The 72,089-nt window shown below is 40.2% G+C and overlaps 1 protein-coding gene across 1 annotated transcript; it reads right to left on the bottom strand.

Annotated features, from left to right (window-relative positions):
* Nucleotides 1-53,117: 53,117 nt before the first annotated feature.
* On the bottom strand, nt 53,118-66,574 carry DLK1 (delta like non-canonical Notch ligand 1). The gene is made up of 5 exons (XM_064460779.1): nt 66,185-66,574; nt 65,209-65,272; nt 64,634-64,764; nt 58,632-58,773; nt 53,118-54,239 (listed from the first exon to the last, which is right to left on the bottom strand). The coding sequence occupies exons 1-5, from the start codon at nt 66,252-66,254 to the stop codon at nt 53,498-53,500; spliced, it is 1,149 nt and encodes a 382-aa protein (XP_064316849.1). The 5' UTR covers nt 66,255-66,574; the 3' UTR covers nt 53,118-53,497.
* Nucleotides 66,575-72,089: the final 5,515 nt, after the last annotated feature.

Raw genomic sequence — 72,089 nt, 5'->3', positions numbered from 1 at the left:
GTGATTTTAGAGATCCACAAATTTGGAAAATCAGATATAAAGAAGCTATGAAAATGTAGTCAAGCATTTTTTCATCCAAGGTGGATGTACAGCTGGTTAACAGAATCTTCCCAGTTTATCAGTGATCCATATCACAGCATGTAATAAAATACAGGAGCAGACTAGGGATAGCATGGAACATCCTTCCTTGCAAAATTGTAAGAACAGATTAGACAAATATCTCTGAGAAATCAACGAGGTATAACTCATCCTGCTCCAGTACTGGGGAAATTATCTCAGTGGTCTTGGGACAGAGTGTCCACCTCTGCATGTTAGTTTGAATTCTAACATCTAAGAGTACAAGATTCAGAACGTTTGGAATAGTCACCTAAATTTGAAATTCTAAACTTTTTATATTTTCCATTACTAATTCTTGGCTTTCTTCAGTTCTAGAGCCTCCCAGTTTCTTACCATGAATCAAAGGATCTCCTCTAAGGCAAAATTGCTCAGCTGTGACTCATTCTAATGAGATTGCACACTACAAAAACTGCCACACATTTTTGGTCTTTTCTCTTTAACTAATATTCCCTCTTTTATGCTCTCATCTCATCTAAAAATTTGAAACAGTTACTCTTCTCTTTTTTACCATTCTCCACTTTCTCTAACTTTCCTTATAAAGAAGTCTTTCTCTGTAAAGATCTATGCAATTTTTTAGGGCTATTGCCTGTTTCAGTTATGCTTACCCAGCATAAAAGAAAATCTAAAGGATTTAACATTTCAGTTTACTCCTTTCATTAAAAAATGCTTGTATGTTTGAAAACAATGTCAAAGATGGGAAGCTGAATAACCATTTCAAACAATGTAGTATGGACAAGGGCTGTTTGCCAACCTCGCTTCTTTTAAATCTCTCCATGGACCTTAACAGGAGGTGGACTATACACTGTCTTATTTGTATCAAATAAAGTAAAGCTGCACATGTCTGAAAAAAACCAGAAAATGCTTCAGGAAGAACATTCAGATGTCTTAAAGTGACATGATATTATGGTATTTTCCCTAGCAGGTCTACTTCAGTAAAGCAAGACAAGGCTTTTCAACAGCTCATTGTCTTCCCAGCTGAAGTTGGGACTTCAAAACCAGGTCTACTTGTGATCTATAAAATGCATTTTTCCTTACCTCTCTGAATTCCCAGTGTCCACATTACTGTCAGGCAGTAAGGAAACATAATTTCAATAGCCAGGTTTCCCCTTTCTCCCAGCAGTGGTGAGCAAAGAGCTCCATCCTTTTTTTGGCCACAATCTTTTGCAGAAAAGCATCAGCTTACTCTGTGGTTCAAATCACTACCAGCATTGATCCATGTGCCAGAGCTCTGATCCAAAAGCTGTAAAATCAGAGTGGCATCGTACTGAGACCAATTTGTGCTTCTGGGATGCTGTTGCTCTGTGAAAAGTTGTGTAATTATTACCTTCCAAAGTTGTGCCTAGAAATAAAACCAGTATTTATTGAGAATCCTTCACAGACTCCATAGTGTGTTTGAAGAATCCTAGCATAATACAAAATTATTACCTATTCAGTATTTTCAGTGTGATATAGTGGGTCAAGATGGAAGTTCATGACAATGTTTAATCGCTATCCCTGGTAGCTATTAGCAAATAAGTCTCTGAGTTCATCAAACCTAAATTTAGCTTCAGAGTAAGGACAAAATGAAAAAAATGGAAATGTCTTTACAATGCTTTTAAAATTTACATTCAGGGCCAATTTAGTTTTGCAACAGAAGCATGGGTTAGAAAATTACAAAAGGTTAAAAAGGGGTCAAGTTGCCCTTCAGTCTGGTTTTTGGGTTTTTCATAGTGTGAAACCTAAGCATATTGTCTACAAGCATTAATGGAATTTCTCAGAATTTTCAGTGTGCAGTAAGGCTATTTCTTTCATGACAGTGGGTTATTTAACTTCCAGGTCACTCTTAGTTTACTGAAATTTTGGCCTTTAGCAGGGCACAACTTCTTAACAGACTGGAGAAGAATCAGTGTCAGGTTAAAGCTTCAGACTGAAAGGGGTGGGGGTCCTAATTTAGTTCTGAATTGCCCCCTTACTCATTATTAACATTATTGGTTCTTTAGTGCATTATCTATTTAGCATGTGTCAGTGATGACTGTCTGGTCTGATAGTTGCTCTTTCTTACTAATGTCTTCCAAATAACAAAGACAAAAAGTAACTATCAGTGGAGGTCAAGTTTCCTGTATATGGCCAGGTGATCTGCTATATGGAGATGTATAGATGAAACTGCTCTCAGTTCGTGCCTCTCCTACCACGTACATCACTAGGTGTGGGAACAGCAAGATAAACGCTATGAAAAGCAAACCCAAAATATATGCAAGGTGTAAGCCTTGAGCCTTCATAGTATTGAAGCTTTGGCAAACTGAGAGCAGAAGCCATGTAAAATGGTGCCATTTGACATGCTTTTCCCTGTGTTTTGGTCATTACACAGCTTGCAGGAGTCAGCTCTTGACTGTCAGTATTGTCTATATACCAAAGTGAGAATGGAAGGGGTGTTCAGTGAGATAACGCTTATTTACACTGAGCCTTATAGAAAAAACGTAATTCAGCAAGCGGCAGGAATGAAGAAGTTTGGTTTCCTATACATTTGTCTGTCCTGGATGGAGGGGAGAGGGAAGAGAAACCCTGCAAATTTCTGATATATAGTATTCAGTGTGCTGCTATTACTATGGTTAGTGCTTTCCTTTTAACGGCACCTTTTTCTCAGAGAACATACCAGACATTTGACATTTCAGAGCTCTTCAACCTTCTGGCATATTTGGTTGATACTCATAAATAGGGTAAAAAAATACTGGGAAGGGAGAGGGGCTATTGGGTACATATACAATGGCCCTCCTTTCCACAAACACTTATGGTCACGTGGAGGATATGATCTCACAATTCTCATATTATTAGGAAATCAGGCTAAAAATACCATACTTTTCCACATAAATTGCAAGCTTTGCTCAGGACACAGCTGTCACTGAGATGAGAAGGGAGCAGAACAAAGAGGGCATGGTGGGAACACAGCATGAAACTTCCTCTGGGCTTGTTTACACCAGCACAATGTGCCCTCCAGTTGCACCAGCATAACAGATGTTTCCTAAAATAAATGGGTTTCAAGAAATGATTGAAGCTTTTTAATGGGAGCAAAGCATTCAGGGACTAACCATGAGCGTGGCACTGTGTCAGGCTCTGTGTTTGGCTTCACGCCTGAGGTAGAGCCAGGTACTTCTCACTGAACTTGCAGCTGCCACTATCTGCTGTGCCACCCATCCAGCTAGTGCAAGAGACACTTCTGTGCACAACAGAGCTAAACGGCTGATGTGGTCATGTGCTGAACAGATGTTTTGTGGCTTGCTCACTGGAATGGGGACATCTCACTTGTGCTGTACACCTCTAGAGGGTGAACTGGTGCTATACTTCTGTGAGCCAGGGAAAACAAGCCACCTTCACTACTTTGCTCAGCCTACCAATAACCTTGGGTGGTAGCAAGGGAAGAAGGGAGAAACTACAACCAACAGAAGATTGCTTTGCCTTTCTGTGAAAGTGAGAAGAAACTGAGCAGGTAGAGATTGCACATCTTTCCCAGGCAGAGATGAGCTTCCTAGAAGGTGCCTATGTTTGGTACAGCTAAGGTTACAAAAGAAACCTCAAGGGCATCCTCTCTGAGTCCCAGCAGTTTTCACAGTTGTCATGGTTTAGGCGCAGTTGGCAATGAAGCACCACGCAGCCGCTCGCTCACCCTCCTGCCCCAATGGGATGGGGGAGAGAATCTGAAGAGCATAAGTAAGAAAACTTGTGGGTTGAAATAGAATAATAGTAGCAGTAGGAGTAGTAGTAATAGTAGTTGTAGTAGTAGTAGTACTGCTGTTGCTGCTACTACTACTACTAGTCATAGTAATGAAAAGGAGAGAGAGAGAAGCAAAACACAGGAAAAACAAGTGACGTAACTGCTCACCACCCACCAACTGATGCCCAGCCCATCCCTGAGCAGTGATCCCTGCCCCCTGGCCAACTCCCCCCAGTTTATATGTTGAGCATGACATCATATGGTATGGAATATCGCTTTGGTCAGTTTGGGCCAGCTGTCCTGGCTCTGTCCCCTCCCATCTTCTTGTGCACCTGGCAGAGCACGGGGAGCTGAAAAAGTCCTTGACTAGTGTAGGCACTACTTAGCAACAACTAAAACATCAGTGTGTTATGAACATTTTTCTTATACTAAACCCAAAATACAGCACTATACCAGCTACTAGGAAGAAAAATTAACTCTATCCCAGCTGAAACCAGGACAACAGTGACTTCACAAAGCTAAATAATACCTCAGAGAAGAAAAATTTGTTCACAGAGAGAAAATACCTTCTTTTGCAAGGAAGTGACAGACAACTAAACTCAATGCAAGAGACAGGATTAATCTGCTTCAAATTAAACTAAAGCACAGAGCCATCTGAAATATGATAGGTTGATTTCCTTATTAGGGTCTTACCGAGGAACAAATAGCACTGCGTAAAAATGAAGGCAAGAAAAAAAATGCACCAGAAGAAAAAGTTACCCAGGAAATTCCTCTAGAAAGGTGTCAGCTCTGTGTGCGTGTCCCCCTCCATCACAGATAAAAAATACCTTATTTGTAGATACTTGTGTAAAAAGTGGCACCCAATTCATCTGATGAAACCCATCCTTAAAGTGCATCTGAATGTAAACTCAGCCAAAATGACAATTGCAGCTCTTGTAAAAGCTGAAGAATCTGTTGCGAAGGACAGCCCTTGCAATTTGGTGACTCATTTAAAATATTGAGGTAGTTAAGTATCTGATACTGAAACCAGCATTCAGTGTTGAAAAAATCCTGGTCATAACTTCATTCAGAAATTAAGGATGAAACAGACTGTAAACTAAATCAAGGTTCAGATGGGCTGTCATTTTATCTGGGTCCCAAACCCTAGTGGTTTTTGACAATGAAGAGATCATTTGACCTCAGTATTTTTAACCATACACACTTACGCATCTTAGGTGTATAAGGGAAGGACCAACAGGATTATCATGGAGTTGTTGCTCATTTTCCTCCACAAAGGCACCAGCTCACTGGCAGGACCTGCCACACCCTCTGTGTGCTCCAGCAATTCAGATATCATGACTGTCCTTCCAGCCACAAAGGTACCACTCGTCTGCTTGGGGGAAACGACGAGCAATGAATGACTTTTTTGCTCAGAGTACAAAGCTTTACATTACCAAAAGATAGCCTGTGGTGATGATGAGTTAATAACACTTGATGAAGACAGAAGTAATGCAACCAACATGTAATAGTGGCACAAAGCTGTGCAGCAAGCCCCACTGTGCCTGGCTTTTGCCTGTTGGAGGAGGGTACATCCTTGGGCTCCTGATATTTTTTACATAGTCAAATTCTTGGCTTCAACTTCTAAGATACTACACTAGCCATCATATTCCCACGTCTCTGTTTTCCTTCCCCTTTCCACTGTATTGTATCAGCACTCATAGCCTCAAGTCTCTTTAATTATGTTCCCTCACAATTACCTTACTGCTGTAATACCTTTTCAAAAATATTTTGTTCTTTCCTTCCTACAAACATATCAACACCAAACCACATTTAAACCATCATGGTAGACACACACACACACACTCTCTAACATTGCAACTTGCCTCTCCATACTTCTTTTTTTTTTCTTTTTTTCCTTTCTTTTTTTTTTTTTTCCCTGTACTCCCCTGGTGTCTGAACCCTTTGCTGCTCTGCAGATAGCTGTCTGGGTCTTGGGAAATGTGAAGGGTGCAGAGAGGCCACAGGTCTTTCTATAAAGATTGTGGAATTGCATGGAAAAAGTGGGCTGAGCCCTCAAAGGAGCAATGAAGCTACGCTGTCCCTGTACCACTGCAGTATTCACATTGCCTAATATCTTACCACTAAGTGCCCAAGTTAGGAGGTTTCTTTGACTCCTAAAATCACCAGACAGACAAAAACGCCTTTGCAAACAGTGGTTCAGAACACACCCTGCTTTGAATTCCTCTTAAGGAATCTATTCCTTTCAGTTTACTGTATGTGTGGAGGGTTGGCTAGGGAGATCAGCCTCCTAATGCAGGCCTGTACACTATAAGCTTCAGGTCAGCTAATGCAAATACCTTCTTGGCAGCCAAATAATTCTGAGAGTTTATGGGGACAGTTGTTTGCTTTGAGGACAGCAGAGCTGGCTAGTCACACAGAGGAAGGCATATTCATCCCATCCACAACATGTCTGAGCTAAGGCCACTTTTCTGTTCTTCTGTATTGCAGTTCCCCCAGGTGCAACTGGTGCAACTTGTCCCTCTAAATTAGAAATAGTCTGGGCACAGGAACCTGATTTTTTGGAATGTTGTGTGAGGTACGCAGTACATAAGACGTAACAAAACTATATCACTATAATAGCAACAGCAGTACACAGTTCATATTATATACTAGAATACTAGATACTGTGGTTACAAAAGAAAGGCAGACGATCTCTGCCTTTTGATAAGAACATTTAATTGAAAATGAAGAAAAATTGACAGGGTATGAAAAATATAAGTGCAATATCAATTCTTTGTGATGTGTTGGATGCCTTTGGAGATGTAAAAAGTGGTATGTAAACTCAGAATTTGCTGTATTATAAGGCAATGGGTCAGAAGAAAAATGGAACAGTATCTCTGAAATTCAGCGAAAGTGGTAAAAATTTGAATTCCATGACTTTGATCTAAGGTAAACCTGCTTCAATAATTGTGCATCCATATCACCTGAGCCTTATGGCAGGACCCAAGAAAGTGGGAGGAAATAAAATAATAATAATGCTTTCATCATGCTCAACTGAAAAGTGGAAGCAGACTGAAACAGTTTCATTTTTAATTGCCTTTTGATATTTAATTTGGTTATTTGATCAAAAGATTCTGGGCTGACTCTAATAGAGTCACAACTTGGCTTTAAAAGTTCTTTGTAGTGATGAGAGTACTAAAAGAAAATATCACAGATCAGAGTGCATACAATATAAGAAACTAGCTTTAGTACAGAGGTAGGAATGATTATTACAAAGCAAATTTATAGATTAATTTACAGTGCTTGATCTTGTTTGCTTTGTTGCCATTGACTTGAAGAAATATCTTTGAAAAAATTCAGTTGGACAAATGTTCTGGTTGGACTTTTTGTTCAGTGTCATCATGTCTTTCAGTCTCAGAGATAGAATTTTGTGTTTACTGAAGTGACTTCAGTGGACTTTATATAAATGTAAAATTGATATGGCTGCAAAAGCAGATTCTTTATTATTCAGTGGAATTCACCTGCAGGAGCAATAGGAATGAAAGATCTATTCACTGGTTTTTTTTAAAAAAAAAACCAAACAAAAAACCAAAGAAAATAACCCAGAAGTGGTATTTTTGTGGAGCACATCCATCTACAGCTGGTCAGTGTTTTGCGATGGCTGCTTCCTCTTTGGAAAGTTCTGCTTTCAGTTTGGTTTCCCTGGGAACGATATGTAAGAAATAGTCCTGTTGTGCTGTCTAGAGGCTTGATTTATTCACCAAAATACCCATAATATTCCCTTGAGACACAAATACATTCATGTCCAGAGATAGCTGATATCCGTTGGCCTAGCTCATAGAAAGGCTTAATTTAGCAAAAAAACAGCTGATCATGTTGCTCCACCACTCAGATTGTTTTGTTTTTTCACTTGGTTTGTAATACAAAGTTATAACAGAAGGGTCCCAAAATTCTGTTTTCAAGATTAACCACTTCAGGAAGTGGGTTTTCTCCTCCCAAATCCAGAAGACTTTTTTTAAAAAAAACCCAATGCTTATTTTAGTTTCTTTTGCCAAATGAAAAAAATCAACAACCCCCAAAAATCACTGCTGATAGACTAAACTTTTCTGTCCTAACTTGGGCAAATATGTTTGATGTAAAAATAAACAAAATTAATCACCTGTCATTGAAACCTTGTTAGAGTACCTATGGAGAGTGTTACTTCTAAGGGGCTAGAGAAAACTGTTTTATCAAAAAAGGCATTAACTTCCAATGTAATTTCTCTTTCAAGCAACCTTTATCCTTATAAAACCTGACTATTCATGTTTATCAGGTTGATGTAACACCACTGATTCCCAGCCCTTATTTGCACTGGTGCATAGTAGGCTCTAATCAGACAATGCTGCAAACAAAGTGAGCTCCAATAGTGCTCCTGAACTTACTAGAGTTCAAAGGTCTCCAAGCAGAGATGCCAACAGAATCACTGACATGATGAATGGTTCTCATGCTCACTAAATCTGTTACCAAAATGGAAATTCGCTTGGAGCAGGAATGTTGATTTTTGTGTGAAAGGGATGTCTGAACTGAAATGGCAAAAACTAACGTTTCTAGATATTGAGCATCCTGAGGCCCACTGAAGTCCCTAGAAGTTCTGACTGATAAATACTTCATGCAAGGCATTGAAAAAATATTATTGCAAAACCTATTAAAGTATAAAGACTATCACTAATTCCAGCAGGCACCAGATCAAGCCCAGTGTGAATGAATATCAGAGTATGTCTACATAGTCTTTTGCAGGCAGAATACAAGTTTCTCTGCCCAAGGCTTGAGCCAGTTGGATGTATGACAGCCCTGAACTGGAAGCCATGTTACTGCATTTACAGTGCAAAGCCCAAACTCAGGCCCCTGCTGAAAGACAGAAAATATCAATTTATGCTCGGCAGCATGCTCCATCCAAGGATGCGTAGAGAGAATACGCATATGCTCAGAGTGCAAACAGAATGATTTCATGCTTGCCTGCAAAAGACCACGTAGAAAAATGTCCTGAAAGGGGAAAAGCATCTAAACTCTGATGTCAACACTTAAATATTCACTCCCCTGGACTCAGGGAAACAGGAAAACAGACAGATGGGTTCTTTCCTAATAGCATTTTCCTAGTTTGTTTCTTTTGAGATAGAGAGACAAGAGATAGCAAGAGAGGCCTGCAGATGAAAAGAAAAAGTATTAATTGAACTAAATTCCAAAGCCACAAAATGATCGACTTTCACTGGCACGAGCTTTCCAAGACCCAAAACAATACTTTAAAGAGTTTAATTTTTTCACATCAATTTTAATTAAGCTCTCATTAGGCTCTTGTGCCCCTAGAATTTGGTGGACAAAAGAAGCTGGCTTGCCCAGCAAGTTTCCCAAGCTTGCACAGCTTTATTCCTAAGGAGATTTACCGCATTTTTTCCCTCCTCTTGAAAGAACCTTACATGAACCAATTCAAATGAAAAACAGATGGACTAAAAAAGGCTTCATCATGCCAGATACCTTTTTATATCCAAAGCAGTGAACTTGTAGTCAGTTTGTCCTTTCATGTGTTGTTTTTTCTGGCTTTGGGACCTAGAATGATTTTTTACTACGTGCAGTAGTAAAACAACATATTATGCAATTCTATTTTTCAGGGAGAACACTGTGTAGTTCATAGGCTTTGTAATGCCACATTTTCTGTTCAACAAATACATAAAGTGACTTCTCTTTCCCTTGTGGGCAGAAATCTAGAAATTTATGTTCAGCAAATGGTATTCCAACTTACCTAACTTGGGTTTTTTGGGTTTTAACTATTTCAAAAGTGACTGCATAATGTAACAATAAGCAGCTTCCAAACTGTATTTTTATTCCTGTCATTCAAGACCTTGGCACATAGGATAGATATTATCTTTTATCCTGAGGCTTCCAGTCAAATTATACAGGTGAAGACGCAACATACCACAACTAGCTTGTAGCCCAACAAATCTGAAAAAGAGGAAGATCTTTTCATAAAATGATGGATTAGGAGCTGTGTTAAAATAACTTGTTGAAAATGTACTCACCTTGATGATTTTGAAGATTATGCCATCATTCATAGAAAGCTTTCATAACTCTTTTATGTTTCTTAAAGCCAATCTCCAAAAGAGGGGTTAGCTCAATTATTAAGAACAATTTTTATGTTTTCATTATGTAGCTTGAAACAGTCATAATTCTGGAAGACTAGCCCTCTAACCCTCCTATAGATTTATTTGGTGCCTAACATCTCTTCTGCATGCAAGGGTCATTAACTTCCTAGACGTGTGTTCACATGATGAATACTTATCTATTGATTTTCCCAAATCAAAGCTCACAGACCAAAAATTATTTCTAATGTGTAACTGGGAAAATTTCCCAAAGAATTCACTCACCTAGAACTTAGAAATGTTAGAACTTTTAGAAATGTTCTGTCAAGGAAGATGTGACTATGTTTAAGTATGTCTTCTTCTTACGTTCAGCAATGGTGCTAAGGAAAGGCCAAGTACCTGTAAGCCTTCCCCAAGTAATGAAAATGCATCTGCAAACCTTCTAGACAAGTTCATGGGAGAATAATCCATTTATTGCTATACAACAGTGCTACATCATGATAGGAAGCTCCTGGACGGCAACTTGCTAGAAGCTGAGAGAGTGTTCTTGATAGTATTGCTGTATGCTTGTCCTACTATCATAGTCTATCATACACATCTCATTTTAGGTGTTGTTGGCTCTTCTGATTAAGGTATGGGTGGCTTTTGGAGGGAGGCTCAAGACCCTAGAAAGAGCTGTTGTAGCCCTAACCAGAAAAAGTCCAGAACTTCTGCAGGCTGGTCAGTATTGAGAGGTAATGAGCAGTGGGTTTTGAGGTGTTCAAGAAGATACATCCATGCCATCCCCTGGAAAGGAAAGTACTACCGTAGTCCATGTCTGCATCTGGATACCCCATTTCACCCCAGCTAGAAGCCAGGAAAGGCATCAGTGGCAGAAATATAGATACGTAGATCATATAGCAGGCTGGCTTGTAAAGCATGCAAAGAAGACGTCACCCATGATGAGCTGTCGTCTTTAGCCAACAGGGCAGTGCTCCAGCCACAGCTGACCTGGGCTGCTGAGAAGGCAGTGATTGTCTGAGTCAAGGTTTTGCCAGATCCCCATGAAGGGATGATCTATGATCTCCCTGCATGAGTCGGCTGGGACCAGATTATTTTCCTCAGATGTGGTTCTGGAGATCCTGATGATGTTAAAAACTATGAAAAGGGCCAGTCAGTAACAGACTAATATATAAGAAACAGAAGTGTCACAATTCATGTAAATTGCCAGCCATTTACTGAAAGCGGGAAGGCCGGTGTACATTTTTACCTTACAAGAAAAGACATCACAAGGTTATCAAGCAGGCTGGGGTAGGGCTGTGCTCAGGTATGAGTAGGAGGGACTGTTAAGCACACTCCACCATGTGGCACAGAAGTGAATCACCAGCGTGTCTTGTGCATGCTTCTTCACTTTAAATAAAGCTCTTATGAAAATTAAGGAGATAAAGCATAACAGGAGATATTGCATGAAATGGAAAAGGTGCACTTCACTTTGCATTATTCTTAGTCCTTCTTGTTACTGGGAAGGACAAATCTGGCTGGCCAGAATACCAGGAAGAACATGGGATATGATTGGATTGAGTAATCTTCCCAGAGGACAAAGGGGTCTTTTGCCTCTTATACAGCCTCTCTATTCATGAAATCATGTTCTTTTAGCTCTTTCCCCTAATCCTTCCACTTCAGATGGGATCTGTGACTTCTCATGAAAGAGGACCTTCCTTTCTGAGTGTTCCCTCACACCTTGCTTTTTTGGTTTGAGTTTCCAGTTGGAGCTTTGTCATCTTCCCCATGAGTATCCCACCCCACGGACACCAGTGACACAAATGCCAGTGGCATTTAGTAATGAGGGAAGTGTACAGACTGTATTGTCCAAATGAAGTGAATGACACATTAAGATGCTATAAGAGAAAGCTGGTTTAATGGTATTCTATACCATGCATACACAAAGTAGGATAGCTCCTGGCATTATATGACACATCAATTAGCTGCTGTATTTTAGGTTTAAAATCAAATGGTTTTTGATAAATGCAAATGTTCAAGACATTGTCACTCACCCTTTGTACTGCAAGTATCATCTGCTACACTTTGGATCAGAGAGGAAACTACCTGAGGTTGTTTGGCTTTCAGTCTTTAATCATGCCAGGACAAACACACTAGGAAGCCACCACAAATGCATAGAGGAATTAGTACCTCTTTACCTCCCCTCAGTGCTGTTACACTTCTTGATAGCTCTAAGAACTGAAAGTCCTATATTTTTGCTTTAAAACTTTATATTACATCCTCTCCATAGTGATGCATGCCTGTGACTTCAGGACTACAGGCAAGCTCGGAGGATCTTTTGAAACAATTTACTCAGTGACATTTCCATGTTTGTGTTGTAAAGATCTCCATACTCTTTCAGATGATTTGGGAAATTAATCTGATTAACAAACCAAAATGACCTGTGCTTGACCCCTACATCTTCTGTACACTACTTTTTCTGAACTCTGATAATTCGTAACTGGTCCAATATTTTGCCTAGATGTGTGCTACAGATCCTTTTCCCTGACTAGCTGAGCACAGTTTCTTGAATCAGACTGCTGCTGTGAAGCCTCTGTCTTAATTTCAAACTTGCTTTCTGGAAATATTTAGCAATATTTAATTAAGATTTACAGTGAATAACCCTTTTTGTAAGCCAAACTACAAGAATACTTCGCGGGTGAAACTGTGTGGAAACAGACCAAATAATTTCATTTGGCCAACCAGAGAAATTTTAATGTAAAGTTTATTGCCTACCTCTACTTCATCATAATATATGTACTATGTTACTGTAAGGTGCTCAATAAGTCAGTTAACTGTCTAAGTATACAGAACACTATACTGTGGGTTAAACACAATTTTTTTCCTACTTGTTGTTTTCTGGAACCTGCTCAAAGACAAAATTTCTAATTTCATCCTAAAGAAATTGAAAGGGATAGTCTGTCCCTTTTTGTAACCTTTTGTGTGAGTCTCAGTGGAAAAATGATAGAGATGGGAAAAGTACTTTAGAGATACTATATGACTTGGACTGTCCAGGATTTCTCCCTTCAGAACCTATTTCACATTTGCCAGGGAATTCACTGCCATCTTACAATATCTCTTACTATGAATTTGAAAACTGTGCCAAGACATCTCTCTATATGATAATGTCTGCCATGTACATGCAGGCAGAGAATGGCAGAGATGCTCTGCTCACTGGCAGCATTAGGAAATGTTAATGCTCTTTGGCAGACACATCATCTTCCAGCATAACCCTGTGGGCTGGGATGGGCATGATGCAGAGTATCCCACCATCAGGGAAAGCCTGTTACTCTGCCCTTCTCAGAACGGACTAAAAACTTGATTTTAAGCTGGTCCCTACATCTTTAGGAAGCTGGAAGAAATGGAGACAAGGGCAAGAAAAGTAATTGCTTAGATTGCCAGCTTCACTGAAGGGCAGATTCCTGCTGAATCTCTCAGGGTGACTGGGCTCAGCAGGTACCCTCACCAATGCCCTCAGCCTAAAACGTGCAGTTTTCACAGCTGCTGTCCAGTGGCTGCAACAAGAGAGTGGCTGGAGTAATTGCAGTCTGGGAAAGTTCAGGGGCTGCCATGTAAAGGAGATGGTAAACTTTTTCCACCAACAGATATTGAAAAACTTGCAGATAAAGTAGATGGTTTTTATTTGCCAGTATACCTTCCACAAGCTGAGTTAATTCTGAACCAGCTGACTGCTGCAGGTGGCTAGAGGGAATTGGTTCATTGTGCAAATTCCTTGTTAAAGCTTTGCAGTGAAATTTTGTGTGTGAAAAAAAATACATCTGTCTTTAATTTTACAAGTTTGCCATACATCATAACCTCAGAAGAACCCCTCAACATCATGCAAATTAAAAGCAAGTATTCAGATGATTTGCATACATGTTTTTCTGGGTTAGACATTACATTGGAATGCATTGGCAGTGAGGGGCTGTGACTAATGTAAGGCTGAGCCTTACATTTAACATACTGCATTATACAGTTTTATGCACAGTAATGTAATAATTAGTTTGTCAAGATATCACACTCAGCTCAAATTTAAATAGTGTTGCTCTCTGCTGGTTAGTCTTGTGAACTACACATTTGTTTAACATGAAAACTGCCCATTAAATTGTTCTCAGAGATAAGACTTCACATCCTATTCCACCAGCTGCTATCCAAGCAGAGTGATTTTGTGAAGGAAGTACATGCAACAACTAATGACTTTGATCACTTTCACCCTTCTCTCTGGCAGATGTTATCCAAAAACACCCTTAGCTCTTATTCTACAGAATTGCTACCTGACTTCTCATTAACCCATCCTATATTTGCACATTTGATTGCTCTTCCTATTCTTTCCTAGTCTCTCTTCCTCCTAGCTTTCCCACCTCCTGAATAAATATTCTGAGGAGTAATAGTGAAGGACACTTCTCTCAATCTTACAAGAAAGAATCATCCAGAACTCATTTTCTAAATAAATGGAACTAGTTGGCACATTAAGCATGTTCTAATTGGACTGAACTTTTGTTCAGGAACTTTCTGTTCCATTTGGACTGACCTTTTTGGAGGACTTTTGCTTCCCTACCAAAGCCTCACTGAGATCTAGAAAGCTCAAACATAGTGCCAGGGTATTCAGCATGGTCGTAGGTACAACCTTATATGCTGGGAGAATGATAAAGTTTACGCAAACATCAGATATTTAATAGCAAAGAGGTGCTTTGGTTTGCAGTAAGTTCTCTTTAATCACCAGCTGACCAAGTTCTTGTCATCTTGTCGTATCTTACAAACAGGTGAGAAGGAGCCTGGAGAGAAGACAATATAATGAGACCATGCAAACCATTCTGTAACACAGTACAAAGTGGTTATCTTTTTCTCTGATCCTCTACTATAGCCACTGCACAAAAGAACAAGTAATAAAAATTGAAGTTTGTGAAGAATTGTCCATATTATTCACACTGATGATAATGCTTAATTCCATAATCTTGTAAGTTTAGCTGATTCTGCTCCTTACTTAAACCTACAAATTCTGAGAGGTATCACATTTAAGCTTTTTACATGCTACATAGCTAGGGTGCGTATCATGACTGACTTTAGTATCTGTAGCATTCTTTCATTGACTGTATGAAATGAATAGCTGACAGTTACCATAGAAAGTCATCAGCTAATCATAGATAAAGCGAAGTTTTCAGTGTAATTATTGGAAAACCTATATAAGTAAGTGGGATTTTAAAAAGATCTTGAATTTGCAGGGAATTCTGTAATTTACTTCAATTCTAAATTTTAAATAGCATTCAAATTGTATGAACTACAGACTAAGTCTTTTCCCTGCTTATGTTTCCAAGTACCAAGAACATTAAGATCCAGATCCTTCATATCTGATCCTACTTAGGTCACTAGCAAAAGCTTCTTGCTGCGTTTACTTCATCACAGACGTGCAATGTATGGATTTGCAGAGATCTTCAAATACCTCTTGGTTTATTTTTCCTTCCAAACAGACAGTCCCTGCAAGCCTTCTGATTTTAATTTTAATTATAAGCTTCAGTTGCTGCCATAAAACTAGTTCGTCTTGGCCCTGATGTCATAGAATGTCAGGAAACATTTTATATGGAGAAACAATGTACAATGAGTATATGATATAACTTGTGAAAAAGTTGTGCTCCTGCGGTTTTTACTCAGGCATTATTTCCACTTAGTATGGACTTTGTTGCCAATGTTTTCCGATACGGCAATATCAGGACTCAAGAAGAAAATATAAGTGATGGACAATATGTACTCATAACAAATTGAGGGTTTATTTTGGGCTGTAAAATAGGGAGACCTAGGCAAAAAATTCAGTACATATTGCTGTGTGAAAAATCTCAGATCAGGACAGGGAGTATACCACATAATTTTACTTTAGTACCATTGAACTTCCATTTAAAGGGAACATTGGAAGAGAAAGGATTGTGCAGAATGATTGCAGGGTTGTGAGATATCTAGTTTTAGTCCTTTACAGCAATCAAATAGTAAGTACAGGAGATTTGTTTTATGTAAACATAGCTAACTCCTCTATTCAAAGTCAAAAGAAATACATTTAGCTATTTCAATCATTTCAACTGAGGTAACTTACATTGGTCATTTCACCTGGGTTCCTGACTAATGTTAGAGCCACCAGTGCACTGTGGCTCTTCCTGCTCACTAGCTACTGTCTAGGGGCAGCAGTCGTTCTCTGCAGTCATCATCTGCCTTTGAATCTCTTATGTATCTCTATACTTTTTCAAGGCAGCTGGAGAGAGGGGTTTTTTGTTAAGGTCAACCCAATGTAAAAGAATGAGAGCACATAGCAGCAACTGAATCTTTATGTCCCATACTGAAAAACCTACCTCCTTATTATACAAAGGGAGGCTTTGTCTTTACACAGATAGGTGTTTATTTCTGAAAAAAAAAAAAACAAAACACCTCTTCTTCTTGAAGTCCTTATTTTTATAGCTAATTAGTTTTATCTGCATTTCAGTAAAAAATTTCCATGGAAGGGACACTAAAAAATGACCATGATATGCTCTCATATAAGCATGTTGAACTGGATTAATAGGAAAGGAAAATGCAGCACAATAACATTTTCTTTTTTAAAATTTAACTACAGTACCATGAGAAAACTAGTTAAAAGGAAGCTAAAAAGGAGCAGCTAGAAGGACAAATTTTTTACAGCTTGCACAGACAATGTTTAAAACCACCACATCAGAGGATCACAGTTAATGAACAGTGCTAATTAAACAGAACCATTCAATGAAAACCCAACTACAAAAGGGTACAGCTACGTGAAACAGCCAAATGGAAGAGTAAAGTAGCCCTAAAAAAGACACCCTCCCAAAAAGGTGGAAGTCATATCCAGTTGGGGGAAATAGAAAAGGGCATAAACTCTATCAAAGAAATGGCAGAGAATAATAAAGGTGGCAAAAAAAGAAAAAAGATCTTGAGGAACAACAATTTTTGGAAGTTGTGAAGAGGGAATCTGCCAGAGAATTTCTCTGGTTTACAAATAATCAAGATTCAACAGGAACTCTTAAGGAGGATGAAGTCATAGGAGAGAAGTAGTCTGAAATCTTGGCATTGACTTCCATGATAGAGGAACTGCACTGAAGAATTGCTGAGAGCAGACAAGATAACAATATGCTGCTTTGAATGCTGCGTATCTTGCATACAATTCTATACAGTAGTACTAGAACTAATGTAGATAAAGCAGACTTAGGAAAGGTGTAGAAAAGAACAAGAATAACCAGACGTTTGGAGCAACTGTCACACAAAGAAAGAACAAAAATAAACCAATGGACTTTTCAGCTTGGAAAGACCTATAAAAACATGAACGCTGAAATAATAAGTAGGAAAACTGCTGAGCCTTTCCTTCTATATAGAAGCATACAGACACAGAAGCTTCAAAGCAATGAAAATAAGTAGTTTTGAAAAGTACTTTCCACAAACTTGAATATTTATAATATACAACTCATTGGAAGATAATGATGTAGAAGCAAATAGTCCATATAAGTTCAGAACCAACTAACCAAAATTAGCAAAGAAATAAACAGATTCACAGGCTATACACTAATTAAACATGTCAGTCTGGATCAAAGCATCAGTTCAGGAAGTCCATGAACTTAAAAGGTAGGGTAAGTATAACAGCAGAAATACAGTAACCAAAGTATGCTAGTAACAGAAACAGTCTATAAAAACTCTTCTTTTTATATTCTTTTATCAAATCATCCATTTCTTTATCATTAAGAGCAGCAGGACTCTCAGTGATCAGCGTGGCTTCTTTCCTGTACATTTGTCGTTCAGTATAAAAACCAGTAAAAATTTTTATGGTTATAGAGAATTCTTGGTATTTTGGATGTTGCCAAATTTGCAGTGTTTGATAGTGGGTTAAATATTGATGGCATTCTTGTCTTTCAGCCCCTTCTTTCTCCTTGTCTTCCTCCATGTTTAGCCATAAAGACAAAGATTTCACTCAGTAAATGCCAACAATACTTCACGTAACTCCCAGGATTTGGCTTGTTCTTTGCTTTTTTCTATACTCCTTGATTTAAATGGGCATTTTGCCTTAGATTTCTGTTTCCTGCCTAAGTCAATTTGTTTCCCTGTCTAGAAAGTTTCCACTGGTACCTAGGTGAGGTAGCTTGCAACAGTCTCTTCCAGCAGGCACAGAAAGCCATCACCTATATATTACAGTCAATATTAATAGATCTAGTACCACCTTATCTCAGGCCTTGCACACTGGCCTGCTTCCCACTGTTAATCTACTAGCAGCCAGACCAGTTCTGCATCTGAAAATCGTGCCCTTGTGCTCATAAAATAATAGATACTAACTTTTAGCACTTTGGGTTGATCACTGCCTAACGGGCTTTGCCTTGGACGTCAGACCGCTGATATTTATGTATTCATGGAGGGAAGCAGAGAGCCCTCTACCTAGTAGGGCATTTGCCAGGGTCCTAGATATGAACTCATTGCTGCAGCCGATGTCTCTAGATCTATTTTAAAGAGTGCCCACTGATAGTGTCTAAACACTCACTTTTTTTTTTAATGTATTAGAACATGTACCTTCCTCTCAGAATTAAACCTTTTCCCTCTCTTCTACTTGCCTCCTTGTCTTCTGCCTTGATGGGGTTTGTACCCTGAGTTTGATATGCTGCTTGACAGTCACCAATGCATTTTCTGGCATAGTGTTATATCTTCAGGCACTTAAGACATTGGGCCATTTTATGCTGACCACCTGATGTAAAATGAGCTCCTCCACATGGAAACAACCCTCAGGAGAGCAAGTTCTTTCCAACTGGCGTCATATTTTGTTTACTGAATCAGTTTGATTGTCTCTGTTATACTCACATATCTTGTAATTTTTCAGTACTGCTTCTATTACTTTTGGTAATTTCAAAGTTTTGGGCCAGGTTAAGTTCTCCTCTGCCAATTGTCATCCTTTGAATTCTCTCCTTATTAATAACATTAAACAATTTGTATTATAGCATGCCCTCTAGGACATTCAGTTAGCTTTCGTTCTACCATACAGAGTTGCAGTTTCTTCTTCCCTCTCATCTTATTACAAAATTTAACACATTTTACAGAAACACTTAGCTTTCCTGAGTGAACTTTTAAGATCTTTTGCAAGTCCTCTAAATTATTACCACAGAAAAAGGGCTGGAATAAAGCTTGTCCTTGTGTATCCATCTGCCTCAGAACAAGAGGGGCTCTACCTGATCGAGCTGTTGTTTTTCTGAGACTGTAACAAACTGAGTAGGAGGAATTTTTATACTGGCATCGATTAAAAGCTTTTCTTTATCTGCAAATCTGGTCTGCAAGAATAAGGAGATCACTGCTTGCGTAAATTGCTGCCAGCCCTTATTTACTTCATTGCCTGTGTTCAGTCTTCCTAAACAAAATAACTGTTCTTATGATTATTACTTGCCCCACCCACACCAGTTTTGAAATGGGATCAGCTATAGCCCAAAACCTAGTTTCTTCGGCAGCTGATCTGGTGGTGTACAAAAGCTGGCTGCTCCTTTTGCTTACCTGTAGAAACACATTTGCTGCTCTGAATCCTGAGCAGTTAATGGTGTTTACTGCAGAATCCCAATTCTGGTGCCTTTCAGACAGATCTCTGGGCCTGGTGCTTCAGAGTCACTCTTTCTTGGCAACTCCCCTCTCCTTTTTTGGGAAGGAAATTTCTCTTTAGTTGTAAAGGAAGCACATCTGGGACAGAAGCTCTGATGCCCCAACAGACCAAGCACCTAACTTTTTCAAGTCATTGCCCAAGCTGGGTGCCTCTAACAGTTGCAAAAAACAGCCTTAAGGTTTTTAGTACTTCTATTCTCTGTGCTATTGCAAGCAGGCTGTATATCTGGCTGCATAATTTTTCTATCTTCTTTGGCCTTGGCTTTTTCAGTTTGCCTCTTAGTTACTCAGAAAGGCTTTACCAAGGTTTTCGTATCTGGTGTCACAGATGTAACACAGAGCTCAAGGGAGATGACATATTTTGGATCTGGTTTAGGCTTGGCTTCTCAGGGAAATGTTTACTGTTATGATTTTACTTTGTAACTTAATAACATTTTTATATTCAGCTCTGAACTCTGCAAATGTTAAGCAGCAAAGCTTTCTGACTTCCCCAAGAGGTGCAGCACTAACAACATTTCATGTGCAGTGAAGTGGATAAAGTAGTGAAAATAATTTGTTGACAGAGTCCATCCTAACCTGGACTCTCCCTGCTGATTTAATCTCTAGACAAAGCTCATCTTCTGCACTCTGTAAGTACCTTCCAATAGTCTGAAAAAACTTCAGGTCCTGGAAGTGATGATGTTATCAAGTTCTGCAGACTGCATGAAGGAGGAAAGCAGAGGTACTGCAAAATCTCTGTTGTCTGGTGTCGTGGTTTAGCCCCAGTCAGCAGCCAAGCCCCACGCAGCCACTCGCTCACTCCCCCATGGTAGGACAGGGGAGAGAATTGGAAGAGTAAAAGTGAGGCAACTCATGGGTTGAGATAAAGACAGTTTGATAGGTAAAGCAAAAGCTGCATGCAGAAGCAAAGCAAAACAAGGAATTAATTCACTGCTTCCCATGGGCAGGCAGGTGTTCAGCCATCTCCAGGAAAGCAGGGCTCCATCACCCATAACGGTTACTTGGGAAGACAAACGCCATAACTCCAAATGTCCCTCCCTTCCTCCTCCTTTATATTCTGAGCATGATGCCATATGGTATGGAATATCCCATTGGTCAGTTGGGGCCAGCTGTCCTGGCTGTGTCCCCTCCCAACTCCTTGTGTACCCGGCACAGCACGGGGAGCTGAAAAAGTCCTTGACCAGTGTAAGTGCTACTTGGAAACAACTAAAACATCTCCGCATTATCACCACTGTTTCCAGCACAAATCCAAAACATGACACCATACTAGCTACTACAAAGAAATTTAACTCTATCCCAGATGAAACCAGGACATCTGGATAGATGAGCCTTTGCCTTCTTAGCAGTGCTGAGAAAGATCTTGTATTCTGTACTGTACCACTTCTCACTGCTGCACATGGAGTATACATTCTGGATTCAGTAAGAATTAAATAAGATGTCCAGATTCTGATCTAGCTGCATTAGAATTGCCCACCTTACAGGCCACTTCATAGGTCTCATTTTTAATGTTTATAATTATTGAAAAAAGAGACTCCGTAAAGGAGTGGTACTAATCTTATACAACATCGTCATCAATGAGCTGGGGAAGGAAATGCCCCGGAAAATTGCAAGCTTGTAGCTGATATAAAGATTTTTTTGATCATCAGATGTCCCACTGGTAGTGAAGAAACCCAGAAAGACCTCATCAAACTGAAGGAGTGGGCAGGCAGGACATGACAGTTTTCAACTCAGCAGCGTTGAAAGTATCAGGTTAGGCATCAAAGGAACAGCAGTCTAAACCATGTTTACATGATGCTGAGCTCTGAACAGGCAGCTGTAACTCAGTGTATAGCAGAAGTCTGGAAAAAAAGTTAAGTATCAACAGGAAGGAGAACTGAGAACAAGGCAAAGTGTAATTTTGCATCACTTGTTGAGTATTGTGTACAGTTCTGGACTCTGCATCTCATGAAGGACATAGTGGAGTTAGAGAAGGTACAGAGAGAGCAAATGAGGTGACTAGGAGGATGGAGATGCCACATGGAGGAAGAATACGATGTGGAGAGGAGAAAGTTGAGGATGGAGATATAATCATGGAATCACAGAAGAATGTAGGTAAAACTCTGAAGTGGTCTCTGTCCAGGGACCTTGTGAGCTTGCCTGTGGCCACTGCTCCTTGTAGGATTTTCAAACCTTTGCATTCAGTTTGTCCTGAAGCTGATTCCTTCCTTCATGGGTTTTTCTTGCTCCCTCCTGGTGCTACATCAGCTCTGCTGATCTAGATGGTGGAAGGACAAATTCTCCTAGCCCTATATCAGTTACTGAGCAGCTCTAAAGGCTACCCTGACAGTAGATCTTCTAGTGTGACCCTATCTAGGCTTTCTTTCTGGGATGCTGCAGCACAAGACATCAAAGTCCAGCCCACACAAATTTGATGTATCCTCTCCTCATGTATCTTGCCATTTCCACACTGCGCAATTTTACTACTGTTGTTCATTGCTGTAGGAGAATAGACAGGTGTTGCATATACTGGGTTGATTCATCTTCCCTTACAAATATTATTGTAGATCCTCAGACACAGTCAAGTTACTTTGCAGTGTACAATATAGCATAAAACCACCAAAAAAAGACTAAATTTCAGAATCCTTATAAACCTAAAAACTGCATGAGGAATGGCAGCCAAAAAATGAGAGGTCCTGTATGACCAGAAAGAGATAGATTAAAAATATAACAGTAGTTTAACTTTTTTTGACAGACAGGCAACAGTAAAATAATCAGAGACTGTCAAGAGTTACTGTTGTTCTTAGTAATGACAGTGATCTTATTTTCTGCTATTGCCTTGGCCTTCAGGTTCTAATACATTTTTCCTTGAGTATAAATTCAAATGAGTTGCCAGATGATGTCAATAGATTGTTTGATGTCTCTAGCATGTTATTTATTACCCTTATAAATAATGTGCTCTCTTTTTCCATGCCCCTTGTACGAGATCAACTAAGTACAATTTGCTCAGCTTTTTCCTTGGATAGCTGATAGCAATCAGGCACTTTGAACAATCTATGTAGGTCATTGCAAAGCTAATTAATCCTGCTTTTCAGGCTGAAAATTATTTTCAAGGAAATATATTCTAAAACAGCTGTTCCAATGATTTTAAATAGGTTCTAATAAGATGCACATTTAGTGCATTATCAGTATTTCTAGAAAATAAAATTGATTGAGATTCATTGACAAGACCAAAACAGCAAAGCTGAGGATGACAATTCCAGATATCTATTTCCTAAGCAAGGGAAGGAAATTGTAAAGATAATCAGGTTCTGAATAAGCAGTGTAAAAGAAAACCAGTAATATTAGAGAGCCACGGAAGAGACCTGAGTTGGTATTTTCTTCCAAGAGGGCAGCATTTGAACCTTAGAACCTAAGGAGGAGTTATTATGTCAATGCAATAGCTTTGCCAGGCTCAACATAGGAGTTTCATCTGACAAATGCTTTTCTGTGTATATTGTCATCTGAATTTAAATTTTAAAGGTCTGTGGATTCAGAAAGATATAGAGTTTGTGTTGGGTTCTTGCTTTTACACTGGTACTATATCACCACTTCTTAATTTCGTTTTTCAGTGAAAAGCCTTTTTTTCCTCAGAACATTGGGCAGGGTGCAAGAGAGAAATAAATCTATGCACTCTTTCCCATGGTTACTACAAAACTCTCTCCCTCTGTCCTCCAAGCTCACAATGGCAGCCTTGCCAAACTTCAGAGTTTACCCAGTGTTGACTGCAGTTGTCTGTTGAGCTACAAGACAGCTAAACCCCAAATTTCATGTATGCAACAGCAAAATGCTAATCTGGTACAATCAGCTCTGCTCAGTTTTTAGCAGATGCATCTAGGAGAAGAGTCAGATGGTCAAGCACGGACATTTGCAATATATTAATACATTACTCAGCCATCCTAGGAACAGAGATACCATGCAATCTTCATCCACACAGTATCTCCAATAATTCTTTTAGGTTGTGTTTCTCAGGCTGTGCTCAATACATCACTGGTAGGGTTTAATACATTGGTCTGTGAAATTAGAAAGAAACCACACATATCCCCCATACTTCCAGGCTAACAGACTTCCTTTCGTTTTGTAATAAATGAACATTCAAACTTTAGCCTAATTTTTAGTTGTTTGTAAATGAAGACAATTGTGGGAACACTGTAGAGATGTTCTGTGGGTTGGTTTTTTTCCCCTAAAAACATCCTAATGGTCATTCAATTAAATGAAATTAAGAAACACTGGCCTACAGAGTGGATCTTTAGAATTAGGCTGTCAACATGAATTATAACACCTGGAAGTAAAAGATGTATGTTTTTAGGTCAGACTGTCTAAGGTGCTAGGTGTATAGATGAAAAATGAGTCTAAAGAGATTTGTATATAAAAAATAAAATAGATCTTTCCCGATGTCTGACAGTGACTACACTATCTCCCCCCAAATTGCTTGGGATTATTTTCCAAACTTATAGGTAAATATAAAACCAATTCTGAATTCAGCCCCCCTATTTTGCCTGTACCACCTTCCTTCCGTCTCCACAATATTGCCAGGGGAGAAGAAGGGAGGAAAGGTTCAGGGCTATTTCAAACATTTGGCATCATAACATCAGACTTGAACTTTATTTTCCTTGAACTTTAATTGTCACAATTTGATGTGTTAAAAGTTTGATTTGACTAGATAGTTTTAGAAAGTAAATTAATCTGCTGCTCTAAGTGTGTCATATCTGAACAGATGTCCCAGCCTTGAATGAAGAAACCCCATTATGGGCTGTTCTATAAGAGGGTACTGGACCCTGGCCCTTGCTCCCCAACTCTGATTCTGAGCCCCCAGTCTCCCTTCTCCAGAGTGTGTCCCTGGTGGACATGTCCATGTTGTAGCTCCCTCCTCCAGTCCACCTCCAAACTGGGCTCTGATGACAGTGGTGCTCCCAATGAAGGTGGAACTACATAAAGTGGTTCCTTTATGTTCACAGCTCTCCTCAGCCTAAAATCTCTTCATGCCTGCCTACATTCCTAAAAAACCTCAGATCTGTGGATCTAGGTTTCGTGGTATCACCCAGCCTATGCTTACAGTGGGAGACTTAAGCCCACGAGACAGGCAGGATTTGAGACATGGCTGCAGAACCCTTTACCTTTTCCAGACAGACTGTTTTATGCAGCCTACCAGGTCACACACTGGCATTTCACCTCTTCCACTCACTCACTGTTTTGGGTGCTTCAGAGCCCCACATTTGAAGTGCCACAAACCTCAGCATCATCATGCCTAAATTTCCTCTTAGACCTGGGTCCAGGTGATGTAGGTGGTCTGAACATTTGATCCACAATTTGTAAGGGACTTCACTAAATGCAAAAAGTGTTAGTCAAGGGGGAAAAAAAGCTCTGATAAACATTTCAGCACTGCTAATTTGCACAGGTGGTTGAACCGGAGGGAATATGTGGAAAGAAAAGACAGATTCTGAAGATATTTTGGAAACAATTTTAAATCCAAATAGAAATACATTAGTGAAGCAGCCAAATAAGAAAGATTACCGAAGCAGCAGTGTACATGCCAGGTTCAAGCAGTAAATAATTGGGTGCCATCGCAATGGAAACACACTATTAAGAAAGACAGTGCAAGGGTTTTAAAGAAACAAACAAACAAACAAGTTTTGTAACACCCATCTCTACCTTCCAACATGCTCCTCACTCAGCATGACCTTGGATCCAGTTTCTAATGCACTACTTTTCAAACAGATGCTAGTGGTGAGCACACCGTACTCTCATAAGCAGGACAGAGAATATAAATCACCTATCAATGTAAAACATGTGTGGAAGAGTCACTGGAGGTGACTTAGAAATTAAAGTTATGTTTTTAGAAAAGATACAGCATGGAAGAAGCTTTCAGGGTAGAGTGTAGCTGAGAGGTGAGAAAACCATTCCACAGCAGTCCCCTAGGCTTGTAACCTTAGATGTTGGCAATGCCAGGAGAGCTTGGCGTACTGACTCTAACAGGAGTTGTCCGGAGGGTGGAGCGGTGTGGAGGCATCGTGGCCAGGCTCTGTGATAATGGGAACTTGAGGTACCATGGAGCCGGTACACTGCACATTTGCTACCCTGAGCCAACAGCCTGTCATGCTTTTGACAAAATGCTGTCCTTTTTGGGAACTTTACTCATTATAGTATCATTATAATATCAAAACGCACCTTCATCCCAAAAGCTACCTGCCTCTAAGGTGTGACTACCTCTCACTTGGCAACCGCTTTGATTTTTTCTAGTATACACCTTTAAAAGCAAAGTGAGGAAATTTTACACCAATCATAATAAAGGTACATATGACTACAGTCACTCAAGATCCACCTGAAGGGTAAAAAAATTGTATAAAATAGGTTAAGAGAAAAAGGGTTTTAGGGAAGATACCATTGTGTACCACTTTGACTTCTGGGACCAGTCAACAGGCTGAGCCTCTCTTCCCCCTATGGGGATGCCTCTGGGTAAGATTTGAGCACTTGGTTATGCTGAGTGTTTCTCTGGAAGAACTTAGAAACCTCTCTATAGCTTCACTTTAAATCTCCAATGCATGAGAGCTGCTTCATATTTGCTTAACGCACTTGTAGCCTAGCAGTGTTACTGATTTTCTTAGTATTTGTGTGTGTCTTGTAACCAGCAATTCTATCATTGGTAATCCAAAGAACCTGCGTATCTGTTGCTTTAATAAATTTTACTATACATTAATCTAGCTCTAATCATTCTCATTGAATGTAACCGGCCTGGGCAGTTGCTAAATTAGTGACTCACAACAAATACTCTGACGGGTGGTTACATCTACAATCCTTAGAAAATAAACCGTTGATCAAGTCTGAGACTAAGACTGGACTTAGCCACACCTAGACTCCTCTCTGAGAAGGAGTTTAGAAAGCAAGGGGGTCCTGTCTGAACCTTGTGACTCAATGGTAGGGTGTCCCCCTAGCCACTCCTAAGACTCCTACTATTAATGCAACAACATGTATGGTCCCTGAAAAAAATGTGTGCTGTTTGAAGGGTTACAAATCTGCCTGTTGCAATAAGTGACATCCAGGTATGGCAAGGGTCCCAAATCTTTAAATTATATTATAAATAGTTCAGTCTTAATTTTTTTCTTCTCCCATGAGATGGGTGAAAGGGATTTGATGAGGTACACACATGTTAAAACCATTGCAAAAAGAATTTTTGTCAAAAGTAAACACATATTTACTAATAGTAATTAGAAACATAAGACTGAAAAGGACTTCCTGGTCTCGAATACCAGTCCTGTGTTAGCCCAAACAGCCATGTCTTCAGTGCTGCCAAAAGATAGTCTATCTACTTCTAGAAACTAGTTTGGATCTTTTTTCTCCTTTGTGCCTCCCTGAAAGCATTAGAACATATAAACCAGTTGTACGAAATAATTTTCCCTTGCAATTAAAAGTCACTTCAGGTTTTCTCAGGTGGTTATTGATTTAGAAGTTTATCAGCTCTGTTGAGGAAGGCATGGATGGATTTCTGCAAGGGCCTAACAAATAGGATAAGTGGAATTTGCAGTAAAGATACAGAGTTCTCAAATTGCACAGTGTAACTGCAGATTGAGTTTGCTGTATTAGTAAAAGATTACTACCAATTCATATAACTTTAAGTTTAACATATGGCTTTTAATATTCCAATGTCAGTACACTTCGTTATACATGGGCATATGTGCAAACACACAAAGTCTTCTAACTGCACGGTAAATAATCTGATTCATGCATTGAGCTTTTTAATCATATGAACTAGCGATAGCTACAAACATTCTAAAGCATATGCCAGGATAATTCCATTGTGATGACTGTAGTGAGGGAACTCTTGGCTTTTGCAAAGGCAGTAACAAAACTCCCATTGTCCTCACTAAGTCAGGGTTTCCCTTACTATAAAACACTATTAACAATATCCTGTGGATTGTTTATTATCTATTAAGTGGGACTGTTTTGCTTATCAGGACACACAACAAGGTGGTTATACACTTTTGTTGGTCAGACTTCTTCAGTGCTTTCAGTGTGTCCCTGGAGCACAGACCTGGAAAATATGGGTCAGATACCACATTGTGTGAATGAGCTCTTAGTCTGGGAATCACACAGATATTTTGCACTTCTTTAGAGTGACACCTGAAACATGTTTTAAAGGGATACTGAAATAAAGAATGGGAGTTTATTGAGTAGGTGGGGAAAAGAAGGTAATCACAAGTGTGCTGAATGAAAAAGGAGATTGTGGTGGAAGAAGCAGCCAGGGAATTTCTGTGCCTGGCTACTTCTATTTTTCCCTTCCTTCCCTACCTACTGAGAAGCCGGACCATATCTCAGTATAGACCACCTCTTCTCTCCTTCAAAGTGATGTAAAATGTTCGTAGGTCATGGAAATAGTTGTAGTTATACGTTTAATGTCCTTTTAACTTCAGGTGACACTATTAGCAGAGAGAAGGAATGAAAAGCCACAAATCATAACCAGGCATCGCATTACCAATTCTAGTATTCCCCTTGCAATGAATAATTTCAGCAATTGTTTGCAGAAACATTACTTTTTAAATTGATATTAGAGAATGTCCATGGAAAATGAGTCAGAAGAGTCATTATCTTGACCACAGAACCCTCTTACAGAATTAGTTTCAGCTTTCTGAAAGTAGAAAAAGGCCATGTGACCTAGTCATCCTACAAAAATTACTGGAGAAAGTGGATTTTAAATACTGATATCACACCCTGAACTGTTAGTGTGCAATCTATAAAACAAAATAGGTCTGGGAATGCTTGCAGGCACTGCAATTCAGCACACACTCTTCATTACCTTTTTTATTCCTTTATTGCATTATATTAAACTGAATGGGTAATTTAAGCAATTAAAAGGCAAAACCATTTTCCTGGCCTAAGAAATTACTTTTTTTTTTAATAAGACTTGTTAAGGTTTTTATCAAAAGTCAGCATTTTGATATTGGTGTAATATAGAAAGGGTTACATGGATTAGAAAGGCTAACCTAAAATCTCCAAAAGATTAAAATATTTACTACTTGACAAAGGCATACATAATTAAGCTGGCATCTCCTTACTACAAATGCATGTTTGAAAGTTTTGATTTGGAAAGGCTTTAAAGGATTACTTTGATTAAAATGTCTCGGGTTGCTAGAAATAGACCTCATGGTAGACAAACAGTAAACCCCACACAAGGTCACATACTTCCTACCTGTTGAATAAAGAAAAGCATGCCAGACGTCTCTGCCAAAAACCCCCTTTTGTGCCTTTGTTCCAAACAAACCCAAGGCAGCTCATTTCCAGGGCCTTTCTGCTTCCTGCACCCCCCTGGCTTAAGATTCCATTTCTAGAAGCAACAGATAATTGGGGATCTTTTGAAATCAAGTCCTTGAGTTTTCTATTTTTAGCCACATTAATAATGATGAACTGAAATTCTTTCCAGAATTTCACCTCTTCAGCTTAGAAACGGGTAGTCAAAATTTGTAATAACTCCTTGGTTTGTATTTTATGTTAATGGTTGAAGTGCCTAAACAGCCTTGGGAAAGGAACAGCTTGCTAGTCTAATTGAATCTGGCAATATTTCCATGTCTTATTTCATCTGGTAGGTACTGTAGCAACCAAGGTCATGTAAGAAAGTTTCAGCATATGGTAACAGCTGTGTCTGTGATTGCAATATTTTCTGCAGATGGTTTATTCATCATTAGATAACAGTCATGATTATTAAGGGACTAATTGGACTCTCAAACAGTTCCTCTTAGCGGGTGGAGGAATTACAAGAGAAAAGTTTAGTGTAGCTTAGGCGGTCTCTATATTCAGCCTCTTGCCAACTCTCAAGTTTTTGTTTAATGTAAGACAAAGATTACCTTTCTTTACTTGCCTTCTGCCAAACCATTTCATCTCCTCCTAGAGGTGCGGTCTCCCTCTTTCAGATCGTCTAAATACTAATGTCATCTTTGTGCCATGTACACTGCTACCAACAAAAATCTGTGTTTTGATTATACCATTTAAATGCCTTGCATGCTGTACTGTTCATGACATCAGAGTGTGCTTATGCTTACTCAGGGCAGCCTTGCACATGTTTGTACAAGGTCAAGGAGACCAGATATAGCAAGTTATTTAAGTAGAGTATGTAGAGAATCAAGCATTGTTCTTGACTTTTAATCATCAACAGGATGCTTTCTGCTGCTCCAAATCACAGCACTAAATGTGTTCCTGTCCCAAGAAACTAGGAAAAAATCAAAAAAGTTATGAGATCGATGCAGATTGTGAGTATCCCAGAGTTATTGCTACTGTTTACTCCAGTGCTGTAATAAGCCTTACTCTGGGGATGTGTGATGATGGTATGAGAGGTCAGGCACAAAGGTTACACGGAATTGTTCTTCTGATCATGTAACCAGAAATCTTTGCTGGAAGGTGGCAAACTTCTGTGTTTTGTCAAGTCAGGGACGTATGACTCTTCCATTTATTTTAGAAGGAATATTTGGAGACTGAAGTACTACTACACATGAGTGGATGTGACAGAATCTATCTCTTAGAGGATATGTCTTGGAAGCTAATGCTAGATTTTTTCTATGTTCCCTTAGGAACTTGGAGGATTTTGTCTAATAACAGCATCAACAATAGTAGGATCAGGCTGTTAGAGATTTCTGTAAAGATTTAGAGTACTCAGTAACACCTTACTGTTTAATAAGCCATCAATATTTAAATATACAATCTTGAAATCTTTCAGCCCATGATAGTTCCTGGACATGGGGTATTAGCTACAAAAAGCCATGCACAACTCTTCAGCAATTAAAAAAAAAAAAAAAGGCACCATTTAGTCTTTCTGGATTTCTACATTGCAGTCTGCTCTTTCATTTCCTTTCTCTACAAATATGTATTCTTTTGTTTCAGCTCAGCCACAAAAAAAAGCTAGACTAAGAGAATACTGATGTCTTACATAATATACATTTTTTCACTATCTGATCTTTATTCTTTCTAGGCTGGTTTTGCAAGTTATTTAAGGACACCTTAAAGTTACAGTACTCTAGGGCATTAATGCAATGGCCACAGTTTCAATGTTATGCTTGGGATGTCTGTGTAATCTTAGCAAATAATACAGGATATGGCTACTGCATCACTTTTGAATACGTTATGATACGCATATTATATCTGAACTTATATACATAAGGTATTGCTCTGGTAATGTTACTGAACAATGATTGTGTTATGGTGAGTTTAAAGACATGGTGGGCTGACATCCACTGTGGAAAGATAAGGTGATATTCCATCCTCCAGTCCCCATTTAATGACAATAAAACATTGCCAGGCTTTAATCTTCTTGAGTCTCTCTCCTCAGATATGGAAAAGAGTGGGAGACATGCTCATGAATGGAATAAAATTGTATTAAGAATAACTCTCTGAGAGGAGAGACAGGACAAGAATAAATTAGTAGTAGCTGGCCAGTGAAAAGCATGAGATACGTACCTGGAGAGCTAGTGAAGAACAAAGACAGGGACAGGGACTTATATATAATCAAACAATATTTTTAGGGTGGAATGTAACCCTTATTCACTCATTGGAGTACATCAGTATAGTCTGACTAATTTGGACTCCCAAATGAGAGTAATTACCCTAGGGAGCAGCACTGGTGAAGGTACAGCAGTTCTTAGCCTTAGCTACAGTTGTAAGAAGTCAAGTCTGCAGCAGAGCAGATATGAACATGAAGGCAGAACTACAAAAGGGCACATCTGACAGGCTGTATTTCCTCTCTTTATTAAACAAGTGAAGAAAAGTACACTAAAAGGACCAACTGAAATGGCAGTTAAGGGTCTACAAGAGATCTTCAAACAGTTCTGAACACCTCCTGAAGGGAGACCCTGCTGCAGGCTGGGGAAGAGATAGCACTTCTCAGTATCGCACTGTTTGGATGTGGCACTGTTGAACTCAATGTCAAAGACAAGTCCAATTGGTTATTCATACAACAACTATAAAAGGAAAGAAGAGAGGAGCATTTTACTTAGGAGATGCCCAACATATCAGAAGGACTTTCTAGAAACCTCAACTTTTTATAATAAAAAGCATATACTGCTTTGCCAAATGTGCCTCTTTCAAATCTACCTCTATAGATTTTATGAATTGACATCACTTGCCATTTGAAACATTCCTTTAGGAAAAATAAATGAAGATATGAAAGGAAATTATTAGAACAAGGGCTAAAATTTAGAACTGAGTGTTGTACTCCACAGTTACCTTAAGCGGATTATTGAAACCCTGTTTCTTAATTTACTGATCTTCTACAATGAGGATAATCTTTATCCACAGGGTTTTGTGAATGGAATTTGTAAAGTGCTTTGAGGGCTTCTCCATGAAAGTCCTTATAATCTTGAATTACAAAGCTTTATTAAAAGGTATTAGTGTGTCTAAGAAGCAGGTAAAGCAAACATAAAAGCTGATAAGTTGTGATTTAAAAAGTTTATGCTCACTCATTAATATACTGAAGCAGTAAATTATAATGAGCCAGCGTACATGTATGACTATAAGACTTCCAGAAAGTCACAACCAACACTACCACTCAACTACATAAAACTTTCTGGTTTTTGATACATACATTAGAAAATATACTAAAATACAATTCTGTCTACAGTGTACACTGAATATCTTTTCTGATGTTTAATTTCTCATTTGCATTTTTCTTCTAGTGGAGTATCATCATTCTTAGCACTGTCAGACTTTAATATATCTTGAAAGACAGAAAAATCTAAATGTCTTAAAGGAAACTTGTTTAAAGAATCCATGTTACAATATGACATTTTACAATATAGGTCATTATCACTGAGGATTCTTCATATACTGTGCATGTTAGCTACATTGGCAAAAAGCCAAATTGATCTCTGCTTTGCACAACTCCCTTCTTTGAACCTTAATATAAACATATACTGTAACAAGTAAAGAATCTACAGTCTCCTTTTAAGCAGATATATAACCTCTGTGTGAAGAATTAAAGGTATACAAGATACATTGCAGCACTAGGAATATTGTTTCAGAGATTATTTGCCTCACTTACAAAAAAGAAAACAGATTCCTGTGTGTTCAGCTGGCTTCATCTTCCAGCTTCTGAATAGTGATAACTTTTCTGTCAGCTTGAACTTTTGCCTGCTGCCTGCTGCCAACCACTCCATGAAAATACTTATACCAAGCACAATTGTGCCACTAAATCTTCTGAGCTACCTGTCTTCCAGAAGTCACCATGTGCCTACCTTGCCATGTGCATGTAAGCCCGTTTCTGAAGCCTTGTAACCATGGCAGTTGCTGGTAAGCCTGGGAGAATAAGCCCTCTGGAGGGCAGGATATATTCACATAGATTTAGCATCTTATGAACTTAGTTACCCAGCAGCAAGTGTGAACCAACTTCTACCTGTCTGGTTGTGAAAGAGGATAAAAGGCTTCCCTCTTCTGGGTATACATGCTCTACATCTACAGATCTCATGTCTGGATAGGTGAGGGACTTTTTTGTTAATCTTTGGGGGAACAGAATTGATGCAGAAAAATGTTTGATCCTGTCTTCAAGAAAGGCAAGAAGGAGGCCCCAGGGAACTACAGACTGGTCAGCTTCACTTCGGTCACTGGGAAGCTAATCTTGGAAGCCATTTCCAAGCACATGAACAACAAGAAAATCATCAGGAGTAGTCAGCATGGATTCACCATGAGAAAGTGGCCTGGTAGATGAGGGGAGAATAGATGCTGTCTACCTGTACTTCATTAAGGTCTTTGACACTGTTTCCCGTGAGATCCTCATAGTCTAGCTGTTGATATATGGGCTGGATGAGCAGACAGTGAGGAGGATTGAAAACTGGCTGAATAGCTGGGCCTGGAACATGGTGATCCATGGCACAAAGTCTAGTTGGAGGCTGGTAACTAGTGGTGCATGGCAAGGGACACTACTAGGTCTGATCCTCTTTTACATCTTCATTAATGATTTGGATAATGGGGCAGAGTGTACCCTCAGCAAGTTTGCAGATGAAGCAAAACTAGGAGTGGCTGATAAAGCAGAGGGTTGTGCTGTCAGCAGAGGGACCTCCACAGGTAGGAGAAATGGGCTGACAGGAACTTTAGGAAGTTCAACATGGGGAAGTGCAAACTTCTGCACTGGGGAGGAACACCACCAAGCACCAATGTATGCTGGAGGCCACCCAGCTGGAACGCAGCTTTGCGGAAAAGGACCTAGACATCCTGGTGGGCACCAAGTTGAAAGTGAGCCCGCAACGTGCCTTTGCTGCAAAGGCTAACAATATTCGGAGCTGCATTAGGCAAAGCATTGCCAGCATGTTAAGAGATCCTTCCCCTCTACTCAGCACTGGTGCGGCTACACCTGGAGCACTGTGTCCAGTTCTGGGCTCCTCAGTATAAGAGAGACATGGACATACTGGACAAAGTCCAACAAAGGGCCACAAAGATGATTAAAGGTTTAGAACATCTCTGTTATGAGGAGAGGCTTATAGAGCTGGGACTGTTGGAGAGGAGAGGAGAGGAGAGGAGAGGAGAGGAGAGAGGGGAGAGGAGAGGAGAGGAGAGGAGAGAGGGAGAGGAGAGGAGAGGAGAGAGGAGAGAGGGGAGAGGGGAGAGGGGAGAGGGGAGAGGGGAGAGGGGAGAGGGGAGAGGGGAGAGGGGAGAGGGGAGAGGGGAGAGGGGAGAGGGGAGAGGGGAGAGGGGAGAGGGGAGAGAGAGAGGGAGAGAAGAGAGGGGAGAGAAGAGAGGGGAGAGAAGAGAGGGGAGAGAAGAGAGGGGAGAGAAGAGAGGGAGAGAAGAGAAGAGAAGAGAAGAGAAGAGAAGAGAAGAGAAGAGAAGAGAAGAGAAGAGAAGAGAAGAGAAGAGAAGAGAAGAGAAGAGAAGAGAAGAGAAGAGAAGAGAAGAGAAGAGAGAGAAGAGAAGAGAAGAGAAGAGAAGAGGAGAGAAGAGAGAGAAGAGAAGAGAAGAGAAGAGAAGAGAAGAGAAGAGCCAAGGCTCAGGGGGGATCTTATCAATGTATATAAATATCTGAAGGGAGGATGCAAAGAAGACAGAGCCAGGCTTTTTTCAGTGGTGCCCATTTACAGGAAAAGAAGCAAAGGGCACAAGCTGAAACACAGGAGGTTCCCCCTGAACATCAGGAAACACATTTTTACTGTGAGGATGACTGAGCATTAGTACAGTTCACCCACAGAAGTTATGGAGTCTCCTACCTTTGAGATATTAAAAATCTCCCTGGACATGGTCCTGGACAACTGGCTTTAGGTGGTCCTGCTTGGGCAAAGGGGTTGGACCAGATGACCCCCAGAGGTTCCATCTAACCTCAGCCATTCTTTGATCTGTGATTTTAACACAGATTTTCTGGAACAGACAAGAATTTGGCTACAAATTTTTTAAGAGCTCTAGAGAAGGTGTGTCAAGCTCTAAATGTTTGTTGTTGTGGGATATAATCAATAGTGTACCTAAGTACTCTTCCAAATCAATACACACTCAAACTAAGAACTGGCCTAAACTGCAGCTGGGAGAAAGAAGGAAAGAAACTTCACAAACAATCAATTTCTGTCATGTTAATGAGGGAAACAGAGGTTTATCAAAGCTCAGCTGAGTATTTTGGTGACCTCCTTCAATAGCTTCTTCTACTGCTATTAAATCAGATTTTAAATTAATAGAAATCCCTCATAATACTCATTCCAAAATTAGAAGCAAGGCTTAAGATGTTTCCAAATCTAGTACACAGCCAGAATATTTCATTATAGCAATTGCAAAGCATTTGAAGAGAGATTCATTTAGGCCACTGTTGAGCTGGTGGAGGGGGAGCGTAGGACTTAGGAAATGCTTGCTATTCCTGCTGGTAAAATTAGAAGAGATTGACATATTTTCAGGCTATAGACCAGTTTTTTTCTCTGTTAGGTGTCCAAGTGCCTAAGGTTGGTACTGATATAAAAGCAGTAAGAGTGAAAGAAGAATCCAACCTTAAAAGAGAGATAGACCCAAAGCCACAGTATTGAAGTCATCAAAACTTCTCAGAACAAGTCTCTTGAGCTTAGTTTTGGAAAAGAGGCAGGTAGAACAATTTTCTGCCAAAGTAAGCTGAAATTTCAGTAAGGCAGATGATTCTGTGAGAACAGTTGATATTGCCTCAAAATATTGATGATTAAATATTTCATTTACTCAAACTAGTCTGTTTTCACTGCTCCCCTGTCCCCCTTCAATCTGGTCTACAATATTTAATTTCAGTTAAGTGCTATATTTAACTTCCTTCTTGACCAATGCCCCCGTAAAGGCTGCAGCCCTGCTTCCCTGTCATATTAATCAAGTGTTTTGATACATTATCTTTGCTGAAATGCAGTTGGGGCCCACTGTCCAGGCTTCTCCTTTTCTATGTTCATTTCAAGTCAGAGGATTTTTTTTCCTTTGGCAATATACTGACTTACTTCTGAGCCATGTGGCACAACATGGGAGTCACATGTGTGGTGCATGGCTGGAAATCCATCCTGGGGAACATGGGCACTGGGTCCCAGACCTTCAAGCCAACAAAGTAATTTGCAAAACATAATTTGGTGTTTAAATGAACCTAAATGAGCAAGACCCTAAAGAAAATAAAAATGAACATTTCCAAATTAAGTATTTTTCACCTCAGCTTTTCCAATAATGCTTGAAACAATTTCCAGTGGAGCAAGACTTCCTACTCTTGCTCGGTTCTAGTTTGGATACATGTGTCCCTGGAAAAATAAATGAAAATAATACAGTCTTTGGGGTGCCTTTTCCCTACGTCAGTTGTAGAGCATGCACAGATAGCACAAGATTGTCTCAGTAGATGGGAGCATGATGAAATAGCCTCTTGGGCAGCTCATGCTGACATATAAGATGGGCTATTTTCACTGGGCCGCAGAACACCTCAGGGCTATGGCAATGCTCAGCTTTCTTTGCATTTCTGGTGTTATGTGTGGCTCACTCTGCAGCCCCAACATAATAGAAAGTCTCTGTTGTAGAGTAGGAGCTCTGAGCCCATCCACCTATGAGCTGCAGCTATTCCCTTTGAATGAAAAGTTTTTTAAGGTAACAAGTAGTAGTGCAAGAGAAAGTAGCAGCAAGCTATACCCCAAGACAAAAAGGAAAAGTCTGTGTGCCAGGCCTGTGTTTCCTGTGGTTTCTCAACAGGAGGGGAAAATAATCTCCTACAGACCACCCCAAATCATCAAACCACTATGAACAGTACTTGCTATGCCAAGCACCAGGCATCAAAGCTCAAGTGCTTACATATTCTATTAAGTGATTTAATATTAGAGCAGGAGACCAGGAAAACTGCAACCTTTTGGTTCCCTGAGGTCTCCTAAAGAAGGCCATGAGGGACAAAACACTGTATTTTTTCTGTTCTTCTCTACAATATTAAACCACTTAATAGAATATGTAAGCTCTTGAGCTTTGATGCTTGGTTCTTGGCATGCCAGAGGCTTTGTTACATGTTTTTACAGTAATTGAAAGCAATATCCATCTGTAGCAATTTCATTTTTTAGCAAGCTGAACAGATTCTTGGGAGGTAGGAGCTGCAAACATATGAAACAGAATAAAATAGTTTCTATCAAGCTGAGTTCTTTTAGTTCTGCTTTTGAGGAAACAATCACAGAGGAGTGTTGTAGAAGAGTCCTGGAATCAGTGCTGGCACAATCACAGTCTTGGTTCAAATAATGCTGCATGCAGCCAACCCTGGGGATGCTTACAAACCTACCACACCATGTTAGCAGATAAGGCTGGGATTATGCCACCAGACTCTGTGTATAAGACAGCAGCTCTTATTATCCAGCTCAGACTTGTTTCCTGAGTCACAATTGCCTGTTAACAAAATCTGATCCACCTTGTAAAGATCTTCCCACTTTCTTACTCTTCACTCTGTTATGGTTTGTTTACATGCTTTTGGGACAGCGATTTGTCTCCTACTGTTTCCATACAGGGTTCCCAATGAGACCCTGATCTTGGCTGAGTAGTACAAATAATGCTATGTTACCATTAAGCAGCAATATTCATAGAACAGCTATTCAGAAATCAGGTAAAAATGGAAAAATGGGAAATGCTACAAGCAGAGGTGACCTGGTGTCTTGGAGGAATAGGATAAAAGTAAAATGGAACCAAGAAAGAACCTACAGAAACTTGTAAAGCCAGAACCTTACAGACATTTGGCAAGGTGCTGAACAGGGAAAATTTCTTTGAATAGTGGAGAATCAAGTTTCCACAGTGAGGTTTGTTATGGCCTTTGAGAGCTCAGAATTTTTACAGCTTCAGCAGATGGACTTCGCCAGGTAATATGTTATGTTTTTGGAACGTAAGACGTGTGGTTAGCAGCACCCCCACCATCTTTCATTTCTGAAGCTGGCACTGTTGTGGGGATTGGCAACCAATTGCCTACAATGCATGCTCACAGCACTGTGACATCCTGATGCAGAAAATCTCGCCACTCTGGAGTGCTCCATGAACACTAGTTCCAATCTAAAGGCACAAAACTCCATAAAAGAAAGGTTCATGCACCATCTTACCTTTCTGCAGAAAAGCAGCAGGGATTTGTTTGCTACTGCTTGCCCTACACTATTCTCATCTGAAATGTGCAGCTGCAGAGAAGAATTACAGTGAGATTCCTCTTTTTCTGCCAGATATTAGAGTGAGCTCAATTATGCATTGAGCTGGGCCCTCCAGATATCTGGGCACCTCAGGGCAAAGAGAGGTGCTGTAAGGCCACTCTGTGAAATACAGCAGACTCTGACTTACATTATGAACATCAAAAGTCTTTGGCTTTACAGCTCCCTCCAGAGAGCAGAACCAGAGCATTTTTGATAGGCAGGGATGGGATGATCCCAGCAATGAAATGTCAATTCAGAGCATGTTGTTCTGTGCAGCTTCTCATACTTTATTTTTTGTTGCTATATTGAAATGCTGGCACATTCCATGGAGTTGACATCTAGCCTGCAGTAGTCAATGCCACCAGAGAAATCACACCTTTGCTTATTCCTGCACTGCAAAGCAGGACCATGCCCACAACAACCAGAGTTTAAGACAGGTTAATCTAGACTTTTTCCCTATAGTCTGCACCCCCACAATGACAAAACAAAGAAATGACAAAGAAAAAAACCCTTTACTTTGAAAAAGCTAAGTTTTTAATGTCCCACTTTTAGACATACAGAAATCTAGTTACTCCACAACAGAATAAAGGCATTTATAAACCAAGCTGCCTTTGCTCACTGTCTGTTTCTGGGGACAACCCTTTTTCCAGGCTTAGTTTCCATCAACTCAAAATCTGCACAGCCCACTCTGCTCTCCAATGAGTGTGTCTTTCCCTCACCATGAAGGCCTGCTTACTGTCTGCTTACTACCTTCTCAGCAGTCTGTTTGTAGGGCAAGTTCACAGCTACTTGCTGCAACTATCCCTGCCTGCTGCCTTGCCTTGCTTTCTTGTCCCCAAGCCTCTGCCCTCCAGGGAAGGTACAACCTCTCCACAACCACCTGAAGGTCCTGCCTGACCCAGTGCCTCTCCTCACAGGACAAAATACAAATGCAAAACAAGCAAATTAATCACCTCTTGTCACAGGTGGCTTATAGCAAAGTGTCAGCACTGACTAAAAAAGATTTGAGAATAGCTGTAAGTGTTCTGGCAAAAAGAGGGAAAAAAAAAGAATGTAATCTTTGATAAAAATGAAGGAGGTCAGTGAACTACAGCTAAAAATGGAGATAGCTATGATATAAACACCAGCTGTTTTTTAAATCCTTCTGAAGCAGTGTACGAGGTGAATTTCAGGTACTTAAGAGGACATGTGCAATGTTCTTGGAAGACACACTGCCATAAAGGAATATTAGAGGAAGGAGGAATATATGGTTGTTGCTGACCAGGGTAAGTCATTATTAATGTTTGCAATGGACGCCCAGATAGCAGGCACCAGAACAGTGCAATGGTTTGGCCTTAAAAATCCTCTAGACACTAACCTTTTTCACATAGCGAGATGTAAAAGGTCCAGTTTCTGTGTTTTGCATTAGTAGGGGGGAAGTGAATAGAGAAAGCTGACAGCTGCCAGATGGCACAAATAGCTCCACATTACCAAGTACATTTCTAGTCTAAGAAGATCTGCAGTTTTGCAAGAGCTCAGCCTTCAGAAGTTACCCCTAGAATTTCTTATTGTACGAATTGGGGTGACTGAACAAGGTTTCCTGGCTTCCTCTGGAATATTCTTTATCTTTGGAGTTTCTGGCCATCAGCTTCAGTCCCTTGCTTCAGTGAATTCTGAATGCCACATTATTACTCTTCAGTCTTTTCTCATAGCTCCTGCACTCCTTCTCACAGCACCTCTTCAGAAAGTGTTGGTGTTGCTTAGGATTTAACTTGGCTGCTGTCCTTCCACCTATTCTTTACTGGCTAGCACAAATTCCTGAAATCACCTAGAGCAGACCCAGCAAGAAGGATGCTGGTCTGCAGATGCTGTGAAAGAGAATTCAGTAGGGTCACAGGAAAGGACACAGGTTGTTTTGTTGTTTTTTGGTTTTTTTTTTGTCTTGCTATCAATTTAGGGCCTTTCCACCCTCAGACAGATTCAAGAGACAAATAAGAATATTTACACTAGGATCTTTACAAATTTACATTGAGTTAGTCTTAAACAATGGACAAGAGAGCCAAGGCTGAAGACTTCAGTGACCAGCTACGAGTGAAGATCCACTAACGTAAAAGGGGAAGGTAGCTTATCTGCATGCATATTCCTTCTGGGGGTTTCTGCATGTAATTCTACTGGCCAGCTAGAGGACAAAATTGTATTGTTGTAAGCCAGACTTTTTCCTGTGGAACAGGACAGAAGTAAATAGACCCTACATACTGGTTGACAGTAAGAGAGAACCAGAAAACTTTTCTTCATATATAGAATCAATATGTGTACTCTCATGACATAGAGTCTGTAGTCTGGAGACTTGTACAAGACCCCCTTTTTGCTCTAAGTTTGTCCTGCTCGTTCACCAGGTATGTAACAATGAGAAAAGAGGCTCAGCTCTGAGTTGGTTTTGAAGTTTCAACAACCCAAACAGGAAAATCTGTTCTGTGTCATCAGTGTTAGGCACTGAATTCATATGTCTGCAGTAATTGCCAAAAGAGTTCTCACCCGAGGTTTGTTGTGATTCTGATGTTTGGTAAATGTCAGTGAAATCAGATAACTGTCCCTTCCCTAAATAATGTCTGTCCTCTCCCTCTGTCCAGGGGATGAGCATATTGCCAGGGAGTTTTAAATAGAATGAGAGATGGGGAGTGCTGAAACAGCCATGTGCACTTCAATTTTTTCTTATAAGACCGGTTGTCATTAGCATAGATTATTTTTGTTCATTGCATATGTACACTTTCTAAATACAATTCCCAGTATGCTATTGCCACTTTCTCAAAAAACCCCAGGCACTCAAGCTCAAAGTTAGAGCAAAGAAAATTTTCAGCTCTTTAGAAAGCAAAATAAATCATTCTGTGGGAACACAGCCAATATGAGACTTATTTCAAATGAAAAAAAGTCACAACAAATCGCTTTCTTTGGATCAGTGACACCTGTTTGCAGGTAGACTCAGTGTAACTGGTATGTGTGCAGATATGCACACAGATGATGTTATTATTTATAGAAGGGTGCACAATCCATTAGAAACCATCTTGTAAAAGAGCAGACTTCAAAACCTCCAAAGATGCTTTTAGGAAGCTTCCAGATGCTTGGATAGTCAGCCAAATCTCTGGTCCACAAGAGCAGATCTTAAAAAAATTCAGGTTCTGTTTTTAATTTTCTTCTGCAATATCTCTTGCACTTGGCACCAAAAGAAAAAATAATAGCCCACGAAAAATTAAATCAGTCTGAGTTCAAAGGAAAGATTCAGTTCATGGATGTCCAAACTGGCATCCTCTCCCTACAGGTGGTAAATGCAACTGGTGCCTCTCATGGCCTTTCTCTATAACACCAGTTTGCAAGACCAGATACAAAAAGAATGAGGGCAGTTGAAATTCCAGTCTCATCTGAATGAATGGGATATCATTATTGACCTTCCTTTCTTCTTAGCATTGTTAAAAACTTTATCTGTTAGTAAAAGAAAGTTATTTTTTTGTGTGATTTTAAATATTTATTCTAGAAGAAAGGAAACACTAACTTAGGGCTTGATCCTATATAAGGAACTGAAATGAATAAGTGGATTAAAGAAGGGTGCAGAACTGAATTCTGACTGTGCAGTGTTCACATGCAGTAGTATTTCTACTGTACTTGCATCCATTTACTATTCAGTACCATGACATGTTTTCATATAGATGCTGTATCTGAGTTCACCTCCCCTTTTCTTCCCCCAAAGACCTTCTGCAAAGCTGTTAAGCAATGGAAAGTCCTTTTTCTTCAGGAGTGCTCTGTTCCACCAACATGTGCTGCTTCCACACAGTGAGACATACACTTCCTCCCAGCTTGCACAATTTAAGTCTTATCACGTAGGTAAAGGCAGTCTACTGGCAGTCAAAACAGACATGTCTTACTTTGCATTTTTCATGATACCAGTACCTGTGAACAGATTTCTTCACAGATTTTTAGATTTAATTACTACTGGCTTAGTTTACTTTAAATGATAAAGTTGTGGAAAAAGAGAAGAGTGCAACTGAATGTGAACATGAGAAAGAACTGAGGTTTTTTGCCAGCCTTTCACTGGTTCTCTCTTAGATTCAGTAGGGCAGTTTTTATAATGGGATTTTCAAGGAAGCCCGGTGACTCAGGATCCCTAAGTCAGCCAGTCTGGGTAAACCCGCAGTACCTTTTGGAGTGGGGGAATGCTAGCGCTGACTGCACAGGCTCTGGAAGCAGAATTAGCACAGCTCCATCAGTGCATTGCTGCCCTGACCTAAAAACCCAGCTAGGGAATGAGTTCATAACCCTAGGGGCAGCACTGGGCTGACACAGCTACCCTGTTCTCCCAGTCAGCTGAGTGCCTGCTCTATGCTCTCCTGAGCATGCAGGTTAACACTCAGCCTGGCACTGCATGGTGGATTTTATTTTATTTTTTTTACTGTACTCTGAGTCTACGGAGCTTCAGTGCTACGTAGGATTTAACACATACAGCGAGGCACTAGAACAAAGGGCCATGCCCAGAAAAGTAATGAACACATGCTGTCATAACATGACAGTTAAAGTAACCTCGCTGCCCCTACAAAACCTTCTGTTTCTTCAGCCTCCTCAGCACATATGCTTTACCATCTCAAATTCACTCCTGCACTGGTAAATATGTATCATCAACTACCCTTTGACTACTTTATGCTAACAGAGAACATAACGCCATTTCGTTTGGTTTAGTAAGTTTAAAAAAGGTTTACTCAGCTGCAAGCAATACCACGGGTTGTTGCACAGTGTGTTTTACCATCTGACCACAGGCAAAAAAACTAGTACACAAAAGGGAAAAACAGGAATTACACTTCAGAAATTTCTTTTCAGTTCTTCACTCTGGGATGCATGTCTTTCAGCGTTTCAAGAAGCACTGAGTAAAGAAGCAGCTTTAACGTAATAGGCACAGAAGGATCAAGAATGATTTTTTTCCCCACAGAGGAGAGTTAGTAGTTCCCTTACAAATGCCATATCATTCATGCAGCAAACCAAGCCCTTGGAAAAGATGTATCCTAAGGCTGAGGACCTAGAAGTCTAGGGGCTGATGGCAGAAACTAGAGCCAGAAGTCAGGACTCTGGCAAGGCATCAGTTCTTTAGTTTTGAGGAAAATAAAAATACCTGTCACAGGAGTGCCAAAAGAATGAGGTGACATTTGTTAATCAAAGCACTTATTGTAAAGGGATTTCAGTGTTGCTGACTAAAAAGGAACTCAGACCAGAATTCAGAATGAGAGTCAAAACCAGTGCACTCTAATGTGTGGTTTATATAAGTCAGCCTCATGCTTATACCGGACATGTTTCTGTTTGGTCCAATTGAAAACAATATATACATCTATGTTTTTCATAGGAAAAAAGAGTCCAAAACCTAAACCTGTCCCACCATCCAGACTTTGCAGCGATTTCAGTCATAAATCCTTCTAAAATACTTGCACCCAAGAAAAACCTTCAGCCCTCCTCTACCACTGTCAAGTCTCAATGACTTAGTTGTCCTGGAGAGGATCTGAAGTTATAAAGTACAGCAAGACTAACCTTTCAGTAATACTGTTTTAAAGAGAAGTTTGTACTTATTTTAAATTTTTTTTTTTTCTAACTCAGTTCAGTTACACATTTCAGCATGAACAAGAGTTCAATTCACAGCTTCTTTTTTGTTCCCTCATGTCAAAATGCTATCTTACAAGTAGAAATTGATTCTGCAGAGAGCACTTTTTGAAAAATTCTGGACCATATGGATAGAATGAAAGAATTGTTGGAGCCTTGCTCCAGCCCAACCTTTCGAGCCGCACCGGCAGTTCTGTGCCAAGGCAAAACAAGTTTGCCATATGCGTGATACACGCTGCTTTGTTGAAGTATTAAACTTACATATCCCGGCAATCATACGATATTCTCGCTGAACTTTGAGAAGAATGCAGTCGTGTCAAATGAGAATGCAACCCTAAGGCCCTCTGTGGCTCCAGTTTCAGTTCTAATTTCAGACTAGAAGCCTTATCCTGAAATCTTTATTCAGGCAGACACAAAATAAAATTGAATCAAACTGCAAGTGTATTTTCTTCCCACTTGCCCTTTTCATGAGCAAGGATTTCAGACACACTTTGAATAAACATTACAAAGTTTTCAATCTAACAGCCTTAAAATGCCTTGCCTTTGGAAGGAATTCAGGGTAAGGATCTCGGGCCCATCACACTCCAGGCACAGAGGCCTACACGCTCCTGCAGGATAACAGATCACCATGGCCAGCTGCATCTTGTAATCATGTGCAACCGTCAGCTCACAGCAAATGCAAGGCATCATGAGTTCACTAAAACTGAGAGACAAAACAACTCAGAATACTTTTTTATTTGCTCCAGGATGGGCAGCTTCATGCAGCCTGTAACTAGGGCCAGTTAAGGCACAATAACTTGTTATCTGTGAGAGAGTATGTTTCAGCCAGAAGCTCTAAGACTTTGTGACGGTTGATCTCTGACCTGCAGGAGGTGTATTTCTACTTTTAAAAGGCTTGACATTTATCTGGATTGGTTGTTTCCAATAAACCTGATGTTTACTCCTCTCACACTTGTTGTTTTAACTATTACATTAATAACTAGAAATCCATGGCACCCCAATAAAACTCATGTTAAAAGGGCAAGAAGTTTGTATGGCAGCCTGCAGAATAGTACTGTTATGCTTCAAGATGACTGTCAGATTATTATTTTTAAATAACAAGCAGAACAGACAATCTCTTCTTATCCTTGGAAACCAAACTGCTTTTTTTTGCTGAGACTTAAAACAACATTAGCCTGAGCCAGACACTGAGCATGGGAAACCTGAATGTGGATGATTTGCATCAGGCATTGTTATTGCAGCCCCAGCACAGGCTCCTAGAAAGAGCATTGTCAGACAAATTTCAGTACAGGAAGACTTACTTACAGTATAATTGCAACCCAGGCAATACAAACAATAGTGAGTAAGGCTTGCTGGATGTTTGGGCAGAAATACTGTGGCATGTTGTGGGTGGGTTTTTTTGGGGGAGGGGAGGGTGTTGCACTTATTATACCAAATATATGTTCTTAATGGCTTCAGACCTCAAACCCTGGAATTCCCACTTATCCCATGGCTGAAATTATCCTTTCCCAAAGATGAAGACAGATATGCATACAGTAATCACTACGAGAGCTTTCACAAATACCTGTGCAAGGAGCAGCTGTCACCACTCTATTTGCTGTTTCTATATACCACATGGCAAGTGCACCATCTAGTCACAGCATTGCTCACTGCTGGAGCCATGGCCTGCTAAAGCACCTTGCAAACATTCAAGCACACACTATCTGTGTTCAAATTAGTTTTTTATATTTAGACAAAATTTGGAGATTTGGAGGCAGCAGGAGATAGGTATTAGACACAATCAGTTGGATTCACTAGAGCTTTATGGCAAACATGGTTCTGCAGAAGAAACATGAATATTTTTGGGCAGAGCTTTGAGGGCAGCCTTAGCTGGAACTTTCTCAACGGAAACTCACTCATTTGCAAACTCAGCACTGCCCACAAGGGACAGAACATATGCAAGTGTTTATTACATAAATCCATCTGAAGACCTATTTAGGCTGATAGTTTAATGCTCCAACGTTTGTACCACAGGCTTTAATAGCATTTTGTCTCCTCTACATCAATTTCTTCCAAAGACTGGAGGGAAGAGTGAACAGTAAAGAATCCTCTTAAGCTACAATTGTTTTTCTGAAAGAATTACATCATGGTCCTACCCAGTGGAACAACACAATTTTTGCCTAACTATAGCCATCATTGGGCTACAGAAAGCCCACCAACACCCCAAGCATGTAGGTTTGTCTTTGCTCAATAAACATGAGCTACCCTCTTATCCCCTTTCAGCCTCCTCACTCCCTACCTCTGTTTAAATTGGGAGATGAGCTGTAGAGACTCATCCATAACAGGATGGCCAATTCCCTCATCATCTTGTAGTGGTCACACATACGCTGCTGTCTGTAACCAATTGCGTAGAGTATCTCAGATCCAACCAGCCCATCTTGGGAGGAGCAGAAGAAAAGAAAAAAGCCCAGATTCCCTGCTTCTTCTGACTATGCCACCTACTTAGATTTCCTCCTCTGCCTCAAGCTAGTTTCGCCTGCTAGACTGACAAGGCCTTTGAGGTTCATTGTTTCCAGGTTAACTGGGTGGCCTTCATTCTTCTTCTGTCTTGGGGCTCTGTGGGGACCATCCCACCACAATGTTTTACTTCACAACCTCAAAGCAAATGCTTGGACTCACCATTCCATTGTCTCTTTAAACTAGGCTATTTCTCCTTTTTCTTCTCCTTTTTTTGTGTGCCTCCACAAAGTAAGGCACATCAAGCCTTTTGCTCAAGTTGTTAGTGGATTATGGCTGCACTGATCTGGGCATGATCTTCCATTCCCTAAGTGCTCTACAACCACTCTATTTGTTTGCTTTTATTCATGCTTAATATACATTGACATGTAGTTAGTTTCAAAGATATATGAATCTGAGACACTAATAGGTATAGTGTAAAACAAACCCCTTTGTTCCCAATGTCATACTTCTGCAAATGGTACTAGTGGACGTGATGACCCTGGATCTCCCTACTTAGAAACTGGAGGTAACTACTGGAAAGCTGTTTACATGTCACAGTTAATTTTGTAACTTGGCCAACAGAACTAACCATCTCTGGAGAAGAAAGCCCTGAGGCCAAGGGACTGCCTGAATTTTTTGCACTGTTTTTCACTGATAAGTAGGGTTTCTTTGGTGAAGATCGTGACTGTAGGATAGGGAAATTAAAATCTCCAGCCAAGATCAGTGCAGAATCTGGGTAGTAATTAGCAAAATATCAAAAGGACTGATTTTCAAAAGGAAGATGACACCCCTAGCTAATGGCTGCAGTCTCATTGAAAGTATTGGACAATTACAGCTTTCTGGAGGGGACAACGGGGCTGGGCCTGCAGGCAGCTGTGGAGAGCAAACCTGGTAAAGCTGCAGCTTCTCCCTCTTAGCTCCCTCAACCTCACACGTGCTCTATAAAGTGCAAACTAAGATCTCCCCGGATGAGCTCATCTGTTAGCAGTATAACAGCCCTCCAGTTGTCTAAAGAAAAACTCCCTCAGACAGGGCTCCACATCAGACTTTGTCCCTTTAAGTCTCTCTCCCACCACTAAGCCCACACGTGATTCCTTACGCTTTCATCTTCGGCTTCCAGGCAATCTTTGTTCTCCCTCAGCAGGAGCCATCACTAACTCTTTCTTGGGCTCAAAACTGCAAGGACTGCTTCAACACTTCCCAAAAACAGGCTGTCTCTCATATCTCTCAGCAATCCAGGCTCCGAGCCATTGGATCAGTCAGATCTCCTTAGTCCTCCAAGTCTCATTATTTAGGAAGAAAACCAGGCACAGGTGAGAGCTGAGGCTTAAATCACTTAAAAGCTTACACTTGCCCTATGATAAGATGCAGGACTCTTGAAACAATTCCATAAATTTAAACACTGAAAGGTAGAATGGAATAACTCCAATGAACTCCACATTTACTTGGCCTGTCAAAATATTAACCGTTCGTTGCTGGAAAGGTTGTAGATGCACAACTCCCAGCAAGTTGTGAGATGTCTGCCACTGCTCTGGAAAACCAAGTGAAGTTCTGGTCTTGAATTTGGTACAAAAAAGATTTTTAAAAAATAAAACATGACTTTTCCCCCTTCCAACTTGAACACCTTTGAAAGTCAGTAAGACAGAGGCAGGCAAATAAGAATTACACCACACGGTGTTGGGAGCATGAGAATGAATATGAGATTACTGACAAAGTTGCTGTGCATGCCCTTTTGAGTTGAAACAAACACACAAGTAAAATGGGAGAGGCTAGGAATATACTAGTGTACAAAAACTTTTCATTTACCTGAATTTGTATAAAATATTTTATTGGTTTTCCTTTCATTGTTCTTCAATTTCTCCCAGTGACTGTTCATTTAAGCTATCTTCATTCATGTAGATTTGTTTATCAAGTGCATACTGTCTGTCTTTGGTTTACCAAAAACCATGGACAAGTTTGAAGAATGGATAAATTTTGCATACCACAGATAATGCATCAAAATCCAGCATTACTTATGAATATGTAGACTCGTTCATGTACGATGGCAGAAGATCCTACCTAGGTATTCTTATTGCAGTAACCTTTCTAGAATTATCATTAACCACACGGGTCCATAGATGTCAGACCCAGACTCTACTTTCCAGTTTAATTCCAAAGGAGACCAGTAATTCTGCTGGGGTAATACTGCTGGCTTTCCCCACCAATGCAGATGTGATTTTGGTTTTGCTGCAGCTCACCAGGTCACAAGCAGTAGTTACCTACAGTTGAAGAACTACGGGCATGTTCTCATTCTCCCTTTTTGCCCTTTTCCCATAACCAGTCATTTGGATGGGTTACTAACTTCTCAACACAAAACGCAAAGGGGACAGACTTTGAAGAGATTCAAATGATTCCACGTTCAAATGCTGCCATCAAGTGGATATATGTAGTAGAAGGCTGCAACGATATAATTTCAAAAGAAGAGAGTGGATGGAGAGAGGAAGGATAAAAGAGTATTTTTGTTCCGAGTTTCATGTGGCAAAATGTTATAAAAACATTTTTTGTCTAATCAAAACCTCTACTTAGGCCTGGCTTAGTCCCTCTTCTTTGGATTACACCATCTTCATATTTTAGCATCTTTAAAGTTGCTCAAACTTGCCTTTGAGAGACCATTGACATAAAGATGTTGCTTGGTGCCTGCAAAATTTGTCTGGTTTGCTAAGGATAAGGACTAGATGTTGCACTGTGTTCCATGAATTTGTCTGAGTCCCTGACTCAGGTATGAGCTTCAGAAAAGGTCCTCCATCTCGAGGATATACAGGGGAGTGAGACAGAGGAAAAAAATGAATTAATTCAATGTTTTTTTTCAAATCCCAGAGCAACCGTTCAGTTTGTATTTGAGACTGAAATAGTCACCTTTACATAAAGTCTTGTTGCCCCTTTTGCAATGTTTTAAAAGAACTATATCCTTATTTCCTTCGAGAAATTCAAAATATTACCTGATGTTATAAGAGCAAAATCTAATATAGAGTACATTTTCTGGGATGTTCTCATTTAATGGCCACAGAGATGAGGCAAATTTGGCCTGTCTTCATGGGCCTCAAGTGTTGGCTCCAATATGGGTTGAGCAACCACAAAAGTCTTCTCTCAAGACTCTTCTTTCACCTAAGCCAGGCAGAACTGGATATTTTCCTAGGCTGTGTGACATCCAGGAATGCAAAATTTGTCCATGGCTCATTCACAAAAAATGCATAGCAAATGAGATGTGTTTTGGAAAATGAACAGTGCATGCATAGTACGTGTGCAATAATATAGTGTGCTCTGGATGCATGTGCATGTAGTTCTGCCAGGAAAATGCTGGATTAAAAATAATAATAATAAAAAAAAGAGTCCTGTATTTGTAGCAAATTATTTTGCCCTTAAGGCTGTGATGGTAAATAAATTTTGCCAAGGCATAGACAATTTGAGAACTTGGAGAGGGAAGGGCATAGTTATGAAAAGTATTGTACTCAGGCAGTGCAGTCTGGACCATTGTCTTCCGTGATGGTTTGTATGTATTCCTGCAGCCAGGACCTTAATGCTGCTTCACCCTCAAAAGCTGAAGGTCTGTTTTAAGTAGGAATAATATGGTCCATATGGACCTAAATATTTCTTTTAAAACAGAACTCAGGTTATCAACCCACAAAAGCAGATCAGCTGGGCTGTTGTGGCTATATCATCAGCAGATGGTTTAGAACTTGCAAAGAGAATCCTTATTAATCAAAACCAATGCATACGTTATTGGTTTATGGACAGATATCAAGAATGGCAGTAAAAAGAAAAGCTGTGCACGTATTCTCTGGTCAGACATCCTTGTCCAAAGTTCGGTAATCACTACTTCATATGTTCTACTTTTACACTAGCCAGAACTCACCCTTACCATGGCTGTGCCCTTCCCCTCCCCAAAAGAAACAAACAAAAAACCCAAAACACAACAAAAACAAACAAACAAACAAAAACACCAAAAAAACCCAAAGCCCAAACCCAAAACATCCACACCCTGCTGTCTCTAAAAACCTGATCTTTGTGGAATATCTATAGGTCTTTTTGTTAATCTAGTGGGACAGAAGCTAAAATGGCTTAAAGTGAGATAGTTAAAATAAAAATACCTTTTAATATATTCTCCTATAGCTTGGGACAAGAGGGAGCTACTGTCCTTAACAAACTGTCCCACTGTCCAAACATATCCCTCAGGCTAGTTGTCCTTATTTATTTTTTTCACAGGCAATAAAGCAGAGGTAACATTTGAGGCTCAGGGGCGTCATTGCTTGACTAAGGAAGAGCATTCAGAAATCAAAAGGGTGAGAAATGGCAATGCAGGGTGGTACCTCTGGCAATGGGTATCATAGATATGTTGTTCACTATTAAAAACTATGTAGAATAAACATAAAATTGAAGCAGTATCAATGTGCTTTATCTCCTCTTTGCCTTTATGTCAGTGTTTCTGCATAATGCTTGTTTTAGAGTTCTGCTTTGGAGACCTGTTGCAGGCTATTGTTTCAAACATTGTAGATTTCTTAAACTTCTAAAATTCTTCTTACCATCCCAGTTCTCTGTCACTTATGTGGTGATCAGGCTTCACAGCCATTCACTACACTAAGAGCACAGATATGAGAAACTCCCATATATATGTTTAATTTTTTTCTGGAACAGAGAAGCTAAAGACAGCTATTATTTTTTCCAGCCTTCCATGTTTAAGATAAGACATTTTTCCTTTGGAGAGTATAGCAGAACAATAGCAGCCTTCTATATTTCTTCACTGACACCACCAATGTTAGGAAGGATGCTGGGAGCTGAAATCTGTGGTTTTTTCCATGTTGAGCTAATAACCTTCCCTTCAAATAGGCTCTCCTGTCCGCATATGAAGAAATACACTGTGATGGAGGAGCTGCCAACTAGGTCACCTTGTCAAAAATCATGTGACAGTTTATAAATATGAATTATAATTACCTGGATTTTGTATTTTAAACACAAGCTTTGTTACTCAAAGCCTTGCTTTGGCTGGGAGCAGAGAAAAGCTGTAAGGGTTGACAGAGGCTTTGCTCAAAGGGAGAGAGAAGGCGCACAGCTCAGTATGGAATTTAATCACTGATTCCTAGTGGGCATCTGCTGTTGCAACCATTTTTGAATCAAAGCTGCATGGTCTGAGTTACCTAATGGAGTTATCCTGTGTTTCTGATTACCTCCAAACTGATCCTAACATACTTCTAATCACAAAATAGATCATGTTAAAATGTTACATGCTAAATGTACAATAATGAATTTCATATTTAAAATACATTGTTTTAAAAGAAATGTGTAAACTCTTGTGGCTCATATTTTATGGCTTCAAATTCAATGCTGCTTACTTGGTTTTACCTTCATCTGGATTTGTAAGTTAGTCAGCATCACTAAGACCAGTTCAAAAGTTTCTGGGTTTGATGAATATCTGTCTTCTTAACAAGAGTTTTGAGAGGGAGCATCTGCTTGCTTTAAAATTTCCACCCTGTTACCTAGAAGTCAACACTTCCGACAGTAGTATCTCACTTCCATTTTTCCTGTTAGCTCTAACCTTTGCACTACATTGTAAAGCTATGATATGTGCAAATATTATCAACAATACAGCAAACTTGCTATATACTCATAGCCATTAAGAGAGGTCAACAGAAAAAATCTTGGGGTAATGACCTGTATATGCTTTAAGGCTCTTTTTTTTTTTTTTTTTTTTTTTTTTAATTTCAGCAGCTGCTAATGGATTTGGGAATATCATAGTTATCAGACAGCTTAGAATAAGCTGCTAAGTGTTCCTATCTGGGGTGGCTGTAAATTGCTACTTAACAGCAGCTAAAGACACCTTTAAGCACTGCATTTTGAAAGGCTGCCAGGTAAGGTAGGGAAGCTGGGAGACCCAGAAGGGTCATGCCCCAGGGTGGGACATGCACTCACCAACAGCACAGTTTCACAGAGGCTGAACACATCACCAGAGCTGGATAATGGGGTCCATTTGCAGTCCCAGACACAGCAAGAGATAAGCCAGGTTCAGGGTCCATCCATGGGCTCTGGTCAGGAGCAAAAGGAAACATGGCTGGAGCACAGGTTCATAGGGCTCATCCAGCAGATAGGCTACCTACAGTACAGGTCTGAGGTCCATCCAGCAGGCACGGGTGAAGGTGGAGACCAGCACTCCTACAGCATAGCTCAGATCAGGAACAACAGCCCTGGGCTGACCTGAAATGGGCCTGTGGGCAGGGGGGTGGGTGATGGCCCCAGGTGAGGCTCCTCAGGGACTTTAAGACCTATTAGTGCCTCCAGGCCCCTAACAATGTTTTTGCTTTCATGAGACTTTGCCTGTTCACCAGTGCTGCTTTTGATTCTTGAAAATCCTGTCCTCTCCTTGAAACATAGCAAAGAAAAAGCAGAAATGAAGAGTTAAAAGCAACTGTCCTCTTTCAGTGACACATGTCACCTTTTCATTTCTCCCTATGACACAGCCATGAAGGATACTTTTCTCATCAGAGTTCCTTGAGGAATATTTATAGAAAAGTCAGAATCAGATCCTTTACATGTTTACTAGGTCTCTATACAGGATGTATAGAGATTAGACACTGAACATGTTTTCAACATTTTGGTAGGTAAATAATAGAACAATTTATGGAGGCAGCATCACAAGCATCAGAGACCTTTAACCTGAAATCAATATCTCAAAGACCTAATAGATTTTACAGAAGCAATAATCTATTTTATAAGCCTGTAAAAAATAACAGAACTGACTGGATAGGTGAGACATCAGTGTGAATGTGCTCCTGTTGATTGCAACCTCTAAAGTTCTTACAACAAACAGAAGAACAATTAGGCAGGGGCAACTTGTTGCAGATATTGCTGTAGCATAACATTTACAAATAAATAAATAAACCAGTATAGCCCTTAATTGCTGTTTATTAAAAAAGAAAGCATTACTGAGTAATTTACAGGTACCGTATTTGCCAAATAATTTATGCACAAGACAAGAAAGCTGCAATACAGTTCCAGTGGTAAATTACCTTTTATTTTACAAAAAATAGCTGCCTTGAAAAGAAATAAAATTACTATCCCCTGCTTTTTAATCATTTTTATTTTTCTTAATTTTTGTTTTTGGGAATGAAAACATCCTTAGCAATACAGATACATTATATTTCTTCATTATCACTCAGCACAAGCAAATGTACCCACAAATACTGAGGCCAATCACAGGCAATAAGTTCAATATATTTTACATATTGCTATGGAAAGTTGCAAGTTGCTGCTTGGCTTTCAAGGGCCTAGATGGCAGTATAGTTCTTAGTGTAATTAGTCAATTTGATCTTCTCTGGGAAGATAATATTGACTGAGAGGTTTTCCCCATTGTTAGATTTTAGAAAAAAGTTCTTTTTCTTGCGTAGGAGATGACTATATTTGGCATTAGCAAGCCACGTTTCACATTTTGAAAAAAACACAATCCCGGTTGTACCCAAGACAACAAGGCATGTAAGCAAGCCCAGTACAACAAAACATATCACCTGGCTTCTACTGAGCAAGGGATCTGTATTTTGGATTGTTTCTTTCATTGTTATTTTCAGGATTTCTTGTTGATGATGAACTGATCTGTGATGAGCTTTTGGGGGTAGCTTGTAATTCTGCATATGCTTTGCCTCTGTATTCATTCCAGCGAGGCTTGTGTTTTTGCTGGGGTGTTTGCAGGTCACACCAACAAATTCAGATTTACAGATGCATTCGAATCCTCCCTGGGGATGTTCACTGCATGTCCCTCCATTCTCACATGGGTCACTTGCGCAAAATATGACACGGCTGTTGCAGAGTTTTCCTGTATAACCATGGGGACAAAAACAGCTGAAACCCACACCAATATCTGTACATGTTCCTCCATTTTCACACGGGTTGGATTCACAGTCATCTCTATCTATTTCGCAGAAGTTGCCAGCAAAACCAGAAGGGCACAGACAGGAAGCATGTGGAGCAAAACCATTGTCATCAATGCATGTTCCTCCATTCTGGCAGGGAGAGCTAGAACAGATAACAAACACATAGACAGGACTGAATTAAAGTCCAATGGAAGAAGCTATTAGGAAGCACTTTATCTAATAAAAAGAGAAATGGTTTTCTTTAGAAAAACTATTTCCAAATGCAAATCCACTGAAGTCAATGAAGTTGAATCAAGAATGAATTAGTTCAACAGCTTTGTCAATACAGATTATAGCATCTTCTGCCAACCCTTCGGGCAGGATTAATACACCAGCATATAAAGTCGACCTGAAGAGCTGTGAAGGGATTTTAAATTATTTCAAGCATTTATTCAAATTAAGCTTCCCAGTGTTTTCATATGCTTAGAGCTATTTAGCTGAGCAACTATTCAGACAAGACTGAACAAAGACACTAGCAACATGGCTTTCTTTTCCACCTAATTATTCATAAGATAATTTATGTATTTTATTGGCAAAGGAAAACACACTGCCATGGCAGCTAGATATAAAGCTGATTGTTTTTATTCTGCCTCTTCAGTGCTCCGTGACATACAAAAAATTTAGAGGCAAACAGATACTTTCTTGCAAACTGCTGTTCCGCCAAAAATCTCAATAAGTATAATTATAATAAAAAATATAAATGGGATAGTTTCAGCCTTGGCAAAGGCAGCTGTAACGTGAGGACAGGACTATAGGAAACCAAGTATTTCTGCAAACCCTTTAAGAACTTAATAGCCTGGAACCATATTTTAACTGATGTAAATTCACTGAGACACCTTTTTTACCTTTGCAAAGTAACCGTGCTTTACTGAGTATAAGGCCAAAAGATAGAGACACCCATTAACAGAAAGGCACAAATGTGCCAATTCAGTGGAGCTATGCACTTGGACTTGGTTCTTCAACTGGTTGTGTAGGCAGAAAAGGGGCCCTGGGTCACAGGTTTACAAATAAATCTCAAAACCCACTGTCTTGGCAGTTATCATATATAAACAAAGCTTTTAAAACTTATTTTCTAAAAATGAATAATACTTGGTAAATCTTAAAACAAGCCTTTCTGACAACTACAGTTTTTCCTAATACCTATAAATCTCTGAAGACATACAACATAGCACCAGGACATAGTTGAAAAGTCCAAGCTGTTATTTAAGTGTTACGTTTCCAGGGGAAAGTCCCAGGAGTAATGAACATCACAGCATTTCACATATGCAGTGGTCAGTAGCAATCAGCCATTATGGATTTCCATGAAGGGACACATTGATTTAAGAGATCTGTTGATGTCTGAGTGAGATGACTGTGAAAGAGATATAAACTCCTGACTACAAATGGTCCCTGACCATTGGTCGGGATAAGGGTAAGCTTCTCAAATGCCCAGCCATTGCTCTGGGACTAGCTATGATAGAGACTACCCAAACACCTCTGACTTTACTGAGGACTGAAATAATTGGTGGCCACCCACCAGGAAAGCCTGAATGTTGTGGTAGAGGAATCACCTGTCTGTTTTTTTGCCACTTCCATATAAACTGCCCTGCTCTGTCCTCTTGTATTATCCTTCACTGTAGATGTTGTCTGGAAAATAAGGCTACTGAAAGAACAAATTGGAAGTCTGGAATTAGTATTAGAAAAGTGAATGGTGTGGTTGTCCCTGGACTTTGACGTAGCAGTTATCAGTTGTTGGTGACAACATGACAACTTGAGGTGATAATGCAAACAGGGAATTTTGCCACAATCATTTGCCACAATCACTGGTCGCTTTGTCTGCTTTAAGCAAAATACAGAAGCTGTAGCCATTCAGTCCATGAGTAAATGAGTGGTTATGGCCTGTCTTGGAGGGACTAGCACCCTCTCTTGACTTTATAATTCCCATGGAAAATCTGACAAGCTGTTTTGGATATGGCAATGTGTAGAAGTTTGAAGCCTCCTGGGCAGGTCAAATTACAGTATTTTGCAGGGAAATGGGAAGAAATTGTTGAAGAATATAAGTGTAAAATTTTTTCGGAACGTTTCATAAGTGTAAGCAACTTAAATAAAAAGCAGCTAAGGGGAAATATGCAGAATTTTGAAAACGTATTCTTTATTTATTACTAACACTGAGTTGCATCTACCTAATTTTTATATGTTTAAATAAATAAGGTATTAATATTAATCTCCTTGCATAGATTCAGTTACTTTGCATTCTTGGCATTTAAAGCATGTTCAGCAAGGTGTGGTACGTGAAAGGCTAGTTGTGGAAACATGGACATACTGCTTCTTTGGTTTCCAAATACTCTGCTTTCATTTTAAAGTACCACTCACTCCTCTGCTTCAGAGCAAAACTTCAGAACGTCACACAGATGTCACTAATGCAGATACATCTGCCTGATTTATAAACAGACTAGAACAATCATTTTGATTTGTGAATTGTCTTCATTCCATCTGTGAATATTAACTAAGGAGCCAGCGACAATGCTTAGTAATACCAACATCATTAACATTACCACTGAGGTAGAGAGGAACTGAGAGGAAGTGAGATGTGAATGAGATGACATCATATGATGAGGTGTTTTTCCAGGATGTGAGGTGCTCTCTTTGGTGGACTGTGAGTTATAAGCAGACATGGAGTACTTATGCTGAGAAAAGTTGTCTTTTTTAACTAAAAGCAGATCTGCAGACCCTGCTCCTCATTTTCCTGAAAAAGACACAGCTTCCTAGAGAAAAGGAATTGCTGTTTCAAATATGTTGTTTCCTTAAAAAAAAGTGTTCATGATCTCCAGACTAGCTCATGAGTATTCAATTTGAACACAGAGGTACTATCACAAAAATGTAGTTTCAGCAATTTAAAAGCTTGAGGATTTTAATGAAGTACATAGAACTAATCTGTGTTATTTCATTGACACTGTACCTCACCTGTTCTTTGGGATAGTTGATATACATCCTTATTGAGTTACTGAAATATTTGCTCTACAGAAGAGAAGTGGAGAAAGCAAGCTATTCACACTCACTATGTAAGGCAAGTACCTTGGATGTCATTCAAAGTACTTGCGAGGAACTTAATTTTCCTCCTTGTCAATGAAGGCAATTTGTCAATAGGCAAATCCGAGCATTTACCTTAGATGCTGAAAGTAAACCCAGACAGAACTGTGTGACAATCCCCCAATTAAAAGCAATGACAAAAAAATTCCACTGACATAAAGTTGTAAGAGTGGCAATTCTTACCAGAAAGAGTGAGAGGTGTTAATGTTCCTTAAACAAGAGTGTACAAGTCTTCAGGAAGATTTAGTCAAAAGGTAGATCTGAATATTCATAATTACCTATTGCTGAGCGAAAAGAGAACCAGAGGGTACTAATATGGAGCTAGAGAGAAAGAAGCAATATCCAAAAAAGAAAACTGATTTTAAGGTGGTAGTTTTACCAAGCTTGTATCCACTGGAAAGGGATTCTGTATCCTTATGGGATGAGATCCTTGATGAGCTGGAAGACAGCAGGTACTTCTAGATTTCAAAAAAAACCACCAATCTACAATTTTTTTAGCTTTGAAAGGTCATTCTTTTTTCAAGCAGTTCTGCCAGTGATACTGCTGAAAGTTTTTCAGTCTATGCCCGTTGCCCCTTGCCCTTTCACTGGGTACCTCTAAGAAAAGTCTGGATCCATCTTCTTTGCTTCTCCCCATCAGGTATTTATACATATGGATAAGTTCCCTCAGAGCCTGCTCTTCTCCAGGCTAAACAATCCAGCTTTCAGCCTCTCCTTATAGGAGAAATGTTCTCATCCCTTAATCGTCTTCATGGCCCTTCACTGGACTCACTCCAGTGTGTCCATGTCCTTTTCGTACTGGAGAGCCCAGAACTGGACCCAGCACTCCAGATGTGCCTCACTGGCACTGAGCAGAGGGGAAGAATCATCTCCTTCAACCTGCTGGCAATGCTGTTCCTAATGTCCCACTTCTCTTAGAGAATGGAGAACAATGGCCTCTCACACCCTGTTCTGGTGGAAGAGAGATGATCTCCTTCAGTAAACTATGGACATAGAATTATATGTCAGTTAAGAGAAATGGCAGGAGAGTGGACTAGACGTTTTTGTGCGGACAGCTTATGTGTTCGCTACTGTTCTTATTACTGCATATGGTTCATATGTACAATTAGCTCTCACTACAGGTGAGAACACAGGATGGGAGGTTACTTCAAGTTTGTTTACTAAAATCATGGGAAGGCATGAATTCACCACCACAAAATATGAAATTATCACTTTCAGTACTCGAATTATGCACACAAACTCATGCTGAAAATCTGTAAATCTTCACAATATGAACAGATCAGATTTGTAAAATTTGATAAAAATATCAGCAACTAGCAGAAGTATTATGTGTTTTAGCTCAGAGATACTTCCACTTAGCAAAGAATTTTGAATAAAAGTCAGTAGGACTGTGAATTTTAAATTTATGTCAGAAATCAATATTTACCCATTAATAATGCAGGGTCCTTTTTTGAGATGACAGTTTTTTCCTGTAAATCCCTGGGCACACAGACAAATATATCCTCCATCGCCCGTCTCTATGCATGTTGAGTTATTGCTGCAGGGCTTTGTAGAACACGGGTGAATATCTGTTTGAAAAACAGAGGGCTCAATTAATCTAATGTGAAAGAGTCAGTAAATAGTAAACAGTACTTCAGATAAAATATAGCTTTAATGGTCCTTCATGCTGCATTTTATAAATTCTGATTGACTCCTCCCTCTGTTAAAATGGAGCTCAGATTGTTCAACTATTGCAAGCGCTTTCAGCTTGCTTCTCCCTTCCTAACTCCTACTTGTAAAATATGTTTAAATTGTTCCAGTCTATAAAGAAGTACTATTATCAATAACATATTAGTAGGGGAGAAAGAACTTCTATGTGGTTGAGTCATCCTTTCACAACCTTGGCTTCTCCATGAGCCAAATTCTCATAAAGAAATCATGAACCGGGAATTCTCCCTGCTCCCTTCCTGAGAGCCTATCATTATGTGCTTATGAACAAACATTTCATAATAACAGATCATCAAGTTAAAAAAAATCTCTTAGAATTTAATCTTTTAGCTGGGCTGCATCCAGCCCTTACATAACTGTACCAGAAGAGAGAACTGTATGACATCTGGATCCGAAGTCACACATCTTTTCCTTCACAATTTCCCCGCTGAGCCACTTCCCACTCAAATGATTACTGAATTTTAAAAATAATTAAAATAAATAAACAAACAAGTGTATATTTTAGCCAACTAAAGGAGCAGCTGCAGAGAACTGCTGACTGAAAGTTATCTGATGCCTCGCACACACGTGCACGCATACACTTTCTAAGAAGATGAAAAGGGATTCAAGGGCCTTTATATTTTACTACCCACAATATAACATGAAAGTTAGATGATATCATGAGGTACTGCAAAATTTTAATGATAGAAAACATTCAACAGCCTTAGTTTTCAAATACAATCTTCCCTGGATAAGAGGTTCTATTTTCTAATGTATTAGCCTACTCCCATTGCAAGACAACCACTTTGCATGCACTTTGAGTGTAAGCTCCAATTTTCACAAGGACCAAAATAACCTTGAATGCTTTTCGGAGCAGTGTTGTTTGCAAACTATTTTCACAGGCTTTAAAGGCAGCTAATAAAGCATGAACTCTGATGCAGGGGCAAGGAAACATTCCGAAATATATATGGATAAGTATGTGTGTGTATATATGTATACACACATACATTACTGTCAGTAATTTGTGTCAAGGATTTAATTTTAAAACACAACTTAAAAGCTTGTAGGAACATATAATTTTATAACATAAATAGCCCCAAATGGCCCACTTTCTCTATTTTGTCTAGTTTACCTCTCAAAACACCAACAACCAATTGATTTACTTAAGTGATAACTGAGTCTGAGATGAGAATTTGAAAAAGGACTTTACATTTACACATATATTATGAATGGCTACAATCACATTACCAATAATTAATACTTGCATAAAACTAAGTTGTCATGCTGCAGTACATGAAGCAATCACTGAGTGTTTGTACAAGGAAGGCAGGCTCAGTAGTATATGTCACAGCAGATTTTCTAGACTCTGCTTCCTGCATGCCTAGCATGAGTTTTAGAGGCTCCACCTGTACTCTCTTTGATGACAGCTTACTAACACATGCCCTTGGCAAAGCAGTTGAGTGGCATGTAGCACAGTATACTCTGAGCTCACACCACATATTGGCTTTTTAGGGAAACTGAGGCTAAGATTCAAGCAGGAGGTCAGGGGCCCACTAGAATGACTGTGCAGACACAGCCAGAGATGACCAGATGACAGAGATGACTGATCTGATTTAGCAAGGTAGATCATATACTCGTACTGAAATGTCTTTTTTTTCCTGGAAATAAATTGACTAAACTGTTTTTCCCTTTTTTATAGTCAGTGTTTGATGTGGTACCTGCTCCTGTACTGTGTAGTCTATCTCAGACAGCCGTAGAAGGAAATCCTGTACTGTGCAGCCTGGTTCCGGGTGTTCATATACCCAATTTCAAGGTTGTGTTTCCACAAAATGAGAAGATGCCAAGGCATTCAGTTAGACAGGCTGGTATATCCCTTGCAAAGAGGTTAACCAGCAGTGTTAGCACTAACACCAACTCATAGATTTCTTTCTTTAAGTGCAATAATAGCCATAAATGATACCACTGACCCTCCCCTACATTTTACAGTGGATCAAGACCAACCTATTATCCACATGCCTATAAATTACTGGGAAGGTCGTTCTTGACCTGAACTGAGGACCAGGCTACCCTTGGTAAAAACAACAGCTACACAGTCAGAAGCATTAGTAAACCACTTGTTCTAAAATGACTCCAGAAAGGAACTTCCATGACCCAAGCCAGGAAGACTGTACACTATCTTTTCTAGAAAATAGAGATAACACCACCATTCTGAATCATCTTTTTCCTCCCATGCATAGCAAGCAAATAAGGTGCTGAGATTATATCTATATTTTACAAATGTTTCAGGTGTTTACAGTAGTGGTCAAATGAACTTCAGACTCTCCCACAGTTTCCCATTCCTGGTTTTACCATCCTTGTGAGTTTGCGCTTGCTCACAGATGCCAACATTAAAACAGTGTCTATGGCAGAAATTCCCTGGCAAATATTTCACTTCCTATAGCAGCAAAAAGGAAGAATTTCAAGAGAATTCCAAAACCGCATTACTCATGACCCTTTGTCAACCTCCACAGAAAGAATACAAATGTAACTTTCTTAAATGCTTTATCTGACTATGCACCTGAAGATAAAAATGGTCTCCAGTAGCTAAAAAATGGCACTTAAAGTCACATGCATGTGAAAAATATAACAACCATGGCCTGCTGTCATCAGACACAAAAGTTCAGTATTAGTAGAGAGAGGCAAGGAGTCTGCTACTTTACAGTAAGAATGGGTTTGTATTTCCATATTTAAAAAACAGTTACGTGTATATGCCAGTGAACCTCAAAAGAGCAGGAGCCTTCAAAAGCCTTCCTTTTTCCTAACCTGATCAGGTTTCATTTAGTGGTACCTGCTAATGAGTTATAGCAGTCTGTAATGACTTATACAGCCAGGAAACCAACTCTTTGGCAGACGATGATGAGATCAGCGGCTGAGTAATTACCCCATTTGAGGGTTCAGTGCTTTATTGGGTCAGGATAACAAGTTGGAGCAACTTTCAAGTAGCAAGAAAAGGACCCTTCTCGTGATCCCTTGTGGCAAAACAATACATTTAGAGTTGGTAAATCCACTGAGATGAAAGACTGTCACCATAACATGTTCCTGCAGATGAAAAGATGATTGTTTCTTTATGGCTGAATATTCTTGGCAGCTCTTTATGGGGATCTAGATTCAAATTGGCAAAGACAACTCTGAGATGACTCTGAGTGTTGAGAGAAATAATAGTTACTGAACTTAAGCAAGGGATACATTTTTTGGTTTATAGAACTATCTTAATGAATATGCATTAAAATAATATTTTTCCCTAAAGATGTGAGTACAATTTCCAAAGCATTGTTTTGCATCCTAAGTACCAGTTGCAAGAAGGAAACATTGCAAGGCTCAAAACTGCAAAGATATATTAGTACTTAGAAATTCAGCTAGGCACTTACAGCTTTTAAAACTATGCCCAGCTTGAAAAACTAAATTTACAGGAATCTTTAGGTGTGAAGATTATAGAATCATAGCATCATTAAGGTTGGAAAAGACCTCTAGGATCACCGAGGCCAACCATCAACCCAACACTACCATGTCTCCTAAATGATGCCCTGAAGTGCCACGTCTACACGTCTTTTAAATACCTCCAGGGATGGTGACTCCACAGCCTCCCTGGGCAGCCTGTTCCAGTGCCTGACCACTCTCTCAGTAAAGAAAGCTTTCCTAAAATCCAATCTAAACCTCCCCTGATGCACCTTGAGGCTATTTACTCTCATCCTACTGCTTGTTACCTGGGAGAAGAGACCAACACCCACCTCGCTACAACCTCCTTTCAGGTAGTTGTAGAGAGCCATAAGGTCTCCCCTCAGCCTCTTTCTCCAGGCTAAACAACCCCGTTCCCTCAGCTGCTCCTCATAAGACCTGCTCTCCAGACCCTTCACCAGCTTCGTTGCCCTTCTCTGGACACACTCCAGCACCTCGATGTCCTTCTTGTACTGAGGGGCCCAAAACTGAACACAGTATTCAGGGTGCGGCCTCACCAGTGCCGAGTACAGGGGCACGATCACTTCCCTGCTCCTGCTGGCCACACTATTCCTGATACAAACCAGGATGCTGTTGGCCACCTTGGCCGCCTGAGCACACTGCTGGCTCATGTTCAGCTGGCTGTCAACCAACACCCCCAGGTCCTTTTCCTCCAGGCAGCTCTCCAGCCACTCCTCCCCAAGCCTGTAGTGTAGTATGGGGCTGATGTGACCCAAGTGCAGGACCCGGCACTTGGCCTTGTTGAATCTCATACCATTGGCTCCGGCCCAATGATCCAGCCTGTCCAGGTCCCTCTGTCGGGCCTTCCTGCCCTCCAGCAGATCAACACTTCCACCCAACTTGGTGTCATCTGCAAACTTACTGAGGGTGCACTCGATCCCCTCATCCTGATCATTGATAAAGATATTAAACAAGATGGTACCTTTAAAAATCTGGACAAGCAAGAGAACTGAGACTCGTAACATGGCAGTGGGTGGTTGTTCTGTCCAGTTTTAGAAATCTGTGATTGTAGCTCACAGACAACAGAGGGACTCATTCCTCCTCACTAACTGTAATGAGAATCTAGGTGTCTCCCTCAGGTACAAACACATCTGTGAGAGGTGTCCAGAACAAAATCTCTAAGACCTTATAGTCACATCTGCACCATTGCTACCACAGGTCCTGCAAACATACCAGGACTCTCTTTAAACTAAAGAAGCCTGTCTATGCTTATACGTGCAACTGGTGAGTACGGGCTGCAAAACCTGATGAGAAGCTAAATGAGTACCCGAGTACCTTGCATCAAGCTCCATGTCACTGCAAGCATGAGAACTACCTCAAATCTTCTGAGTCTTTTAGTCATCTTGAAAATTTTATCCAGCTCGAACTGTGTCATCACTAATTACAGTTTTGGGTATTCATTGGCAGAACATAGGCATGCTTTATAAATTATAAGCTGTATAACAAAAGCCGGAAAGATCTGAAAAGAGAATGAGGCCCTGGACACCTATCCTCTTCCAGCTGCAGCCACGCGGGCTGAAGAGGCGCATGCTCCTGGATGCTCATGCGGTTTTGGCGCCCTCAGACCTCTTTGGCTGAACATTTGCCTGTGTCAGCCAAAATAAACCAGCTCAGAAAAGGCCAGTTCTTCAGCTTGCTTATGCTAAGCTGCCTTATTCTGACTGGCAAGGGGTGAGAGAGTGCACAGAAGAGCTGTGCTTACCCCTCAGATCTGAGAGGGAAGTGGCAGCCTGTTCAGGCAGACCTTTTTCTCAGTTATACTAATGCTACTCCACTGAATCATCTCTGGGTTTAGTAAAGGAAGAAATAAGAACAATATTTTCCATTTCAGGAAGTGATAAGTATTATGCTTACATCTTTCTGAACAGACAGTAGCATATATATAATGTGTCAGGTATATATTTCACAATATTTAACATATACAAGACAACTTGTATTTTTATAGAGAAGGCTTATACGACAAGGGAGCAGTTATTTGTTGGCCTTCTCCACAATGATCAATGTTTAAAATAGAATGAATTTACGCTTTGCTCGCACATATGCCCACTTACAAAAGATGCTGCATGCTTCTGCCTAAACTATTACAGAAGTTCCACGTTTATATGCTGCTGCCCAGAACCCCCTTGTTATCTGGCACTAACATTCAATCTTTTAAAATGAGTTATCCAGAAGGACTTTTGCATGTTTCCAGCACCAGATGGTGCTGTTTCACGTCACTTGCTCAAGGACAGGAAAGGATGTGCAAACCTATGTCACAGAGGCTGCCAATCCAGCCCTCCTCACAGATGCACTGCCAGGGCTTGGCACAGCTGCCATGCAAACACCCAGGGAAAGGAACACACTCATTACAAAGAGCACCCTGCCAACCAGGTTGACACCTGAAAGAGATAAAAGACAAGATAGAGGCATAGTTTATTTTTAATAAACATAATTACAAGGATGTTCCCCTTTCTGAGGCACAGTAAACAAACTTTCGGATACAAAATTGGACTACGCAGCACATTTGAACAAAAAGATACCATCAATGCTTCCGGGCTACTAGAAGCAGTTTATGTGAAGAAAACTCTTTCATTCCATGAGAAAAAAAATAAATAAATGCTGATCAACATAAAGATTTTTCTTACATGAAAAAGTAGACTAAAAAGGCACCTAGATGCCTATGCTCTATGATTCCAGTTACTGTGTCCTAATAGAGTGCTGTTCCATTACGGTTCCATATTTTCAGAGAGCAATCATTTCAGCTTCTGTCTATTTTACCGGACTATGAATTATTGAAGCCATCCGTTCCAGTGCTAATAGCCCTGTCTGACAGATCTTTTTACCTGCATTCACTGGGAAATTCACAAAATCCATTTTCTGGGTGGCAGCCAGTTTTACAGTTCACTCCTGGAAGAAGAGATTTATAATATCAAACCAGAGAAATCAGTACTCAGAAAAAAATCATATCATGTCCTATACACATACCCGACATTTTAAAAGAACCCAGACTGCATAATGTTCTGATACTTTTTTCTCCAAATACATGGGTTTTTGCAACATAAAATTTTAAATGAACTTAATCTGGAGAACTTTACAGATAGGAATCACTTATCCTATAGGATAAGTGAAATGACATAAAGAATCAACCGCAAAAGAATACAAAGTCACTTTAGCATGCGCAAAGCGTATGCAATACCACTATACGCTACTTTAAAACGGAAATTTCAGAACAGGCCCATGTACGCCACTTCACAACATGCCACTCCGAATGCATTGTTTCAGAACTACTTGAAACCCAAAAATACTTTTAGTCAGAAAAGAAATTTGAAACAGCTTACAGTAGAAGTGGTGAACTCATTTCAGCCCTCCGTCGGATGAAAAAAAAATCACCATTTTCATTAAATCATGCATGAATAATAACGTAAGTTAAGGAGAAGAGGTCTCAGTCACACTTTTTTGTTTGTTTCAAGTATTTGCGTCAAGCAACGCTCCTCTGAAAGATCACCATTAGGCACGGGCATCCCGCGCAAAGGACACCAGAAACGCGCTCCGTCGGTGCAAAGAGCGAGCGTCCGAAGGGCCAGCGGCACCCCCGGCCGGCGCGAGCGCCGCGGAAGGCTTCGCCCCCGGGGGACCGGCTGCAGGAGGGCTCCCGCCGCCGCTCCCGCCCGGCCCCGGCAAACTCCGAAAACTTTCCCAGACCGCCTCCCCCCGCCGCGCCGCTCCCCGCGGCGGCAAACGCCGGGGTGCCCGCTGCTGCTCGCCCTCCCGCCGCGCCCCCGCACCGCTCCCCGCACCGCCCCCCGCGGCCGGCCTTACCCGGGGCTGCGGGGAGGACGAGGGGCAGCAGGCAGCAGCAGCCGATGAGCCCGGCGGCGGGCAGCCCCATGGCCCCGGGAGCTCCGGGAGCGCGGCGGAGCGCCCGCGGCTTGCTCGGCGGCCGGGAAAGCGGCACCCCCCCGGCCGCAGCGCCGCCGGGCTCCGGCGCGACGGGGCGGGAGGAGGGAGGGAGGGGAGGGCTGCCCGCCTCCTCCGGCCCCCTCGCCGGCCGGGGATCTGCCCGCGGGGCGAGGCAGCCCCCTCACACCGGGCGCGGAGCCCCCGCCTCGCTCCGCCGCTCCGAGCCCGCTCCCCTGCGCGGGGCGGACTGAGGAGCCGGGCCCCTGCGCACCCCGCCTTGTGCGGCCGCGGGAGACGGGAGGCAAGCTGGAAGGGCGCGGGAGAGGGGAGGTCTAGCGGGGTGTGTCAAGCACGCCTCTTACCTCGTTAGAACTTATTCCGGCTGTCCACAAAGAGCTACTTCGGGGCTTGCCTTCGGAGATCGGAAGACTTCTCTTCCTAGTCATTCACATCAGAACTCCAACTTTTTCAGGAAAGACCCCAGAAAAAGCAAGGAAGGTAAAACATTTTACGTTTCTGAGGCTAAAGAGTTAAAAAAAGGAGAAACACAACAAAACCACCACCCACCGCAAACGCTACCTTTAGTAGTCTTTTATACACTCAACTGATCAAGAAGAAACATTACTTCCACCACAAGGCAATTTAAATGCTGCGGTTTATACTGTGACTGTTCCTTCCCCTTTTCTATCTTTTATTCTTCCTTTGAGCTGTCCCGTATGGAAATAGACTGGCTATTTCTCATTCTTCGTATTCTTTCTAGTTCTTTGTTTTCCTCATTTAAGGAAGTTACGTCTGAGTTTTAGGATTCCCGAGGGACTTGTTTTCTTCTGCTCGCTGATTTAGTGCTTACTTCCACCAGACCTCATTTACCAATTTGTCTGCATTTATGTGAAGCAACTAGAGATCCTATAATATGGCAAGAAAGCTCTGCAGCCATCTGCTTTTTCTCTAGAATTACAATGGGCTAATTCAAGATTAACTGCCTGAAAATATACACACTGGAAAGCAGACATTAGCTTCAGATAACCCATTTACTGGTACTTGGAGACAAATGATGTCACTCAGGTTGAAAAAATTTGCTTCTATTAATGCTGACGTTTGGTTTTAACCAAGAATGGGGGAAGTGAAGGACAGAAAAAAGGAGAGCAGAGAATGAGGGGTGGTTTAAAAGACAACAGTTAGGAGTAAGGTGTGAGAGGCATACACTGCTTCTTCAAAGCTCTCCAAAAGTTTTGGTATCTGAAGTAAGCTGTGCCCATCTGACCCTGTAGGCACCAAGATTGCCTCCATGCCTTTTCTGCTTGTCTTGCTTTCCTTTTAGTGCTGAAACATTACTTACTGTTTTGAAAAGGTTACTCTGCCATCACAGCTTTCACAGTAGCTCACCAGACTAAACCTTGTTGGGATATTGTGAATGACACTCTAGAGAAGTGAAAATGTGGAGTGGTGGTGATGACTGCTTAATCCTTTGCTCCGCTTTTCTGTGAACCTGTGCTTTTCTAGGAAAAATGTAAGAAGCTCTTTGTTAGTCTGTTCACTTTGCTTTTATTCTCACTTTCTTAGCTATTTGTTTACGCTCAGATTGTTGTAGGTCCAGGGTTTCTTATTCCTCCCTTAGTTCATAAGTTCTCTGCTTAGTGATGTAGAAGCCTTTTCATGTTAGACCTTCGTTTGCATTTTTTGACCAAGAGATAACCTGGGAAGTTAAAAAGTCTACAAATGTTCTGTGAGTTCAGATATTCCTATAGTAGCTTGACCAGCTGGTCAAAGGAAGGCTTTAATCTTACTGCCTTCTGTCCCAGACAGCTGGCAGAATTTTCTCATATTCTTTTTTCTTCAGACCCCAAGAGTAGAGAGTTGATAAAATTCAAAGGTTTTATCTGTACAGTCATCGCTGTCAAATTATCTGATCTAATTTGCATTGTAAATATACTCTGACATATGATGACACGTTTCTTCTATTTTCTGAGTTAACTACTGAACATCAGCTGTATTGTCTGAAGCTGATATCTTAAGAAAAATTCATTGGGAAAATCACAATCCTATAGATGATATGTTATAATCACCATTGCAAACTTCAATTACTGTACTCTCTTTTTCTTGCTTGTTTTTCAGGCTTTTTATATTTTTTGCATAGATACACCCTTAGGCAAAAATAATCTATTTTTTAGAACAACTCTACTTTTTAATCTTCTGTGCCTGAGGGGTCCTTCTTGGTTTGCTGAAATTAAGACAAATCTCCATTTTCCCATCTTTTCTACTTACTTCAAGAGTCATCTAAAAAACCCTGCTAATTTTATTCCTGAGAGGTCAGAATCCTTTTTGTTAGAGTGGAGTCTATCCAACATAACCAGAATCTGTTGGAACAGGATCTGCCCAGATACTAATCCAAAAATAATTTCAAAACAGAAACCCCAGCGTTCTGTAAATCCAGACTAATTTTCTTCTCTCTTTTCCTTCCACCTGAGCAAACCAAACTGCAAATCATTTTTACTTAGCTCTCCTGCCACCAAAACCACTCTGATCCAAATCTCCATAGTCTTCACAATAGTCCTTGAAATTTACAGTAACTGTGTTCTGGCAGTTCTTTGTGATTTCTACTTTTCTTTTTTTCTTTTCTTTCGAAGTCTTTGCATTAGGAATTGGAAAGTAAAAACCTCATTGTAATCACTGCCTGTGTATGGAGATCATTCAAAGTGTTAATGGGTGTACTCGCTTCTTCACCTACAAATGCTTGAGGGGTGAGTACAGATTGAGGAGTGCTGGTCAAGTGAGCTCCCAACTGTCTGTCATTCTTGGGAAACAGGTACTTTCATGGAAACCTTGGGACCTTGGGAGACTTGCTTTGGAACTTGTTGCAGGAATCAGGGGCATTAAGCCATCAAAGACACTGACTGCAACAACTGATTCCAGAGAAAAGTCTTTTTGGATCCTTATCCAGAAACTGAGATACTGTTATTTTGGGTTTTTTTTTTTTCCAAGAAAATGGCACACAATGATCCTGCATTGTTAGACAGGAGTAATGAACATATTCAAGGACTGAGCTACTGGAAAAAGCAGACTGAGATTGAGAATTGAAGCTTGGTGAGAACTTCCTTTTATACATGGAATGTGAAACAGAGTGCTTCAACTTTCTGGTCAGCAGCATGCAAGCAACTTTGCAAAGCCTGGACATCCAGAAGCAGCAAGGAATCCTTGAAGTTCTGTCCTGGCTAGGAGTACTTGTACTCACAAGTGCCTGTTTGCCTACTAATATAACACCTTTTGACTGGAGAGAAGGTCAATCCATTTTTTATTTCATTGTTGCCAGAATGTGGAGATGCTTGAGATGATCAAAATTTGCATCAGTGACAAGAAACACAAAGCAAGTCATCAACACAGCAGCTCCTACAGTTCCTCTCAAACTGGTAGCTAAAATCTAAGGCTAACAGCAGAGTTGTTTAGAAACTGTATGTGAGACCCCACACGAGAGGGAGAAATAGCTGTGATTTATTTAGGCTATCCCCACACATATCGCAGAAAGAAAGAAAAAAAAAGTCAATTACAGGGCAGTGCTATTTTCCTGGCAAAGCAGCAGTACTTTGTGAATGTATCAGAAACTCTAACATTATGAGTGGAGAGGTTTATCCTTTATCCCTTGAAGGGATCTCGTCAGTCATGGATATACACAGGCACAAAGTTTTAGGGTCTGTTGGCTGGGTTTACAAGTTTGTACTCTGTGAGTAGCATTGCCCATCACAATAAAGCTCATCAGATGCAGCTGGAGCCTTAAGGAACTATTTTACACTCTGTACGTTAGGCTGTCCCATCCTCATGTATGACTGGACAAGATGGACTGAGCCAGCCTACAAGCTTGTTGGGGTTGAGCAGAGCATCCTCTCTCACCTTTTCTCCTAACCTTCTTGGCCATGTCCCAGCTGCACAGTTGCATTTCTCCCCTCATGCCAGCTTTACTTCTGTTACCTCTGGCTCTTCCGTGAGCTGATTCAGTACACTGTGCTGGCAGATGACTGACAAGAAAAACATGACATCTTTTCTGTTGTTATTGTACCCGCTTCAAGAACATATTTCTGCCCTTACAAAAGGCAATAGGTGAATGTCTGTTGACTTCAGTGGGGAGACAGGCATCTCGTCCGGCACCTTCTGTATCAGGGCACACAAAGCAGAAAGTTTTTCTACACTTAACAGATTTCACTACACACAGAAATAGCAGCTATCAACAGTTAGCTAGAGACTGCCAAAGCATTTTTTTAATCATGGTAATTTTTTCCTGTTGGAGCAGTAGCCAGAGTGTGTAGAGCTAAAATACACAGCAATAATTTACAGGAGTTAAAGCCAAACCCATTCCCTTGCCTAGAACTAAAAAACCTCATAATCTACCTCTCTAACTATTGACAAAGCACTAACTCAGTGCTATCTATCACCCAATTACTATAGCACAGAGAATTCTGCCAGCTGTTTTAGAAAATACATTACATGAAATCTGGGCTGCTCTGAAGATGGAGGCAAAACTTTCATCACTAGGGCAGCTTTCCACTGACTGTAGCAGTCTTGATCAAAAAATGAATGCAATTTTTCCCTCTTTCAGTGCTAGGAAAGGCAGAGATTTTTGCCATCCCTGAGATCACAGTCTAGCCCTTCTTTGATACTGTAAATAAAAAACCATAAATGTAGACACTTGAAGTATTCAGTAAGATTCTACATTCGAAGTTATTCCACTGATAGATGCGTGCACCTGGCAATTAAAATACAGAGTCGAGAAACTACTACTTAAAAGGAAATCAAGACAATGACAAAAAAACCTTATTCTTCTAGTGGATTTCTTTCCATCCTGCTATTCACAGCACAAAAGATGAGAAACTGGAGGAGAAATATATGTAGCACAGGCATAAAGTAAAATAGAATATATTCAGGAAATATGATTCTGTTACTGATGCAAACAAAAAATGAGAACTCTGAAGATGTTACAAAAAATGCATATGTATTTAAAGAAATCTAAGGAAAGACATTTTTCAAAGAGCTGAAAGGGTATCACTACCATTTTATATAGTACTGGGCTGTCTACTCTTAAAGTATGGAATAATGTAGACAGGTTCATTGAAAGACAGTGTGAGAATCATGGAAGGACTTTTTTAGTCTGAAGACGGAGAAATGCTAAAAGATGTGTCCATCATAATGTGTGAAAACAGGAAAGACAGAACTGCAAAAATTTGTAGTGGGCAGAAATAATGGCCAGAACTTTAGTTGGAAGAAAGAGTAATGTAGCCTGGATATATAGACATTTTCTTTAACACCAAAGTTGATCAGACAGTGTGACAGTTTGCCACCAGACTAGAGGCAAAATAATTGGATGACTTTAAGGAAAGTTTAAGTACACTTATGGGAAGACTAATATAAAACCATCATTGCTTGAAGCAGGTGTTTGGATTAGTTTATCCAAGATGTCCCTTTCAAAGCCATCATTTATGGTCCTGCAATACCTTTTGGTGGGGAAAGCATTCCTTTGCAAACTGGTGTTAAAAAAACCTGAATCCTAGGAATTTTTAAAAGGCACTTGACAGTCTGACAGATGTTAGTAGCAGCTCTGAAATTTGTATCATAATATGTCCAACATATCCAACCCACTTTACCCACTTGGAGATGAAGATAATGTTCAGTTTGTAATTCACATCACCGTGTTATGTTTTATTTTCCTGCGGTGGGAAAGATTTGGTGCAGTGAATATGCACCTAGATTCTTAACAGTCAGCCAGTAAACAACATTTTTGTTACTGTCAGTGACATTATGTTTTAAAATATATTTTAAAGTACTTCCCTGAGGCTAG

Source organism: Phalacrocorax carbo, chromosome 9 (genome assembly GCF_963921805.1).
Source record: "Phalacrocorax carbo chromosome 9, bPhaCar2.1, whole genome shotgun sequence".
NCBI classification, from domain to species: Eukaryota; Metazoa; Chordata; class Aves; order Suliformes; family Phalacrocoracidae; genus Phalacrocorax; species Phalacrocorax carbo.
Note: the sequence above shows the minus strand (reverse complement) of the source record. Positions and strands in the feature narration are given on the sequence as shown.

Excerpts from the sequence above, each read along its gene's own strand:
- DLK1 (XM_064460779.1), bottom strand. The coding sequence starts at position 66,254 with ATGGGGCTGCCCGCCGCCGGGCTCATCGGCTGCTGCTGCCTGCTGCCC. Across the intron at positions 65,273-66,184 it reads CGTCCTCCCCGCAGCCCCGG|GAGTGAACTGTAAAACTGGC; the intron begins GTAAGGCCGGCC and ends CTCTTCTTCCAG. Across the intron at positions 64,765-65,208 it reads GAATTTCCCAGTGAATGCAG|GTGTCAACCTGGTTGGCAGG; the intron begins GTAAAAAGATCT and ends TATCTCTTTCAG.